The 65,213-nt window shown below is 43.5% G+C and overlaps 4 protein-coding genes across 7 annotated transcripts; 1 reads left to right on the top strand and 3 right to left on the bottom strand.

Annotated features, from left to right (window-relative positions):
- Positions 1 to 4,482: 4,482 nt before the first annotated feature.
- ss18 (SS18 subunit of BAF chromatin remodeling complex) lies at positions 4,483 to 14,812 on the bottom strand. 3 transcript variants are annotated; one of them, XM_047589011.1, is made up of 11 exons: positions 14,631 to 14,812; positions 14,096 to 14,172; positions 13,919 to 14,003; positions 12,488 to 12,644; positions 10,752 to 10,982; positions 10,429 to 10,599; positions 10,029 to 10,106; positions 8,860 to 8,982; positions 7,263 to 7,393; positions 6,790 to 6,852; positions 4,483 to 6,070 (listed from the first exon to the last, which is right to left on the bottom strand). In XM_047589011.1, exons 1-10 carry the CDS (start codon positions 14,697 to 14,699, stop codon positions 6,835 to 6,837), a joined length of 1,140 nt encoding a protein of 379 aa, XP_047444967.1. In that variant the 5' UTR covers positions 14,700 to 14,812; the 3' UTR covers positions 4,483 to 6,070; positions 6,790 to 6,834. The 3 variants fall into 3 exon arrangements, with proteins under 3 accessions (XP_047444967.1, XP_047444966.1, XP_047444968.1); XM_047589010.1 differs by lacking the exon at positions 6,790 to 6,852 and having other exon boundaries at positions 14,631 to 14,811; XM_047589012.1 differs by lacking the exons at positions 6,790 to 6,852; positions 10,029 to 10,106 and having other exon boundaries at positions 14,631 to 14,810.
- Positions 14,813 to 15,401: 589 nt separating this feature from the next.
- On the top strand, positions 15,402 to 18,531 carry psma8 (proteasome 20S subunit alpha 8). Its single transcript, XM_047589009.1, has 7 exons — positions 15,402 to 15,607; positions 16,638 to 16,764; positions 16,881 to 17,005; positions 17,194 to 17,316; positions 17,421 to 17,540; positions 18,031 to 18,093; positions 18,181 to 18,531. Exons 1-7 carry the CDS (start codon positions 15,506 to 15,508, stop codon positions 18,274 to 18,276), a joined length of 756 nt encoding a protein of 251 aa, XP_047444965.1. The 5' UTR covers positions 15,402 to 15,505; the 3' UTR covers positions 18,277 to 18,531.
- Positions 18,532 to 40,511: 21,980 nt separating this feature from the next.
- LOC125011460 (BTB/POZ domain-containing protein KCTD1) lies at positions 40,512 to 52,061 on the bottom strand. Of its 2 annotated transcripts, none has more exons than XM_047590689.1 (5): positions 51,735 to 52,061; positions 46,078 to 46,256; positions 44,996 to 45,140; positions 43,665 to 43,970; positions 40,512 to 41,709 (listed from the first exon to the last, which is right to left on the bottom strand). In XM_047590689.1, exons 1-5 carry the CDS (start codon positions 51,741 to 51,743, stop codon positions 41,548 to 41,550), a joined length of 801 nt encoding a protein of 266 aa, XP_047446645.1. In that variant the 5' UTR covers positions 51,744 to 52,061; the 3' UTR covers positions 40,512 to 41,547. The 2 variants fall into 2 exon arrangements, with proteins under 2 accessions (XP_047446645.1, XP_047446644.1); XM_047590688.1 differs by lacking the exon at positions 51,735 to 52,061 and adding an exon at positions 46,975 to 47,770.
- A 6,062-nt stretch (positions 52,062 to 58,123) lies between these two features.
- On the bottom strand, positions 58,124 to 62,542 carry LOC125011365 (aquaporin-4-like). The gene is made up of 5 exons (XM_047590546.1): positions 62,264 to 62,542; positions 61,424 to 61,841; positions 61,187 to 61,351; positions 60,610 to 60,690; positions 58,124 to 59,181 (listed from the first exon to the last, which is right to left on the bottom strand). Exons 1-5 carry the CDS (start codon positions 62,323 to 62,325, stop codon positions 58,930 to 58,932), a joined length of 978 nt encoding a protein of 325 aa, XP_047446502.1. The 5' UTR covers positions 62,326 to 62,542; the 3' UTR covers positions 58,124 to 58,929.
- Between the last annotated feature and the right edge of the window lie 2,671 nt (positions 62,543 to 65,213).

The following is a 65,213-nucleotide window of genomic DNA, read 5'->3' as shown; positions in this document are numbered from 1 at the left end:
AAAACCCTGGAAAATATGCCGTGACAATTCCACATATCTTCACACGTCATGCAAATTCATTGGTTTGTGTTGACATCACTGAGTTGGTATCACACAGTCTGCCCTATGGTTTAACCTTTGCGAACACAGGATGTGGAAAAACAAGATCCTCAGTCATTTACACATGACTTCACACTGTTTATTGCAATTAGTCTGATTATTCATAACAACATCTTACCGAGCATCACGTTGTAGCCGGCCAATCCCGGAACGTGATTTATATCCGGCCGATTGTCATGGGGGAAGGAAGTGAGATGTTTCGGAGCGGTTCTGTGGTAACGCGCACGCACGCACGCCCCCACCGCTCGCACGCCCCCACCGCTCGCACGGACAACCCCTCAGAGCTTGGCAAATCTCCAGAGCCATGCAGGGGCGGCGGAGTACAGCGGGAGCCTGAGTGAGAGGCACACATTGTGCACTGCGGGACCCCACCAGCCCCGGCCCGAAGGCACAACTCTCAAGGACATGGAGAACTGGGGCAGAGAACTTCTAAGCTTCCCACTGTTAGGGCAGGCTGAGAGAAAATGGAAAGTTTCCAAAGAGCGTCTGTCTGTGAGAGAATAGCTGGTGAAATGTGTTGTTAAGAGAGATACGTTGATTGTCTTGTAATCATGCAAATATTACTCAAACAAGAGCCGGCGTGTGACATTTGAATGTGGTCTGGAGGTGAAATAAAACTGCAGAATTTGCACTCGAATCAAATTACGTGTTAAAAACAGGGTCAGGAGCGAGTCACACAGGTACAGGTTGCACTCAAGGAAGTGTTGTCGGGCGGTAGTTCGGGGGGAAGCGGCTTTTATTAATGCTGCTGTATGTATGTGCACGTAGATGCACATGACCGTGTTTGCGTTTCTATATCTGCGTATCACGGCTCTGATCTCCAAGTCAAATATAATTACTGTGTGGTGTGACACCCCAGCAAGTGATACATTTGAATCAATTGCTCATACAGTATAGCCTCATGGAGGGAAATGTAATTCTAGGTTTAGCATGCAAATAATAATCTAATCTGAAAATGGACATTGCGGCCTGCTGTTGGACTTAATCAGCGTCGTTGGCGCGCATTTCACGCGAAGTGACAAATCACTGAATGTTTATTCTTTGCTTTGAATTATATAGTAGGCAGGAAAACGGTGTGTACGCAGTTTTTGTTTAAAATTTGTAGGAAAAAAAAAAAAAAAAAGTCAAAGTCTCCTACACCGCTGTGGTAGCAACAGCCCTTTCCTTCATTGTCCTTCCAGACACGAGCTCAGGTTTACAGTGGGTCAGCCCACCCCCCTCTCTCTACATCAGTGGGAAGGAACCACACTGATCTGAGATGGAGTACCCCCAACCAAACCTTACCACATCGACCCATGCCGCCATCCTGGGCCTCTAATGGAAGTCCTGGGCATCCAGACGCCTCCCCCGCTCCAACATGGGCGTCAAGTAGCGCTCTTCTCATCACTGGAAGCAGCAGGCCTCACAGCCCTCCTTTTCTCTCCCTGGGACTGGCTTTTTTGGAACATTGCAGGCAGATGTGTCCAGATGAGCACGTTCTAATTTGTGGGCCCAGGTTAATACTCCGCCAGAAGCCCCGGAGGATCAATAGCTTTATTTCCCTAAAATGCCGACATGGCGAGAACCAGCTCACGGGGTGCTTTTAATACCGCCACAGTTCCAGTGATGACTGGGTTGTATTGATTGTGCCCATGTGGAACTACGTGCGCCTTCTGGGGAAGGATCTATTTGTGTCACCCTGGGCTGGGATGGGGGCTCCACTGGAGGAGTAGAGAGCTCAGCCAATGGAGGATGCCAAAAACATCAAAACAGCCATGTTTACAGATTACCCAAAGGGAAAGCAAATTACAGCAATTATGCAGGCTGTGGGAATACTGATATCAGCATACCTGCTATTTTACCCAGAGACTACTTTTTTTTTTTTTTTTTTTGAAGCTGCAACATACAAAACAGCACAGTCAATTTGATTTGATGGCTAAACCCTCAACGAATGATGGGATTTAAACGAAGCATCAAATGCATGCAAAACAATCTCTTTCTAGGGGATCACCCTGTTTGTGGGAGTCGGGTCCAAAAAATCTTTTCGCCTGTTTGGAAACTAGACGTAAAAGCAAACATCTGCGAAGTGAGTACGTATCTGTCGGGAACATGCAATAGCTACCGAACATCGCGGGGTTCTATTTTCTTTACCCAAACAATAGCAATTAATCAGCCTCTGTAAACAGCCTGTAAATGGCGCAAATTGCTTTACGGAAAACTAATTTCCCCTCGCAGCATTTATCTCATATATCAGCGTGGAGACAACATACAGTCTTATCCAAATCGCGGGGCCTTTGTTTGCAGCTGTCGTGACATATTCATGACTGGGGCCATAATAGTCAGATTCCTGTTATATCCCCCAGGGAGAGCAGAGAGAATGGTGTCACATCCAATTACTGCGGCACACTGTAGAGGTAAATCAAAACTCGTGCCATGAACTCTGGAATTTAACACACACAGGCGCACATCGCACGGGCTAAGCGAGACAACACTTACATCAACATTGATAGAATATTGGAAAACACATTCTCCCGGTAACTTGGAGGTCATGTATGGATTACACAGGGAGACGGGATTGGCTGCGGGGCTGCAGGCTGCCGGCTGCCCCCTCCTCAAAACATAAATTGACATATATTACATGTCGGGGTAAGCAAGGCACACATCGCTAACTCGAGATTTTTTTGCAATTATGGATTTGTTGGCCCGCCTCGTGCGGAAATTGAAATTGCAGATGAGGCCGACGACGACGTGCCTCCCCCCCGACTGGACGAGGGAGAAGAGCCAGGTCACCGCGTTCGCCCCGACACCTTCTCCCGCGCACCGACGGGAGCTTCTCTGCAGAGCCGGAGAAATGAACGCCTTTGTCTTTTCCTTCCACAGTAGTCTTTTGGAAGGCCCGGTGGTTTGGTGGTTGGAGGGTATCTCAGCAGTGCATAGCCCCGTTTCACCCTGGAGCGGTGCAAAGCTCCTGCCCAATAAAACAGGCTGCATCCCCAGGGCCCCTCCCTCAAGCCTCCAGTCAGCGCTTGTTTTTGCACCATTTATTTAGTGTGACACATCTCCAATTAAACTGTGGAGGCTGCTGCATTCCCCCCATAACTACCTCTTATACCTCCCCATAGACTTTCTGTCACACTGAGAGTGCGGGTATGAGAGAGTGAAAAGGAGAGTTAGTGAGAGAGGGAGAGAGACAGAGAGAGAGAAAGAGAGAGAGATCACATCTTGCCTGCCAGCTATGATCACAATGTCATTTTCTCCTCAGTGGTTAGGAGCCTCCTCTGAAAGGTGCCCTGAATTATAATTATCAAAATATTGAACAAGATAATCATCCTCTTAAACGATGCTGCCACTTCACTATTTGCTTTAGCATCGCCGAACATTCGTGAAGTAACACCTAGCTAAGAGCTTCCCTGACATCTCATTTAGAATCACACAGCCAAACACTCGGAGTTGAGGAGGAGTCGCGCTTTTAGCCACCGACGGACGGCCGACACAGACGCGCGTCTGTGCCAGAGTTCCTCCACTGCCTTGCTTTCGGTTCGTCGTCCATCAATTAAAATTCATGAGGATTAAAAACAGATCTTTCAGAGGAGGAAACAGTCTCCTTGCCACCTCTTCATCCTCCCACAACGGCCCCAGACACAGTCACAGGAGGAGTGACTTTGTCCGACCCCAATACCGTCTGCGAGAGCGCAGCTGAGGGCAGCAGCTGCCAGGGAGGACTGGTGGGGGAGCGCCCAAAACGCCAGCTCTGCCAAGCGCAGGGGCCAGGGGGAGCCCCAGTGGCAGCTGGGAAGGGTGGGGCTGCCAGCTGTGGAGCAGCAGGGTGGTGGGGTGACTAGGCGACGCCGCCTAAAAACCTGCGCGGGGACACGCAAACGTGCGCACGTAAAAAAATTTAAACGCGGGCACAAAGTTCACGCTCGCCTCTTTTCTTGAAGCTTCTTTTCCGGCCCCGCTCACGTTTCGAGCGCACACCCGAGGCTGCCGGAGCGGTCTACGCGCGGACCTCTTAACACCCAACACCACTCTCCCATCACGTGCTTTGGCCACACATCTGGTGCACCATCTGTATCACTCCCCCCAATGTGACAGGTAGTCCCTCTCCCTCTCTGGAGGAAGCAGAGGGGGGAAAGAGGGACACGGAAGGTAATTTTGGGTGTAAATGTGCTCTGGACCTCTCTGGATGCATCTGGACAAAGCAGACATGCTGGTGAGCAGGGCAGGGTCATTATCAGTTGGAAACTAACTACCAGATAGCAGATGAAGACAAAACAATTAAATCACACTGTCACATTATGACAGCACCAATAGCGCACATCTTGTTTTTATGCTTTTTTTCCCCCCCAGTCATTAAAATGCTCTCGGCAGAAGGTTAAACGCTAAAAAGCACGCACACGAAAATGAAAGATTTTTCCAATTTATTATAATGTACAGTTATACATTGGCATGACACAAATGTGAACACCACTTGAATGGGGTGCAGAATGAAAAATATTAAAACAGCCATATAAACAATTACCGGAGGGCGACGAGGGCCTCCTCCTTTATGCCGCTGTACACGTGGGCTCAATAAAATATGCACCATAATACAGATATCAAGCCAGTGATATAAAACTGCACAACCAGTCTTTACCGTGAAGTTTAAGGAACCCATTTCAGGACATTATTTTCACATCTTATGTTACATTATTAGACAGTAACCATCTTTAGTATTCACACACACACACGCACACACACAAAACACTATTTTGAATGACATCAACTTAGACGTTTATTCAAAGGGGGAAGAAGGGGCTCCAGCTTCGCCAACTAACCAACGAACATCGTCGACTGAGAGAACAAAGAAGTTGTCGGAGATGTTTATGCCGAGTTTAATCTTTAACATTCACCAATTTGCAGTCAATGGACAAGAGGATGTATATATATATATTTAGACTAGGCTCCAGAGAGCGTTCCCTTATAACGTGCAGCAGCATCTGCTACATATTATCTCATGGCCAATTGCCATTATTCTGCAAGTTATTGTAATGAAAAAAAATATTTTTATGATGCAAATTAGCCCCCCCACACACACACACCCATCGCCTTAAAAACACAACACAGAACTCACAATGTGTTTTCAGACATTGAACGTGTTCTAGTTTCAGATATGCCTCATATTTGTTCGTGTGTGTCAAACTCTTTTGTTTTGTTTTTTCCATGAAGTATTCACACAGTGTTCATGTCACCGATGTAACAGATCTGATTTAATAGTTACACAATTCAACAACAAAGAAAATGTGCTGGATGAGAGAGTCATTAAAGAGCATTAAAAAAAAAAGAAAAACCAAAAAAAAAACATTGACACATACACATCATGAAATAAACAACACAGCTTTAGTACTAGTTTCCAATGTCTTATACAAAGTTAGCTTGATCTAAAAAGCATAAAATATATTTTTACATCATCACATACATCAAGACATGTACCATGGCCTAGCTGGAAGTTCACCTGGTGCATTATTTCAACTTTGAGTCCGCAAACAATCCCCTACTGCTGGCATTATTGCTTCTTATGATCAGGGAACTGAAGGATAGAGAAACAATGCACCATAGTAGATGGAAACTTTACATTTAAATCATCGGTCATCCAAAATTTTTTGTTAGCCCGTTTCACAATCCGCAATGCTAAAGGATAAGGCAGTTCCACTTTTAAGGCATTGCCACTTTGAGACGTACTGGACGAGAGGGCGAGTCATGGACTTTGACATCGTCATGCCAATGTACATGATGAACTTGGATACACTTTATAGGCATTGACAAAGCCCAGAACAAGAGGGGAAAATGTGTCTTGGATGTTTTTTTTTTGTGTGTGTGTTTTGTGGCCGAGCTGAAACCATCGCTAAAGTCTGCTTAGCAGATGACCAGAGGTCAAAGCTCAGACAGATCAGAGCAGAGCTGTGGAGATTGCTGAGATCATCTCTCATTGCTGGTAATTTCCATACTGGCCCTGTGGAGAAAAGAAAGCGACAGGCTCGTGTTAGCGACCATCACAGCAACACAAAGTAAAAGCTTAAATCTCAATAAGGTGCAAACAAACATTTGTGGTTTCAACCATATCATACTGCAAACCATGATTTTATGCCTGCACTGGCTGGTGTTGACCAGCAGGTGGCAGCATGGCCTCACAACTTGTGAGCTCTACATTCTAAACTTGATACCTCAGGTTTCAGCAGCAGCATGGCTGAGGACGACTACTAAACAGTGGACACTAGATTTAAGTGAGACAAATTCAGTGTAACAGTAGTGTTTAATGCATTCCTAAACAGGGGTCGAAGTATGTGCTCAGCATCAATGAAAAATGCAATTTGGAAGCAATTTGAATTCCAACACATTTATTTCTTAAAGCTCATCACAACCTGTGTTGTAAATTGTAGAGATTAACGCCACAGTCAAAGCACATGGAGCTTTAGGCTGTCTCGCTGCAAACTAAGCATGCTGTGTTTCTGGACCTCGTTACTTACAATTCGACCCCTGGTTAATAACAAAATAAGAGTAAAAATAAAAAAAATAAAAATTAAATAAAAAAAAAAGAAGAAAAGGAAAAAACAAGATGGAAAATAAAAAAGACAAGGGAGACAGAAAAACAAAATAAAAACATAAATGCAAATTAAGGCTAGGTGGTCAAGCGTCTAGATTGGACGTTGAGGTCTTCACAGCAACCATTACCTTTGCGTCTTACAGAGCTAGTCAGGGGTTCAAATCCCTGGGTCTTTATTTCCTCATGTGCCCCTGAATATTCAAAGATAAAAATATCAAAGTGTAGCTGTGGTCCCCACATAAGACCACAGGAAATACAGGGCAACAAATAGATCTCCCTTTAAACACTAGAGCAGTCTGCATCACGTTTAAGGAAGAATCCTCTTTAAAGCCCTCATATTTCACTGGAATGGCATTCCACATTAGCCAGAATATATATATAACCAAGAATCAGGTTAACAAGTGAAAGACAATAGTAACACACATTTAACCACCCAATATGATGACAACATGCATAACATACTACCTTTAAATGTTTACCTTCTAACTTCACGTCACAAAATACACAACCTAGTCTAGTTATAACGACAATAAGGGTTAAGAAGCTAGGTCCCATGTATAGACAAGACTGCGCCACTGTTAACTGTTGTGGTTATACTCACCTGGTCATAACCGTAAGGGCGCTGCTGCTGGCCCTGCGGGGGTCCCGGCTGAGGAGGGCGATAGGCCCCGTACTGCTGTCCCTGCCCCTGGGGATAGTTAGGATACTGTCCCGGGGCGCTTTGAGAGGGGCCTGCGACAAAGACGAGAGACAACTTTGTTCAAAACGATCTGTTTCTGACACGTTTGATCGTTGAAAAGCTTTTTTGAAAATTACGCCGGACACCGAATTCAGGTTTCCACTCAAACAAAAAAAACCCGGCGAGAAGGAGCCCAAGTTTTGCTCATTATCCGCGTTTCAGACTTGTTTTTCTGAGAACTTTGGGGAATCCCTGCTAGCTTACCATCGCTAGTGGGCTGCAACGAAAAGCTGATGGATGACAAAAGGATGATAACGGATGTGTCAGACCCATTTGTTTAGGCTGCCTCCACAACGCCCTGACTCGTAATGAATGAGTGAGCGAGGATGTGGCAGGGCGGCGGTTCCCTAATGCAAGGAGACATCAAGGAGATTCTGCTGGCCTTCATTAGAGGAGCAGGTGTCATTAAAAAAAAGAGGAAAAAAAAAAGAAAAACAAGAGCACAAACATCACTTCATCAGCCCCCGTACACTGCTGCTATCTTTGCAGATGCTGTGAAGGACCGAGCAAAGCCTGACTGGGGTTGAAGTCAAATGAGGCCCACGCAGCATCGTTAGGCGCTCATAATGCCTTATGCTGTTGAGCATAACCTTGTGGGGGCCTGAGAGAGCAGGCATGTGTACGTGCCAGATGGATCTCACCTCACAGCCTCTGCCTCTGCGATAGCTCATTACTAACATGAGCTTTGGCTCCGACAGAGGGTGAAAGATGGAAAGTTCCAATGAAAAATGGGATGAGGAAAAAGCCTTGAGAGCTTTAAGAACTATACTTAAACCGCAAACATTTTTAGACATTCTACACGTTATTAACTCTGCCTATGTGGTTAAATCTCACAGCATCTGTTTCGGGTACCAATAGATTAATAGCTGGGTAATTAAGAAATATCAGAGTCTCAGTAATTTTCAGTTTGTTATCATTTCTGTTTTTTTTTTTCCCCTCACGAGCTGCAAACAACTCGTGATGTTTCGACAAATATCAAGTGGCAACGCATTAGACGTGTTTATTAACGCACTGCTCCAGTATTTATCCACTATGCGTTAATGTGAGAGTCGAAAAGACTACGCACACACACACACACGCGCACACACGCACACACACACACACACACACACGCATACACTTCCTGCCCAATTTCTGCACACATCAGCCAGAGCTGCACTCCCAGTCCCTCAGATCAGCGTCGTGTCGAACTGAAGCGCCGGGAGAAATGTTAATGTGATGCCAGACGCCCACCGCTGATTAAGCGTCTCTTCCACCTAGCTCCAATCCCCTAACCGTTCGTTAAGGTGGTCCTCTAATTCCTCACTCTGGATGATGTCTCGACGTGCGACTTGACGGAGTTAAGAGTAGCCACCAACTTGCTCGGGAGGACTTAATATTCAGCAGATATTAAAAAAAAAAATTTAAAAAAAGGCGAAGTGAGTTGATGGTGCCTCCTACAGGATGAATGATAACTGACCGTAACCCTGCTGCTGTGGTGGGTAGCCTTGTTGACCTGGGTACTGCTGTTGAGGAGGGTAGCCCTGCTGCTGGGGAGGGCCTTGCTGGTAGGCTTCCTGCTGTTGGCCATACTGGGCATTACCTTCAGGGGATAACAGCAGGGCATATGAGCAACATGTTGACAACTATAGCAGACACTTACATAACGATAACTTTTTTATTAAGATATCTCAAAGTATAATAGTATCTGATACTACTTTACAGCAGTAAAGCAGCGATAGTGGCTGAGTAGAGTCTACACTAGATTAGAGTGTTCAAATGTTAGTGTAACATCACGATCTACATAAATAATGTCAAGTGTCACAAGCACACAGATTAAAAGGCATTAATATCACTTCCATGATAAAAAATAAAAAAAAATAAATGTTCTCAACTTCATACACCTAGATGAAATCCTTCACTTTATTCTGGTAATATCTGGCATTTAGAGTTGTGAAGATAAAGTCAGCGGGATAACAAGAAACATATCATAAACAAGGAGTTCAGAGATACACAACGTAGTGTCTTGGTGGCAGCAGGTTTTTTTTTTGTGCGTTTGAAAGGTCAAAGAAAGTAGTGTAGTCAGTAGAGGGAAAAACATCAAACAAACGAACAAAAAACAAAAAAACAAAAGTAAATGTTAATTGGACAAAGAAAGAGAAGGGTTCGTGCACTGGTAAACCTGGGATTATTAATACCATCTACAGCAACAATAAGAAAATCGAGTGTATCAGCTGTTGTACTGAGAGGAGAACGCAACGGTGCCGCCTTTCTCAAAAACGTTTTTTTTTTTTTTGGGTTGTAAGTTAACTAGTGCTGCCGATAGATTATTTACTGTAGGTGCAGAGGATCTGGATCTGTATATTTACAAGTAGGACTAGGAGGGGTTGAGTGGGTGGGTCGTGTCGGTCCTGACTTCTTCAGGAGGGGAGCAGGGGGCACCTCTGGCATGCGAACGTTTCCTCAAAATTCTCCTCCGTCCCTCGTCTTTGTCAGAGCCCAATTTTGTGTTTGATTTCCCCAGAGAATAATGAAGAAACTGACATTTTGGGGCCTCGTCACAGTCTCTTTACATCATTTGTGTTTTAACACAACTCCTGGGTTCATTGGTTGATGGTTTGTCTCCAAGCGACTGGAGGGTTCTCCTACCTTCTGAGGCTCCCTGTCCTGCGTGACTGTACTGGTCCCCATAGTAGTCTTCCTGCCCTGGGTACTGCTGAGGGGGTCCTACATACACATACACACAACATACACACAAGTAGATTCAAGGTGTTGTTGGATTGGTTGTGTGAGGGGAAGAGTAGAGAGGATGGATTCCTTGCCGCTAGTTCTTGATAGAAAGCTCTCTTTTGCTACCTTGACTAATTTTATAGAGGCTGGAGGCTTTAGGTTACATCTTTAGTCATCCAGATGTATGTGAGCTACAGAGGTGGAAATAGAGGAAACTGAGAGGAACAAGAGTGAGAAATGTGGGAGGGGTGGGTTACGGAGAAGAAAGACCAACACGCACAACTTGCACACGTTAAGAGACACACTCTGAGGGGTGTACCTTGCTGCGGGGGTCTGTAGGGCGGCATCGGCCTCTGTCCCATGACGTGGTTCCCTTGGTTAACCTGGCCCATCATTCCCATCGGGGTCTGTTGTCCTTGGTAGTGCTGTGCACCACCACCAGGAGGCATGTTATACTGCTGCGAGGGAGGCTGCTGGTGCATCATTGGGCCTGTGGTACACCAACAATGAACTCTCAAACTAGTCTAGACAAGATAAGCTGCACTAAGCAGCATGTGGCTTTTCGCGTACAACAGTACGAATCACAACAACCAAAGTGGGAATTAAAAAAAAACATGAATAAATAGAAAAGCCTTGTTTTACCTTGGGTGGGCTGCATGTTCATGTTTGGACGAGGCCCATAATTTCCCATGGGTTGGCCCTGGGTCATATTCATTTGGCTCTGAGCTGGCATGCCCTGGGAGGAAGGGACGGTGTGATTGTAACCGCCCATGGAGCCGTGGCTGCTGGGGGGCATATTCATAGAGCCACTGGGCATGTTCGGAGGCTGGTTGGGGCCTGGACCTGGTCCTTGCATGGGCATATGATTAGGCCCTGGAAAACAGCAGCAGAGAGTGTTTATGTGTGATTGTTTGAGAAAACACAGTAGGTACATATTAGTAAATTTGAATATCCACCTCGCCCGATCGAGCATGGATATATACACCCTAAGCCTCGTTTACATTTGAGGCTCAGGGTGTAAACAGACTGTGGGTTACTGTAACTCAATACATTTAACCAGGACTAACATTGAATCCATTTCCAACTTTTCTTAAGAAAGGAATATACATTCTTATGCTACGATACAAACAGAGGTTAAACAAGTTGGTATTTGAATGCGATCAGTTCGGTGAAACTACATCTGGAGGTTTTTCTACTGTGACGGGATCCATCTTTAAAACAAAACCTCATTCTGAAGAAAATCTGAAGAAAAGGTAGCCAACTTCGCTCCCATTTGTCAAGTTGTGCCCACGATGCATTTTCATACCAGATGTTACGGCAAAAAACAATTAATAAGATTAAAGTATGCGGATAAATCGCGTGTTTAGGCCGGATGTAAACAAAGCATCTGTCTAACAAATTAGCTTGTGTTTATTTCATTTTTATAAATTGAGGATTCACTTCAAAGCCTGGCAACTCATTTGCGGGGCTGGAACTACAGAAGTCCTCTAAACTGGCCTCGATCTTACATATGGCAGCCACACTCTAGTTCTGGCAAAGAGCTTTAAAAACCGAAGGAGAAAAACAAATACGAACCTGCTTCAAAGGAGAGGCATAATACTGCAGGTCAGTATGTATACACTCAGTTGACGGATCATCGGGGACACGAGTGAAAACACATTCAAATGTAACGGTCGTGCACTAAAATCCCCTCCGTGAATGTTGTAATGTTGCCTTCATGTTTAAACAGCACCAGAATGAACATTTTAGAGTGTAAGTAGACAGAAATGTTTCTGTTATTAAGCCCAGTGATTAAACTGGAGGACTGTCAAATTAGAAACACACGTCCATATGACACAGTACGGTTCAATGCGACTACAGTGTTGAATGAACAGCTCTCTCAGTTGTTTTAAACAATACTCAACACCACAACCTTTATGAAGGCAATGTCTGTAACATTACATGTGTTTTCACTAGTGGGGAGCACCCCCCAATGTAGCTAATGAACTGACAACTGTGGCTGCGACACTTTAAGTGCTGTATGTATAACAGTGGCTTCCTGGCTGAATTTGGAACGGTACACACATTAGTTGCTTATTTAATAACGCACCATAAAGCACGATTGAGTAGATTAAACCAAAAAAAAAAAAAAAAAAAAAGCACGATGCACAAATAATCTGCCATATTATCAGTTGCAGATGATAACCACAATCTAATGCGGAGCCTGTCCAAGACCACCACAGCTGGCAAATAGGTGACATCATCCTTCAGCACAGCGACCTCCCTCACAGTTCTGTGGTGTTGCTAGGCAACCAGAGTGAGACATGAACTGAGAGAGAAGGAGAAAAGAGAGAAAGACAAGTTGAGGTGTGTGTGCGTGTGGAGGGGGGATTACTTACCAGGCATCTGTCCATTCATCTGGTTCTGCATATGTGGAGCTGGAGGGCCACCGCTGACCATACCCTCCGAGGGCATGTTGTGACCATGAGGTGGCTGAGGTGGGGGCCCACTCTGGTTCATTCCACCAGGGCCCATGGGCATGTTTTGAGTGGGTGGCTGTAGGCGCACAACACAGACATTAAAAAAAACAACAACACATCAGTTGTCTAGAAACACATCTGTGCCTGAGCCAATTAACAGAAATAAATCAAGGAAAAGATTTATTATTATTATTATTAAGCATAACTTTGTTGTGACCAAATCCATCAAGGATACAGTGCAGTCTAGTGAGAAAGAGCCATGCGATAAAACAGACAGTCCCATAATGAAGCCATTGAATAAACGGTCCTCATTAAAGAAACTGCCAAGAACATCAGCGTTAAAAAAGGAATTTAAGCACTACATTGAAAACTAGCAATGCTGTGTAACACTTAATTTACAAAGAATTAAATTCGATCTACACTATGTTTTTATCTAATATGAATGTGAAATGTGTAAAAATAAATAAATAAATAGTTATGTAGTTGCACAACTTCAACGGTTTAAGAAATACAAACGTCAAGATACGCTTTCCATAACCTTGTTGATATATTTTTGTCTAGACTTCAACGAGCTCAGTCGGGGACCAAAACATTTTAACACATTTAGCCAAACGATTTAACAAAAGCAAAAAGATGTGCCATATGAGCACAGATCAGGGGTGTTGCACCCATTTTAGTTCAGGGGCCACATGCAACCCAATTTGATCTCAAGTGGGCCGGACCAGTAACTAACAGAATAGTAACCTATAAGTAACGGAAACTCCAGACTTTTTCAACTTGTTTTAGGGCGAAGAAGAACAAGTAAAGTAGGAGAATGTTTACATCTGATAAACTATCCTTTAAAAATTTCTTCAGAAACATAAATGTAATGTGGGCACATTGCTGTCTGCTGTTTGGTCCTGGGTCTCAGTGTTGTATCCTGTCCACTTCTCTGAGTGAAACAGTGGGCAAATTAGGAATAACAGTTATTTTTATTTAAAATGTGTAATCTATGTAGTTTTCACACTTTGCAAATTCATGCTGCAGGCCAGATTAGACCCTCTAGTCGGTTGTATGTTGGACACTTGTGCTATATATCAAATCACACAGATCCCATATTGTCCTGATGTTTATGTTCGGAATTCTTAACCAAAAAAAAAAAAAAAAAAAAAGTTTGTTTAAATAGTTCCTTGTGATATACCTAAACCATTTCCAATCCTCAGGGGCTTAAATTGGACATAGAATAACACAAGAGCTGAACACATGATGAATCAAAATCACATGGCCACATGAGACATTGCAGTAGATACACATACATACAAATACATGTACACATTCACATTGTAAACAATCGTAAAAACTCATACTCACAGCAGGGAGGAGGGACTGCATGTTCTGGTTTGAGTCTGCTATCGTGGCCAGGTACACTAAATTTCTGTGCAGCATCTGTTGATACCTGTGTAGATGAGAGTGTCTTAAATACAGGCCTGACATGAACTTAAAATTATTGCACCGTCCAGTTATGAGAAGACATCAACAATAACTTACTGTGAACACTCTGCCGTTTTGCCTTTACTCTGGAAGTCCATTATACACTGGATCAGCTGGTTGTTTTCATCAAGCAACTACAAGAGGCAAATACAGATATTTATACCACACGTGAACCATTTTACACACAATTCAAAAATTAAAAAACACTTGATCACTTGGTGTTAATGGGGCTTTGCTTGCTGGTAGTTATTCTTTACTGAAAACAAGGGGGGCGTTTTGTCAAATGCGGGATTCTGGCTAACAAAAGACGCGTCTCGCTAGCTAGCCGTCCTAAGCTAACAAAACCACAGGCCTCCATTCATCTAAAATACAATTACACGTTGGTCCGGTATCTCGACCTAAAACTCGCCGTGTACACATGGCGTCCTGATTCCAGTGAGGTTCATATTCACCGCGCTCTGACCCTGTAACACTGTTCCCGATCTACTGCCTGTCGGACTTGCTTGGGCACCGCTACATTGATTTTCTCCACGGTTAGCATCGTTAGGTACCGTAGCCTCCATTCTGCGACGCGCTAAAAATGATGAATTACCTTTTGTATTCCAGCGGGTGTTATATCGCCCTTCCCTCGCTGCCTATGAGGTGCAAACGCCACCGACATGGTGATACAGTGTAAAACAAAAATTAACTACAGCATAAAAACCCAAAGTAGCTAACACATTGAACGAATCGGGAGAACTCGGATCAAACAGTTCAGAATACGATGCAATTTCATAATGCTGTGGTCCGTTTTGTGGGGGGAGAAGTGGCAAATAAAAAGACATAGTTGAGGATAATCCCTTATTCTCTAGAAGTGATCAACCGAATATGATCAAATAATTTAATATAAATCTTTACATTCACGTATATTTATATATATGCCGTTAAAATCACCCACTTTTGGTGAATTGAATTGCAGTTTCACCTATTTTTTCATTTAGTGGAACAGTCCAAAGCTAGACCAAAAGGCCATAGGATATGGACGCCTCAACAACAACAAAAAAAGGAAATACAGTCGAAGCTTAAACGCATATCTAGAAAATTAACATTTAATAAACTGTAGACAATACAGCTGCTATACTAATATTTATTTTTCCAAGATGTTTGGGATTAAAGTTCGCTGTTATTGTGTCCTCATTTTACAAAAGCTTAATGTTCGGGTTAATAAAGCTTAACATTGACATATGTTTTTTCATATAGTAATATTCAAATTAAAAATACAAAATTTAAAAGATAAATTTCCACCGATCTATTGCGTTTTAATCATAACTTTCATCTCGGTGAAGCCACATTTGGTATGACCCAGTTCAGAGGTTGTGCGCAGGCGCTGTTTTCAACACACGGAATTTAGCTGCTCGTTGCTAACTAGCTGAATCATCTGTCAGCGGCTTTCTATTTTTCTCTAGATTGTACGTGTCTTGCAGTGCAATGGCGGCAAGATATGATAGAGCTATCACCGTCTTTTCCCCTGATGGCCATCTCTTTCAAGTAGAGTATGCACAAGAAGCTGTAAAGAAAGGTTCCACAGCGGTAAGTCTTTAAATGAAACTAATGCTAACGTTAGCAACATGGTTGTGGCTAGGTTGCCAGCATCAGTTAGCGGACTAGCGGCTAGCAGTCCCCATTATTACGTCTGTGTTTGGCTAATCCTTCTTATTTAACCCAATATTTACACTCAAATTTGTATTGTGATCTTGCGAGCTAGTTCCACTGTTAATGTATACTTCCAGCTTGTCGTGCAAAATTTGCCAGCTGGATGTAGACAAAAGCACGGTAGCGTTAGCAGGCATTTTGTCGCTGTGTCACTCTCACGATACTTTCTGTTTCGATGCGAATCAAATCAAGTAACTTTAGAGAATCAACGTTGTATTTTTCGCCACTATTTTAATCCGTAGACAAACGCTGATCATTGCTTCGCAAATGTCCAAGAATCAAGTCATTGTAAGAATGAGGGCTAAAGCAATAATCCACGTTTACTAGGCAGCACCACAAGTGCACTAAACACTACCACCGTTGACTAACTTTGAATTAGTCGTGTACTTTGCATACCCACAGTAATTGCAAATGACTTGAGCACAGGTAACTTTTATTGTAGCGGAGTAATTTAGTAGCTGGAGTATGAAGCGCATGAAGAGTTGAGATCCATTAAAACCTTCGTTATTTAATGAATGAATATGAATGCCTAACAAATGTGTTATTTGGGTGTTTACTGTACAGCATTAATCAGATTGAATTGCCACTTTTGTAAACTTGCTGTCTCATCCATAAACTCAACAGTGTACGTTTCTAGAGGGCACTGTTGAGGCTGTTTAGGTTCCCACAGATTTTGAGGTATTGGGGAAGTTTTGACTCAGTTGCTTCTTGGTTAACGGGCACGACAAAGTACCTTTGCTGTTATTTGGTTGTAAGAGTCATCCTTATTCAACCTGCCCTTAGTCTGTTCAGTCAGTTGAAATATGGATAGCTGTTGTTCAGTTAAATTATGCCAAATGCAACTGTAAGTGACATGTTCTGTGTTACCAGTATTCTGAAACTAACTTGAATGTTTTTACCTGTGCAGGTGGGAATCAGAGGTAAAGACATCGTTGTCCTCGGTGTGGAGAAGAAATCTGTAGCAAAGCTGCAGGAGGAAAGGACTGTCCGCAAGATCTGCGCGCTGGATGAGCATGTCTGCATGGCATTTGCAGGTACCTCAGATTACAGAATGTTTTACATATATGTTTAGAATGGAAAGGCCAATCTAGTCGATATCTATGTTGTGTTTCTGTTGTGTAACCATTTAATGTCTTTCGCTGTCTTTAAGGTCTCACAGCAGATGCACGTATTGTGATAAACAGAGCTCGGGTTGAGTGCCAGAGTCATAGGCTAACAGTTGAGGACCCAGTCACGGTGGAATACATCACACGCTACATAGCTACACTGAAACAGGTATGTGACCTCATTACCAGGTGTTTATTGTTGACTAATAGTTCACTAAAAGACATACATAAGTTGTGACATTCTGTAGGCACTGCCACTTCCTGCTTTTGTGGCCTATCGTCCGATTGCAGGCCATTTAATTTTCAAAAGAGATGTAAGAATGCCCATTCAAAGGTGTGTGTTGGTCATATTTGTAGCGCTACACTCAAAGCAATGGGCGCAGACCATTTGGCATTTCTGCGTTAATTGTTGGCTTCGACTACGACGGAACTCCCAGGCTGTATCAGACGGACCCATCAGGAACCTACCACGCCTGGAAGGTCAGTGACCTCTCTCCTTGTACATTATGTATATTTGTTACACAATATTACACATATATTGTTCACTATATAAATGAGTAATAAATGATTTTTAAAAATATCAGGCAAACGCAATCGGACGCAGCGCAAAAACTGTAAGAGAGTTCTTGGAGAAGAATTACACGGATGAAGCCATTGCTGGGGACAACGAGGCAATCAAGTTGGCCATCAAAGCTTTGCTTGAGGTGAGGTCACATTAGTCTTTACAATGACACATTTGACTTTGGACACTTTTTCATGAGCTACATATATTAAAATTGAATGGTAATGAATTCTTTTGTGGGAAATTTGCTTGTATTTATATTCATTATTCGGCATTCGTGACCCTACAGAAGCATGAGATGGAATGAAATTATGCATCCAGGTTATTTCCCATAAGTAACTGTAATATATAGGTATTCAATAAAAACAGTATAGGTAAAGAATAAAGGATAAATCTGACTTCATCGTCTTCATGTGGACTGGATTTTTATTTTAAGTTTAAAAAAACACCCCATCTTTGCTATGGATGGATTCTTATATCCAGCAATGTATGTATGTAATGGCATGGAAATTAATCCCCCTTCAACCTGCATTCTGTGTAAAGGGTTTGAATCATATAATCACATTAAATGAATTTTTTCCTGATTTGGTCAAAGAATTTAATGGCTTTATTTTCTTTTTTACTTGTCACAGGTCGTCCAGTCAGGAGGAAAAAATATTGAACTCGCCGTTATCAGACGGAATCAGCCGCTGAAGGTAAAATGTTGCTTTTGTCTCGTCTTCCAATAATTTATGTATGAGCCTTATAGTTGTGTCTTTATTTATTTATATATTTATTTTCAGATATTGGAATCCAAGGAAATCGAGACCCTGGTGGCTGAGATCGAGAAGGAAAAAGAGGAAGAGGCAGAGAAGAAGAAGCAGAAAAAATCCACTTGAAGCAGTTAACTACATTTTGTCTTCATTGCACTTGCCTAACCATAACATATTTGGGTTCAGAGGTTTTGCTTGCTCATTTATTCCACTGTAAGGAGCTGAATCAGAACTTGACATTGGCTTTTTTTTCCATCACCCACCACACAGCTCTGATGGCAGTCCTTTTCAAATGTTCAGTTAAACTGTATGTGACATTCAGAACCATAATGAAAGTAGATACTCAATAAAAGTGGTTTCGTTCGTATGTTTTCTATAAAACTAGTTTCAACCTATTTTTCTTACACCAAATGGCTAGATAGAATTTATGTAGGAGACTATAACGCTGCTATAAACCCTTTGACGGCTTTCTTCAAGATAAGTTTAGAGGGACTCGAAGTCGACAAAGGAAACCCCCCTCCCTTATTGATTATTCTACTGCAAAGCAAGTGCTACGATTAAGATAGCACAGTTTAAAACATGGCTGGCGGCAGTCAAGTGTGTGTCCGCGAAGCGCAGTGTTTTTCATTTATCAGCGTTCTGTCACACAGATCTGGAAATTGGGACGTAAAAAGGAAGCTGGGATTGCTTTATAAAGTTCTCACCTTTCCCTCAGTCATTTAAAACAAATTAGTGACGAGCGAATGAAGCGTCTAATGGCGGTCCAACGAGACCCCTCTTTCTTTTTTTTTTTTGCCTCTGCTTTTTTATTTCACCCTAAATTCGCTTATCAAGCAACCGCTGCTCTGAATTCTCAACGACACAATTATGGCCGGCGGTGTGGTAGGGCTGCTTAATGGGATCCTGGCCTCAGACCCCAGTGGGAACTTTCAGTGACTTTAATCTGGAGCCCTTTGAAAAGTTGTGCCGTGCTGTGCTGAAGAGCCCCGGGGGTTCCCTCTGACTCTCACCAAAGACATAATGGTGAATGGTAAAGTCCTTCATTTAGAGTCATCTCCCCAAGCCAGGATTTCCTGAGCGGGTGCCCTGGATGCCTTGACTATAGCAATTGCACTTTGTCTTGTTTGTGAGTCTTCACAGGTTGGTGTTTGGGCTCATGTCGGGATCAATAAAGCCTCTGATATTAGTCACCATACATGATTAAATCCTAGGACCACAATAATAAAGGGCTTTGCATAAGTCTTTCTCAGCCACTTCCATCCAGACTAATTGGCTTACGTGTTACCAGTTGGAATTTGATATTGCGTTGAACACACCGGGTGACAAAACAAGCTAAACTTTTGTTTTTCAAGTTTATTCCAGGTAATCCTCTAGCTACAGAGGTTATCTGATCCGTTTTGTCAATAAAGCAAGAGCAGCTTATTCCGTGTTGTTAAGACTCGTAGTCTTCTGAACTGCTTGTGGGAAGACTTTCTTTTCTTCCTTTTTTTTTTTTTTTTTTTTTTTTGCTGGCATTGTTGTTGCCCATAATCAGCGCTATGGTGCCTCAGGACAAAGTCCATCTCTCTCATCGCTGGCTGCTGCTCATCATTAATGCAGAAAATAATGGCTTCACCAGAGGTCATTGATGGAGGAACGAGGCCCGAGGACATGTACTCTCCGAGCAAGAATGCACACTGCTGCGGGCTGTCGGCAGTGCATTGTTTGTATGCACACACAAACCTTACAGGCCAGCTGCACATACACATAACAAACTATATTAATGTGAACAGATATATGTATACGGAGAGAGAGAGGCAGAGAAACATCTCTATCTGTCATGTGCATTCGGTTTAGGCAGTGTGTTGGAGGTAACATAAAAACTGGAAAAAGAAAACATTGGATTTTGTTTAAGTATTTGGTTGCAGCTAACATCAGTAGTCTGACCCTTTTCCGGTGATATGCAGCAGCGCCATTCTCTCTCGCATGATTTCCCAGTCACAGGGAGACTTCCCTTAGAGGATCTATATTTTTGTCATTCTAATGTGCCGCCCCGTGGCTGTATTTCAAAGTATGCCCCTCCTGGGATGTTTAAAATTTGCCAGTGCAAAATGTCCTTAGGTCCAAATAAGGCAACTGCTTCAAGGGTAGAAGCGCACAGACATTTGCATCCCCGGAGAACTAAGGTTAGTCCTCTGTTACAGCGACTCGCTGCGCTATCCCCTCCTCCGCCAGCAGAGCGCAGTGTTGCATAGAAGCATTTCCCATCATATCGCTTACACGCTCCTCTCACTTTTTTGTCCTACAGATTGACAGTGTGACTCCCCTAGCTAACAGCGAGCCGAATCAACTGGCCGCTGACAAGATTTTTTTTTAAAAATTTTTTGTTGTTTTCTTTTTGTCTCTGTACTTGAGCGCGCAGCCACAAAGGCTCTCTGAACGTGCCGATCCATCGAGGGAGGGTTGTTTTTGCTTAAAATTGTCAGATGAAAAAGCCACATTGCTTGTGTCCTCAAGCCATGGCCAAGCTGTCAAAGTGTGTTGGGTCATAAAAGGCTACGCTCTCAACACTGTCCCTTTTCTGCTTGTCACATGTCGACAGTTACACACATACACTATTTGTGTATAGTGGATTAGCCTGCCTCCACTTATGCCCTTTAGGGCTTTGCATCAGTATGAAGTAAAGTTTAGGCACATTGATGCGCTGGCTTACATATCCATAAGTAATCCAAATATGTTTTCTTTTAATGTTCTCTTTTAACTTCTAGCTCCAGGGTTATATTTTGAATATCATTCTATTATCTCATATCACACATCTTATCTCCCCTGTCCTTAAATCTCTTTCCTCTTCTCCCCCCCTCCTCCCTCTCTCCTTTGCATACATGCCCAACACACATCGATTTCCAACTGTTCTTGAACACACCCTCTGCTCTTATCACCATCACGCGGAGCGACGCGCACAGCTGAGTAACGGATACCGCCATCCTTCTCGTTACCTTTGTGTCCCCCTGAAAAGTGGCGTAACATTAAACAGTTTGTGTGGAGGGACTAAAGGCGCGGTTTCAAGTTACCCCTCAAGAGTCACCTGTCAGTGGTTTTGTGTGTCGCCGAAGAATACAAGTGCGTCCCTCTCTAATTGAAAGTAGACACCACCGGGGCGAGACAGGGGGAGAAAGGGGAAGCAGAGAAAACAGGGGAGGCGAGCAGAGCAAAATGAGAGGGGAACGTCGAAAAGAAAAAAAAAAAAAGGAGCAGACAGAGCTAAAATAAACAATTCCCAGGATGCTGCGGGCCAAAAGCAAATGGCCCTCGGGCTCCGTGGCCTCTCAGGGCCGTGGCAGAAGCCAGTCACACACATCACATAGCATTACTCGGGATGGGGTTACAGGAAAATGTCAGCCGACGCATAAGGAGGAACCATCGGCCCATAGGATAATTCGATTGCCTGAGGGAGGTGCAATCTTGCATTCCCACGATTCCACTCTTTCCACCCACACCCTCTTTTCATTGTATTTTTGAATCCATTTTTCTCTCTCTCGGTTATTTAATGTTTTCAATTCTTGTCGTTTCCCCTGGTTGCCACACGCGTTTACAAATGTCCTGCGTTATTGTAAATGGAGGCTGCCACCGGGTTCCTGCGGTGGGTCGCAGCTTCCTCCTCTATCCTCACGAAAAATTTTATGGCCCATTGGTTCGCAGCGTGGCCTCTGATATATCTTAAATTAACCGCCCGATTTTGGCCGGTCAAAATATTCCCCCCCACCCCCTTTTGTCTTCGCGCGCGTTGTTGTATCACCAGCAAATTGAACAAATCACGTCCCTTCCGGTCTTGCTCCTTTGGCAGATGCGGTCCAGACAGGGTAATGTGGAAATACGGACTGACTCACTGCATATTGTGTATATGAAGCAGATGTTCGTCATTTGAAGCTCGCGTGTTTGACACGGCCTCTAATTTACAAAATTGTTGTTCCACCTTGTTACTGTATGCCTCTTTGGGCGCAGAAGTGTTGTGCGCGCGCCAGTGAAACGAACACACAGCTGCATATGCGCGCGCGCTTTAGATAAAGACAGAGGGAAGGATGGAGAGAGCGAAAGAAAGAGACAGCGAGAGAGTCCGGCGCAGATATCTGAGTGCGTCTGACAGAGAGGACAAGCCTGGAGGCAGGTCCCAGCCCTTCAGCACCGAAAATGACACATGACTGCTTTGACTTTTGTCATCCCCTGTCTCCCTATGCCCCCGAACCCAAGCCTCCAACAAACACAGAGGCTAGCGTAGATACACACACTGAGAGACACACAGTCACACACTGTATACTGCTTAGATTACATTATCTTTATCCCCGGGACATGAGCCCTCCTTGTTGGATGACATTTGGGCTTGTGCAGCACTAAGGTTACCTTTCTTTGCCCCTGAGTTAAAGATGCCTGTCTGCAGCATGCATTTGAAATGAAGGACGGGGAAAAAATCAGATGAGAAAGATTTCCAAAAGCACTTTGATCAGAGGCATCAACAGTCACGCACAAACTTGTTAAGCAGTATGTAAATTTGGGCTGATACTGAATAAAGTTGCCAGAATGGCATGAATCCATTGTGCTGCGATGATCAAAATAAAAGAGGGCTTCATGCGCTGGAGGGCAAGAAAGTCACAGACATGAAGGTTTTTTTTCCTTCCTCTTTTTTTTTTCTACAAAGGGGCTGATGGGATGCAGAGAGGAGAGAAGAAGGGGAGGGAAATGAAAGATAGGGGAAAGCCTGGAAGGATCTCAATCTAAATTAGCCGAGTAGAAGGAAGACTGTGCTGAGTGAGACATATAATTAAAACCAACGCGATGAAAACATCAGCACTCGCTCAGTCGCTCGCCAGATGGATTTCTAAAATTGCTACCAGGGTGATCTGAAGATGATTCAAAGGTAAATCTCACCTATTGTTAAAGCACCCCAACCTCCCATCTGTGGGCTTTCTCTCGCTGCGTGTCTTCATCCGCCTCCTCTCTCCCTATTTCTTTATCCTTCCCTCGTTCCATGTTTTTTTTTTTTTTTTCACTCCAACTGACACCCTGAGATGAATAGATGCTGTCACAGAGACTCTTGTAGCCTGTCAGTTTTTTTTAAACAAACAGTTAGCAAAAGGATCACTTTCACAGGAAACCTCCCAGTCTGAGGTGAGGTTATCAGCTTCAGGTTGTTATTGTTGTCCTGACTGTATGGGAAGACGCGGCCCTGCTGATTGAAGCAGAGGATGTGACCTCACGCAGGGACCGGGCTCGCACCGCATCATGCGCCGCATTCAAACTAAGGGCGGCAATTAAACTCACAATATTGTTTAAGCAGCAGTCACAGCGCAGTCCGGCATTGTGGCCTCAAAGTTGATGATTTGTTCTGGCAGCCGGCATCTGCGAACCAAATATCTCTGGCAATCAGAGAGGAAGCCTTCTAACCGAGAGCCCCTTTCCCTCCCTCCAGTACATCCAACAACAAATGTCCCTGCACTAAAAAGGTCCCTCAAAAAAAAAAAAAAAAACAAGCCTGACTTTTGTGCGGGAGAAAAAAAAAACAAAAAAAAAAACCCTCAGGTGTGTTCCCTCTCACTCCTCCTCTCTGCACCTGCACCGAGTCTCTCAATGCCTCGGTGTGTCTCTCCACACAATGGAGACAGTGCATAGCCCCTGGCGCCTCTCTCCAGCTGAGAGCCACCTCTCTCCAGAGGACAGGAGAGGAAAACTGCCAGCACTAACAACTGATCCTGGCAGATAAAGGAGAAGATAGGCGAACAGAGAGTGCCTTGGACAATGCTCGCCTCGCCCTGGTCGTCAGTGCTGCTTCCTTTAGTTCTGAGATAACAACTCTTCTGGGAAAAAAACAAAAAAACAAAGCTGGTAATGACGAGGGCCGTACAAAAATCTGAGTAATGTCGATTTCCTATAGCTGTGCTTGTTTTTGAGTCTCACCCAAACAAAGTCTGCGCTCACGTTGGTTTTACACGGATGAGGCGAAAACTCCCTCGTATTGAGTCAATTTCTGACCCAAAATGTATCCGTCACCATCAATCGCATCAGGTCTCCCACGAACACGGGGCTGTTCGGGCCTTTCGTTAATGCGCTGTAATGTAGTAGCGCCAGGCCAGATGACCCAGCACCAGATCAGTGTACCACTCACACTCCCGGGGGCGGCTGACTGGAACAGCGGTTAGGCGAGACAGCCATCGCAGGTCGCCCGGGCCACAGCTGGGGAAGCCCTGGGCCGCGACGCGTTGACCTGACGCGATTAACTGTACATCCAGATGCATGGCCGGACGGCAAACAGCGCTATACACCTGAAGATCTGCACACTCCCTTTCTCTCTGCTAAGCCTCCCCCCCTCCCTCCTAGTCCTGTATGTGTGGTCTATCAGAGCCAAACTCCTGGTATTTGTCCTGAGAAAGACCTTGATAGGAATAGGGTCTGAGTGAGAGTGCTTATTTTATTCTCCTCCATGCTGCTGCAGGCTATGGCTGTATTAATGCAATGGCAGGGATCTTTGAAGTTGTGACTTTATGAGACAAAAGCTAATTTCCTTTCCTTTGTTCATTATCGAGAGAGACTTCCAGCCGGGCGGAAAGCATGCTGTGCTAATTATTCCATTCATGAGTCGTCTCTAAAGTATGTAATGGATTTCACTGGGCTTTTTCACAGGTAAGCAGGGTGATGTGGCGTATGCACTCCCATCAACATGCTGTTTTAGGGTGAGTATACCTTTTTCCATTTATTTAACCCTCACTGGATGGAGATGAGCAAATCCTCAAATGCAGAGCCCAGTGTATGACAGAGCAGACCTGTAACTTTGTGTTGGTTGTAAGTGAACTTTAAATCAGAGGCTGAGGCGCAGCCGCGCGTTCTGCGATGTCTCAACGAATATATTCTCCGCAGACGTACGAGACCGAAGCCACTTTGCAACTCATTAAGACCCGAGCCCAATTTCACAAATGAGTTTCAGAGTTTGTGGGGCCAAGTTAAGCATGTGACATAATGGGATTTCCGTCTCTCCCTGAAACACAAGTTGGCAGAGCATGAAGGGAGAATGCGGCATTTCACATTCCATCTTCGCCGTGTACCCAGGATGCCGCCCACAACACCTGAGAACTCCCAATCAGCCAGATGCGTGCGTCCCGTCTTGGATGCACAATGTGTATCCTGCCACTCAGCGTCGGATCAGACGGCACGAGGAGAAAAAAAAAAAAAAAAAAAAAAAAAAAACAAGGGTGTAGCGGCGATACAAGTGAAGCCATATACCTCCTCCATCGCCGACTGCCTGACACCCCTCCTCCTCTTCCTCCTCGTCCTCCTCCTCCTCCTCCTCTTCTCTTCCCCCGCTTTGTTTGTGCTCATTTCATTCCGTGTGCAGCCTCCTGGCAGGCAGGTCAAGGTTTACCCTCGCACCACACACCATTTCCCTCGCACGGCGCCTCGGGGAGGAACACTAGAGGCCCGAGGCAAGGGCAAGCCCAAACAGCTCGCACAACATTGCCGCCACCACCACCTCTAACCATACGGATAGGAGGACAGAAATACTACGCTTAAAATCCCACAGTTGGATCTTCCTTTTCCTTCTTTCTTTCTTTCTTTCTTTCTTTCTTTCTTTCTTTCTTTCTTTCTTTCCCCAGTTACGCTTTTTATTCCTCACTCCTTCCCTGCCCTTTATCTCATTGTACAGTATTGATTTCTGTCAGCAGTAAGGTATATGTCTATTAACCGACAGATTTAATAGAGCGACAATAGAAAGCTACTCATTTGTTCCCCCCGTAGTGTAAGTGTTCATTTTGAGAGTCTGATACTAACCCTGGCTAGAAGCTAGTGCTGGATTTTTAGCTGTAAATGGAAAACGCCTGTGGGCTTTTCATTTTCTGGGCCCAGACGTTCCCTTCATGGTGTCGGAGCCCTTGTGTTCACAGAGTTCATGTTTTGCTGCGGGGCTTTTTTTTTTTTTTTTTTATTTTGTTTTATCTCATAGCTTAGACTAGCAGGGCTTTAACTCCCAGAGGACTCCTGCGTAGCAACAGCAGAGATCAACAAAGTAAGTTTGTTTATGTTGGCTGTGTCCGCATGTTGTCGACTTATACATTTCTCAGTCTCCATTTCCTGCCTCTCCTTGCCCCAGGGGAAAGGAGCCCTCTAATTGGATCTTGTTCTAATTGAGCCTAATACTGGAGCTAACCGGAGTCGGGCCCTGTGGCTAATGAAGAGCTGAATCAAAACTAAAGCACTAAAACTTTGACTGTGCATGTGTGTGTGTGGATGTATGCTTGCATGTTTTTGGTTTACAGTCTATCATGTATGCACCATTGCTCATTTTGGGCTGGGTCTCTACTTTTTCCTGTTTTTCTTGAATATTTTCTGCATATTTTCTGTATTTTTAGAAAGGGAAAGTTTGTTTGTGAGTATGTACCAGAAACAGTACCATAATGTTTTTTTTTTTTTTTTTTTTTCATAGTCACACACATAATGACATGTAATTCACTCAGATTCTCCAGTGTAGGTGGTGGTCATTGATGTTGCTGTTCTCTTTGTTTTTCTAGTCTAATAAAATAACTGTCACGTTAATTTTATTTTTTTGCCCGTAGGGAAGCAGGTTTCATGGAGACATTTTCGCTGCCTACAAATGGAACCTGTGAGCTCACAGTGAGGACGTGGGAAGTTGTGTGCATAAAATGATTCAGTGTCATAACATCAGCTGTGAGTTTTGAGAACATCACTGCTAGGAAGGTCTAGAAGCCACCGATGAAAAACAAGTTAGCCGGCTAGCAAATTAGCGACTTAAAGCATAAAATACAAAGGCGTAATGAAAGGATGAGGTCAGTCAGTGCATTTACATGCACAGCTTAATCGAGCTATGCTTGAAATTCGACTTTCTGATTTCAGTCTTTGTCCCAGTTTACGTGCAACGGAGAAAATAACTGATGGGAACATTTCTCCTCCTCCACACTAAGTGGCGATATCTGTCTTTTCAGTGGGTTGATACAGCCCCCTTTCCGGTTGACCTATTACTGCATATAATAAACAAAAGTTGTTCATGTGGCAGACCGGCATTTCTAACAATAACAAGGTGGATAATAGTCCAGTTTTTTTAATCTCCTACATAATGTGCGTGCTACTTATGGTGCAGATAAGATGACGCTATCCCTAGGTGGTGCCTTTACCGGCTCTGTTTACTTTCTTCTGTGACTTGCTTTCTTGGATGTTTTTGTTCCAGAGTCATACACCAGCCATCGGTTGTGGCATATGTGCACAGGTGTTATCCAGTTAAAGTCAGATCGCACTATCTGGGTGTCTTAATCAGACAAGGAGAACTCCAATTTTAGTCGTAAAAATAGTGTTCACAGGTTGTCCCGTTAAAGTCGGATTAAGGCAACAATTTGTTTTTTGCATTCATGTAAACGTACTGACTGAGAATATTGACCTTTTTATCAGATGAATTATAAAAGAAAACTCTAAATGACTAAAGTTAGTTCTGTAACTTACCAGTCATCTTCACCATTTTGAAAACATGAACAAACATGTCACACCCTCAGCAAAAGCATCTACTTGTAAAGTTGTTAAAGCCACAAGAGGATGCTATTTAAATAATGGATTTAATGATGACTGAATGCAAATTAACTTCTGATTGTGCATGGTAGCTAGCTGGCTCGCTGTAATGACCTACATGATGTGTTCCATTAACCTCCAGAGTCAGAGCTCTGAATGAAGTCCCATCTAATTTAACATTGTTCCAGCATCACATGTTGGAAAACCAAAGTACAATACACCAGCTCTTTCTCACTGCGTAAGTTAACCATTGTGACTAATACCAGTTCTGAAGGCATTATTTTGTGCATAGAAATATGGTAGAGATATGTTCACAGACTAAAACCACATGGGCTACAAAGAATTTAATGGCACACAGATAAACAGAGTGGTTAAAAAAAAAATACTATAGCTTTTACTACTGTTAATGCCTGGAGGACATCTTGAATTTTGAGTTTGGGTATTGGGTATGTTAACATTGGATTGACTTTCCAAATTGGATAGCCAACTTTTGAAAGTGTTCCAGTTTCAATTTCTTACTAGGAGTTTTGAAATCCCAACGCCCAAGTTCAAATGGAATTAAATTAAATTTAATTAAATAGAACAGTGTCATTGAATTTATATGACAAGACAAAATTTCCCACCACAAAATAAAAGGCCCAATGGCGTCATCTACATCTGGGGCAGAGGTTTGGACCGGCATCGCATGCCTGAAAGAAATTGTCACTGCAGCTGTGAGTGTAGTTTTCTGATCATAGAGTCTTCGCATCAGTGGCACTGTGCCAGTGTGCGCTGTTGTTCTTTGACACGGAGCAACATCAAACATTGTGTAGCTCTGATGAAAACCCATTTTCAAAGGATTGATTTTTTTTTTTTTTTTTTTTAACTTATTCCCTTTTCCTCTGTCACGGCAAGCGTCAGTCCACTGAAAATAAAATGAAACCAAGAATGAAGCCAAGCATGTGCTGCTGTTTCAACAATTGCGTAGGCAACGCTGAAATGGAACTGAGTGATACCAGGTTTGCAGCTAGAGGGCTGGGGAAGAAATGACTTCTCTAGTGCCTCCAACTTAGAGAGTGTATTTTAATGCATATATTTATTTACCTATCTAAAAATCATTCTCCCTCTTTATGTAACACTTGTACACACACTGTGTTTAAATATCATCTTACCCCTTTGCCCACATTACAGTGTGTTATTTTAATCCCATTGTTCCTTCTAGGACCACTCTGGCAGTTTTAATTTTGCTTGCAACTGAAATGTTACCTGTGGACAAAACAGCCCTTGGCAGCCTTGGAACCACCACAGATTAAACAGTAAACTCTGTTTCACAGGTTCCATAACATACGTCATGTTGTTGTGTTATTGGCACTCACATGTCTACACATGCAACAGACAGAGTCAAGCCGAGGTCAAACAAAATATACAGTTAGATATACGTTAAGGAATAAGAAGAAACAATCTGGGCTTTACTGAATTTCTTATACAACTAGTAGTTTTTAGCCAGTGCTAAATCTCCAGGATTTGGCACTTGCAGGCAGCCTAACCACGTGTCTCAACTTAAATCTTATTTCTTAATTAGGAAGCTACATAGCTGTCTTAGGTATTATGATTACAAGTCCATTTTACGCCTTGCATGGATTGTAAAGGTTATTTTAAGGCATATTAGCTGGCAAGAGGTATTAGCTCCAGGTGTTGCTGCGGTGACGCTAACTCTTAGCTGGTACCAGAAATAAATATGGCAAGTGTACAGTGTCAACTTTCAGCGACTTGTTCCTGCTTTTGAAAATCTGTCTTGCAAATGGTGTTGGGCTCTGTGGCCTTAGCTTTCAATCGGCTCCACATGCCTACAGACAAAGGGACGTTCAGAAGCTGAAATTATTCATTATTCGTCTCCAGATTGGGATGTCTTTCTAAGCAGCCATTGTAGTCGGAGGCCTGTGAGGCACGACCTAACGCTGCAGTGTTGGTGACTACCACCAGATGGGGGTTGGGTGGAGACACAGCACTCCAGGTAGGCTGTGTTGCACCCGCCTCAGGCACTCTGCCATTCCTTGAAAAGGAGGAGAGCACAGTAAATGGTTCCAGAACAAATATAGCCTTGCAAACCTCTTGCCTCAAGGATGTAGCCCAAAGGCTAATAAGAAGATTGGAAACAGATGAAAGAAAGAAACTTAGGTGGGGCTCCTGGTTGCTCTTATAAAACCCAGGGAATGAAAGGATTTCTTTATAATATAATACATACTGTATTTAAGACTTAATGGGCAAAAGCTTTCTTTTTTGTCTATGAAGACTTGGACATGTACGGACCTGAGAGGATACATGACGTTCTCGTGCTCGTGCTCAATCAAGAGTGCAACTGCATTTCCTGAGTAGCCCTCCAGCTCTTTTCTTGTTTGTTGACCGTATTAAACAAATGGTCAAAAAGCCCATTACACTTGGGAGAATGAAAAGAAACTCTGTGTGTGTGTGTGTGTGTGTGTGTGTGTGTGTGTGTGTGTGTGTGTGTGTGTGTGTGTGTGTGTTTGTTCTGGTGTGCGTTGCCCCTCCCTGGCCCTGCAGGTTTCTCTGGGGTTTTTGTCACCCGATGTCTTGGAGGTGAGAGGGCGGGTGATAATTGAACACTCTCTGGCACTTTTAACAAATGTATTGAAAGGAGGAATCGAAAAACCTGTTAATGAGATTTCCCTCCCCAGGCGGTGCTCAGGGTTATTATTCTTATAATTTTCTTAATCTAATGAGTTGCTCAAAGTTTATTTTCAAATGTATTTCTCCCACTTACCCAGTAGGGCTCCTGTTTTAGTAGCCTCAGCTCGGGAGCGCCACAAAAACTTTATTAATAAATCAATTTACAGTGCTTTGGAGGAAGCTCTTTTTCAGACTTGCACAATCAAGGTCTTTCAAAGCAAACGTACTGTAAGACTCTGGCAGAGCGACGTATGAATGATGGAAACACTGGCCCCATACGAAGGTAAACATCTTTGTACTTGGGTTTGTTTACCTCACAAGATGGCTCCTGGCTTAGGGAATGGACCATGAAAATGGCTGCTCTCTTGTGCCTGCAGCACTCAATATAGATTGGAGTTTTTCATGTGGCAGTTAGGCTGCTGGGATATGCACCTCGGGGGATGTGCTCTCATTAAGCGCAGTAGCTCGGGGCACTTTTGCACCGCTTCCTGTGGCCACTGACCTCTTTTTCACCCGTGGGCTCGCAGCTACACCACCGCTCTGTTTCTCGGTCTCCCCGTCCCCCCTACAACAATGCCCTTGGGTTGCCACGAGACTTGAGTGACTCCTGACCTGCTTGCCCCCCTCGTCCCCTCCCATCGACGAGTCAGTTAGAATGATCGCAGACAGCACGAAGGGGTCACGTGTGCCCCCACCCCACCCTCGCCCCAAAAATGGCGGCTATGTCCCTGGGCTTTTGAAGCAAGAATTTCCCAAGTTGACAATGTCAAAACATCATGTCAGAAATGGCCAAGTTTTTTGTGTCATCTTAAAGCGGCACAGCTGCACTATCATTCAAGTGGAAAAAGTTTTTGAGCTCTACAGTAAAACTAAGCAAGTGATCCATCACGCCCGGCGATCGCAGTCACTGAGAGCAAATTAGTGATTGAAAGCACCTGTCCGGCCGGACCTTTACCTCGAGTTCAAGCATACTCAGCCGCGCTTGAATGGGTACGAGCGCGATAATAACGCTGCTTTCGTCGCCATCCTCCCAGAGCACTTTCTGCAGTCAGCTCCTTCACGTTGTGGCTCACATTTTAGCCACGAGACACGCAAGGGCGTGTCGAGCACCTGCGGGTGCTCCAGCAGTAGTTAATCACCGATCAGAAAAACATTTCTTTGAACTCGGGGCATTGTAGTACTGTGCCCGAAGTGCGCAGAGAAATATCAATAGAAGTCCCCTTGATCTTTATTTTTTTAATTGAATGCTAAGAGCTCGATGCTCCCCGCCGCTGCCGCCTCGAGACTTTCAACCGTGCTCTCGTTTATTTTGTGTTTTCAGGTAAAATCTTGAACAAATCTGCGCGCGTTATGAGCAGTGGTGGTACGTTCGCGCACACGGTGCGGGTGCGCGGAGGACAAGATTTTAGGAGGTAAACTGTGGGGTGGCCCAGCATACCTGATTGGTGGATTGAGATATCAGACAGGTTCTCATCAGCACCACCCATACCTATACCTGCAGGCAAAACAATTTTGTCCTCCACTAGTAAGCAATTAGATTATATTCAAACACATACACACACACACACACAGTGAGCCTCCACTAACTGTATTCCCCCTATGTTGCATTCTCCCTTCCTCAGTATGACACTTGCTTCCTCCATATGTGTGAGTTTGTGTTAACACGAGGACATGAGCAGACACACACACACACATACAGACACACACCCTGTAGGTATAAGGTTCCAGTTGGTATATCTCTGTCTCTAAGCCCCAGTTTGATGCCCTAGTCTCATGGTATCCAACCCCCACTCTTTCTGCATCCCCTCAGGCTTCTTCATGTGTGTGTGCGTAAGATGGCTACTGAACCAAGAGGGCATTGTTTCTCTCCAACGGGGTTTCATAATTGAACGTTCACATTTATGCACACATTCAAACGGATACTAAAAGTAGAAGTGAAACGCGCTGAATTATGCACGGCGTAACAGAAAAACTCCAGATTAAACTCGAGACGATCGCTGTGAGGTGCCCGCCGAGCGCGTGCGCGCGCGGCTCCCGCAAGCTGCTGACATCTCCGGCGCACGCACATGCAGCAGATAATTGCACATGCACTGATTTGGAGCTTTCCACGGGAGGTGCAAACTCCAGTCAGCCCGCATCAGGTTGTGTGTTTCTTAGGCACATGTGTGAGCAAAGCAGGGAAGTGAAAAGACAGCGGGCAGCAGGGACAAACCCGTCAGCCACTCAGATCACATCAGGTCTGTCGGGACACATTGGAGCACAGCAAGCCTGATGGGATATGCCCTCCAGGGGTGCGAAGCAGGCCAGATGACATACAGACACGGGAGCAGGAAAAGAAGGAAGGAAGAATAGAGGGAAGGCACATCCTGCCTCTAATGCACAATATGTTCTAGTAACATGCATGCAATTATGAATGGTAACCCTGACTTTATTATGTACTAATTATACAGTAGCACCACACCATCGTAGCTGTACACTTTCAGACATTATGAGGCATGCAAGAGCACACGCACACACTCACACACACATGCTCCCACCGCCAGCAGACACTCGCAAACACACGTACTTACATGCGTGCCCACTGATATCGCCATAAACACGTAGCCCGGATCTCCCACCAGATAACCTACATCTTAAACAACACCGTGCATATGCTAATGCGAAACGTGAAGGCGCGATGTTTATGAGCGCCACACGATGCATATGCTTTCCCGCGTGCAGACACGCTCGGGTACATATGTCTGCAGGGGCGAAAATGGGAAATAGACACTTCTCTTCATGCCTGTTCTTTAATTGGGGCATTTATTGTTTTGTGGTGGTGTTTACTTCATTAAATTAAGGCACATTTCAGAAATGCAGCATGTTTCAAGGTTTATATAAGCAAAATGACGCTTTCAGCCATTAAGTTGCAAATTAACATATCTTTATGACTGTGGGATATGCCAGTTGAAGATGCTTTTACATTTTCACACTAATCAACTTGACTTTAACATGTTGGATTTCAGTTTGATTTGCTTTCATCACAAATATTGTTTCTCCCTTCGGCTGTGTGTGCCTCAGCGTGCATTTGTGCGGAGCGGTGCTGGTGTGTGCGTGCACTTGCGCGGTTCTGTTCGTTGTCAATGGCACCTTCTTGTCAACTGTTCTGTTTCTTAAGAAATCAGGAGATGTGTGTGTATGTGTATGTGTGTGTGTGTGTGTATGTGTGTGGAGGGGGGTGTTACAAGGACAAAATGAACTAATGTTGAATATTCCGTATTGGTTTTACTGTAATTCTTTTCTAATTCTTAGTTTATTCAATTTCATCTCCTTGAGGCTGGTAGGTATGGAAATGAGGTCTCTTCTTCTTTTTTTTCTTTCTTTCTTTTTTTTCCTTTTTTTTTTTTTGCCTGTGTAAATTGCAGCTATCACCTCGAGCCTTTTGAACTAGATTACCCAGATGGCCTTGCGTGGTGTGCCTGAAGTTTTATTTTCCTTCTTTGCCTGCTTTTCCTTCTTGGCTGCAGGGGATAGGAGAGGGAGCTGGGAAGCCTCCTGAAGGCTCTGGGTGAGGCCAGGAGGCAGCAGCTGTGGCAAAGAGAGATCTCGGGGAAGGAGAAGAAGAAGAAGAAGAAGAAGAGTCGGTCGGGGAGGGAGCGCTTGAGGGTGGATGAGGCTGGTGCAGGGGGCCTTGTTGTGTGCATGTGTGTGTGTGTGTGTGTGTGTGTGGAGGGAGGGGGCTACAAAAAATCTAAAGTTGAGCACACCAGCCATTATAAACACTATCCTCTACCTGGCTTGGGTGTCAAGGGGACTGGAATTACCCTTGGAGAAGTCAAAGAGGGGGCTTGTGGAGTGCTCTGGATATGGGAGCAGGAAAAACTTGGGGCACGCGAACACGTGTTTGGAGAAGGGTGTTATTTGCAGATACAGTGAAGTGTGTCCCAGTGTAAACATGGCATTACCACATCACCAGCCACTTTTAGCAATACTCACAATTTAAACAGCTCGAATCGCATCCTTAAATGCCAAGGTTTGGTGAAAAGCATGATAAATAGCAGCCTCCTTCCCAGGTGATCATTGTTGTGAGAGTGGTGGGATTTGTCATTGGGTTTCCACTCACCGTGCCCTGGACATAATCTGCTGCTGGTTTTCTGCCCCGAGGAAGAATATGATTTTAATACATTAAGGTGGCGCCGAGATAGAGAATTATGCAGAGTTAAAATGTTCACCTGTTTATTATTCTAACATGCAACAGCCTCCATCCTCACTAATCTCCAAAAGAACACACCCAACTCCCAGATTGCTGATCTTGGCTCGGAGGCAGCAGCGCAAAAAAAAAAAAAAAAAAGATTCTCACCTGAGATAAGATGAGCAGCAGGAGGAGGAGGAGGAGCCGCATATATCACTTAAAATATACGTACAGATCATAATATTGGAGGAAGAGCTGACGGCAGACAGTGATGATCCACTTCTGCCTCTAAGTGACACATATCCATCTGACACTTCTTTTGTCACCGCGCACGCTTGCAAGTGCGGGGTTTGTTTTAAATATACCGTAGCAGCGATTTAATAAAGCAACAGTGTCCCAACATGTAACCCTCATGGTCAGTTTGTTCGTCTGTTGTGCGTTGCTGGATCAAACTTCACCCCGTGTTTGTTTCAGCAACAGCTTTCGAGATGCCGCTGCTGCCAAAGAGTCAATAATAGGCTATCACTGTTTATTTCCACTCCCCCGATTTGTTTGTTTTGTTAAGGTTTTGCTCTCCATCACAATGAATCACTTTTTTTTTTTCATCTTGTTCTTATTTATTCTCGTGGCTGGAGGTAGAATGTGGTGGTTGATGAGGGGCTGGAATGAACTGAGCCTTAGCCTTAGCCCCGGGGCCCGGCGCATATCTTAGCATAAGTGATGGCCGACCGGAGGGCTAGAGCCTGGCTGAGAGCGCCCCCAGGACAGCAACTCTGACAGATCATGTATTTATAGGTCTGTTGAAAGACCTCTATTGTGTCCCACATAGCCTCGGAGCATGTCTGTCCTCTGTATTATAATAAAGCCGCTGGCCTTACCACTATGATGGATGGGTGGCCCTCGAATGGCAAGCTCCAGAATCATTAGAGCACTTCTAACATGCAGGTCCACCCATGTGAAAGGCTAGTGCAGGGGAGGTGTGCTACCACAGAGCAATACAGTATAGTTGAGACCTTTTAATCAAGGCTACCTATCCCTTATTAATTCTCAGCTGTGGGAGAGGGGGAGAAAAAAGTAAAGGAGGGTGGGAGGGGGAAAGTTGGCTGATGTTTTTGCCAAAGAATACATTTGCAATTAACTTAGTGCCTTAAAATGCCCTAAAGGCTTTTTTCATTGCCGGCTGAAATGCAGCACCTTTAGCATTTATCGTGTAGCTTAATTTCCGATTTTATGGCTGACGAAAATGACACCGAACCCAGCATTCCATCACACCTCCACCGAGCCCGCTCATCGTCAGTCTGAAAACCACAAACGCGGCTCATATATTAGGAAGTGTTTGTCGCAAGTACTAAAATAATAGAAAAGAAAAACAGAACTTGCTTAAATGTGCTTTGCACCACACCAGGAAAAAAAAAAAAAAAAAAAAAAAACAGCTTGACTTTTTCTCTGCCTTAAGCCTCACAAGCAGAGTGGTGTTTGAGCTGTTTCCCAATCTCATGTTCTTCTGTTACCTCTGGAGTAGAATATAAATGATTCCCTCTCAGTGTACAGTGTATGCCAAGGGGCCTGCAGCGACCGTAGTCCGGTCTAAAATTCCTCACTGCAAGCACACCATAATTCAAGGCCTGACTGATAAATAAACAATGGAGAGCAGAGCAAGTTGTGGAGCACTACCTCAAATTGTCCACTTGGAGCACTCTCACATATTACAGCCCAAACAACTCACTATGGAGCCACTGGAGTTCTGATATTGGTTGGTGCATTTTTACTTTATTTATTTTTTTGATCACAAAAAGGTTAAGTGTAGGGGTTCAGTATAACATGGTGTTAGCAGTTAGGCTAATTTTCCATTTACTTTTTGTTAAGGACCACTCCACTAATGTTGCATGTCTGGGTGACTAACTGTCTGCCAAGGATCTAGACTTGCTTTGTCGAACTGGACACAATTACCCGTAGTTTAATTGTAGTTTGGGATGGACGATAAATTCTTGGTAGCTCGGGGGATGGCAATGTCAGTCGGTCCCATGAGTTGGTCAATCTGGCACTTTGGTTCACACTGAACCACCTCTTTTAAAGTTATCTTGGTTCCACACATCTGGGACACATCCCAGTGAGGATAATGCCCTGATTGTTCCTCTTTAGCTAGCAGCAAGCTGATGTTTTTGGTCCCTAATGCATAATTTATACTACTGCGCAGGGTTACGCAAGGACCTTGCGCTTGGAACTTCCACCGGTGTGAGACGATTTTTGCATGTGCACTCGTCAAGGGGTCTGCGTTAACACAGGCATTGATGCTCCCGCCGATATTAGGATTCCTCCTATTATTAGGAGTCCAGACCAAAATGAACATCCCATCAGCACGAGCGGTAGCTTGCGCGAATTAGCAGAAATATGCAAACATCCAAAACGTGATTGAGAATTATGCCACATAGTGTCGTGACGCATGCACGCATTACTCATCCAACCACCCAGACAAATTATTTTCTCCAAATTAGAAACTCACACCCAGTTACACATGATCATTATTTCTCAGCAGGATATAGTCCATGCAAGCCTCATGGTGTGACAACAACGCAAAGCTTCTCCTTTTGTTTAAAAATAGCCTGAACAGGTGACACGTTAAATCCGTTCAGTGTGTAAAATTCGTCTGCTTATACATTTCAGCTGAAAAAAAGAGAATGTATAGCTAAAACTTTCCCCATAAATCATGAAGTTTCACTCACTACTTGGCTCAGAGTGCACCCTTATGGAGCATCTGCCATAGCTCCCTGTACAGAACAGCTTTTTGGATGGTTTCAGTTGTCTCTTATTTTGTCTAAGTAAATTACCATAAAGATGAGCTTTCTTCAACGCAAGTGACACCTGGTGCCTTTTCCTTAGCTCAGCGGGCAGCGCCAGGTGAAATGCCAGATTCCATTCGCAGTGAATAATTCTGTCACAGCTTTTAAATGTGTGTGTCCCAAAACATTATGGAATATAACTGTTGAAATTATTTTTGGGAAGTCACAGAAACCATGTTAGAACCTGCGTGTTTGCTTTGGTCACCCAGCATCCATTGCTGCTGCAGCATATCCCTGCTGCCGGATGGTTTTTCCGCGACTGAGCTGACAAGACCACCGTGATTATTAAGGCTTACTGCGTCAAAAATTAGTTCTTGTGGATGTTTTTGTGGATTATTACACGTTGCCTTGGGTTCGTGCAGAAAGAAAACTTGGGGACATAAAGGATTATGTGTTAATATGGTACAACAGAAACACACAGGAACCCATCGGTGCAGATACCGAGCTGTACTTTTTTTTGTGTGTTTAGACTGGCGCCGTTCTTAGACTTGATATCCCGTAACTCAAGCAAAGCCACTGTGACAAATTATTCTACTAGCTAGTGTCCATTTGAGATATCATTGACCATCCAAGAACATTTAAAGCCCCAAAGACTACGCAGGCATTCATCACACAGATGAACTAATTTCTCTGCTAGAAATAATGGGGAGAAATATGTGACCATTATATTATAATAAAGGTATTTATGAGCCTTCAATCTCACAGCCTCTCTATGAGATATCTTTGAAAATTTGAAATCAGCTCCTGAGGCTGAGGGTGGGTGAGGAGGGGAGGGTGAGAGAGAGAGAGAGAGAGAGAGAGAGAGAGAGAGACTGAGAGAGAGAGAGAAATGGCAAGGGAGAGATGTGGGAGTTGTTTTGCTTTTTTGCCATAGGTTACATTTATAATTATCTTGCTGGCATAAAATGGCCCAGAGGCTTTTTCAATAAAGGTAGGAGGCACCTACAGTACAAAATATTACCTACAGATCAACACAGTCCAAGATAGAGGACTGCAGACAGAGTAAGACTGAATCTAGTGTATCATATAATAAATCTATTTAGTTATGATATTCATTAGGAGCTGTAGCTTGCACTGGCTGCACAGCTAAACACCATGAGGGCTCATGATCTGAAGATGAGGTGAACGAGTCCATCCACTGACCTTCAGTCGTGGTGAGTAAGCAAAGCCCGGGGAGCAATGGAAAGATGGCCACGGCCACTTTCTCCAGGCCCTACTCTGCCTTTTGATGACTGGAAATAATCACTAGAGAAAAAGGCAAGTGAAAGAGACATGATCACAGACTCGCCACAGAAGAGAGGAGGATCTCCACTCGCTTTATTCTCCTCTAAAAACCCCTGTCCTCTAAAGCACTGGAAGTCAGTTTCTTAATGCCATTCATCTTTTTCTCCAACAGACTGTGTTCTGCAGGGGTGATATTTCTAATTCCTTTTCAAGTTAGTCTGAATCCAGGAAGTGAGAAGCGATGGGACTGGACAAGATCTCATTATACCCAGGCTGCCCCACAGGTAATAAACTTAAGAAATCACAAGGTGCACAGAAGTAGTTACAACTGACTTTAAAGCTAAATAGGTGGCAGGTCTGCCCATAACAACATTTTGTTTTAGGTAAATAACATATATACAAATAATTGAGTCCAATTTTGCAATCTGGAAGATTTTTAGTTTTTCATCAAATACGGAAACTGAATGGTGACTGACCCCGATAGCCCAAAATTTGCACAATTCATACATTTGCAGAATTAGGAACTGGGTGTCCATGGTGGCACACCCTGTAAATATCCTGCATCAAGTTACTGCTCATGTAATCTGTAAACAGATCTGGACATGAATACAGGACAATAAATCATTGTCAGATGAGAGCCGGTGATTTCCAGGATCGCAGTAATACAAACCAACGTTTCTGTCTGCTGCAGATTCACATGAAAAACTTAATTCATTAAAGTGCCTCACTTCCTTATTAAAACAACAGCAGTTTATTTTGTTGACCTTTGACCTATGAGTTAACCACATTTGCTGTTATGACCAAGAAGACTGACACCTTTAAGTTATGATGTACAGTAGCTAGCACTGTTTGTTACCCACATTTATTAGATGTCATTCATTTCCCCGTACAAAGTTATTGATGTGTATTAATTAAGCTAGATGTTTGTCTGTGAGCTAAATATGTAGCTATACCTAGCTAGTGGTTAGCGTAGCTTAGCACAAAGGCCGGAAACAAGGCAACAGCTAGCTTGAACCTGCACTCAAAGTCACATCCTCCTGCCAGTAGATTGGTCCACTATGAAGCTCACTGATTAACATGTCAATGTTTTTTTGTGGTTGTTTTTTTTTTTAAGAAAAGAGTAAAAACAACAGGATCTGTTTTTTAGTATTTTTCCTTTAAATCTCAGCAAGGAAGCAAATAAAATCACCTTGAAAATGTTCGCATATCTGAAATAATCGTTTCATATCATATCAGGTTAAAGATAATGGCTTGTGGTAAGGGTTCATATTTGGCTTTGTTAAAAGCAAATGTTGTGTTCAAAAAACAGTTTTAACTGAAAGTTCAAATGATCTAAGCTGAAAGTTGACATGCTTGCGACCCGGATCATAAATGCTTAACTAGGCACAGCCATCAAACAAAGTTTGATTCTTTTTGATTGAAAAACAAAGCAGCGTGGTGTACCACTCACAGCTGCACCTCTAGCCCATGAGAATAGCAGTCAGTCAAAAGGGAATCTGGGGCAAAGAGGCCTGAAAGGGAGACATATAGCATAAACCGTAGATAGCCAAAGAAAGTGGAGATTCTGCCAAAAGGGACGGAGACAAGACGACAGGGCTCCGTGTGGGATTTCACTTTGGATTTTGGCCCTGCAGGAATATGTGGAAGCACAACTGACAAGACTTGCGTGGAGAAGTCGACTCTATTCAATATAACTAAGTAAAGAATGCCTTGTGTAGTCACTGATGCACCAGCATTAATCCTCCAAGGTACAATATCCCCTTGGTCTTTACCTCTCTGGCTTTGTTTGCCATTAAGTACAATTAGTCTGCAAGAAAATTCTGATTTAAGGACGCACTAACTAAGCACCGCAAATGCAACACTGTGCAGAAATATGAAAGCAGATCCCTGCAGCAAAGTAAAAACAGCAAACAGGCACCACGACAAGTTTAGCTGAGATTTATTTCACTTTTTTTTTGCTACATTCCTCTTTACTCAAATCTTAGGAGCGTAGGTGGGTCAGTCATCTTAGAAATACTTTATATCCAACTTCATATCAATATGTGCTACAAATAAAAGTGATCTTGGAGTGGGTGGTACAGTAAGCTTTTAATCTGTTCAGTCATGTCTGAGGCAACAAATTTGCTTTAAAAAGATTCAATGTAAAAAAAACACAAACACATATACGATGATAATTTACAGGTCATGACTCGGAGGAATATTATGATCCAATTAAATAATTCCCAAGGTAGCGCACAGGGGTTTGTGGTTCATACTCCCCGATGAGGCAAATGGTGTGACTTAATAATTTACAATTTTTTTTCTTTCTTTTTTTTTTTTTACTGTGTATAGAATGTTAAATTTTTGATGAACTCTATTGAATGGCATGTGCCAAATAAAAAAATGAAAAAAAAAGAAGCAAAAATGAAAACACTTCATTGGTATCACAATATTAAACATCATGTTCATTGTGAAAAAAGATGGTGATGACAACTGAGACATTCAGTGACCTTTTCAGAATGAGGGATAAAAACAGACTTGGCCAATATGCCAGTTGGACAACAAAACCAAGTCATTGGTGACAAGCTATGCAACACACTACACCAGCAATAAAAACCTTATTTTTTTTAATTTATATGGGTAAATTAGAAATCATATTGAACCTAATGTAGGCTCCAAGTGTTAAAACAAACTTTGTTTGGGGATCCAGCGTATATAAATCCTTTTTTTAAATTGCTTTTATGGGGGCTAGACAATCACAAATGTCCTCGCAATCTCAAACTTATCAAATGTCTTGTATCTTCTTACGGCAAAAAATCTCCTGTTGCACTTCATTTTTATTCTATAGATGGTTCTCAAGTTTAAGAAAACAAAAACATCAACAAGGAAATGAAGAAAAACAGAGTCCACAGAGCTCTGCAGCGTCAAGCGTTTGGCTGCCACAGAAAAGTCTAGCGCCTCCTACTGCTCGGGAGGCCTCTAGTCCAGCTGCTCTTGCTTTATCCTGTTTGAATTGGGTCCTCGCTGACTTGTCCTCCTCAATTCCCTCCTCAGGACGTACTCGCTGAATTGGGATGAGTCCACGCCTCCGCCGCAGGAGCCGGCAATCTCGAAGCCTCGTTGTTGGAGACGCTCTAGAACCTGGGAAAGGTAGAAAAGGATAGATGGAGCAAGATGTCAGAAACATTAAGGAGAAACCCATAAACTATAAGTACAAACAGTGATGCTAAAGCTTTAATGTGACCTCTAACCTTTTGTTTACTAGCTGCGAAGCTGGAAAGCATAGCACGACCAGCTCTGAAAACAGCTTTGGGAGTGAGCTGCAGCAACATACGGCTTGTGACGGGAATTTGGACGAGACTTTCACGAGACTTTCCCAAAACCAAGAGCCTCTCATATTGCCTCATGCCTCATTTCCATTGTTTTCTGGCGTGTCGTTACGTGCGTTTGTCTCTGCGTGTGTGTGTAGCTGTTTCTGATCTCGCAGCCTTGCAGACATCTACAGACGTGTCCAGGGGGGCCGTAGGATCACATTCCATCGAAGAGGCCCCAGGGAGCAGTGAGGCTTTCTCTCTGCCACTTGGCTCAGTGTGGGCTGCTCAGCAAAAAACCCCCTCTCTCCAATTCTGCCCCAGGCCCAAGCCTCCGCCAAAACTACAAAGGTCCCCCTACTGCTGGCAGCTCTCTCTGCCCCCCTTCCTTCTCTAACACCCACCCACCCCACCCCACCCCGCCGCCCTGCCTCCATTAGCCGCAGATACAGCATTCACCGCCGGCGTGCTTTAATAACCAAACAGGATTATGGGCCCTGCCTGGGGACAACCTGCCAGGGAGCATGCTCACTCTCTTGCTCGCTCTCCGCGACTCACACACTTCAGAGACGGGGCTTGTTTGTGTGTTTTTGGGAAGGAGGTGGAGATTTGACTTCCTCAGACAGAGACGCAGTCCAAATGATGGTGAAATCTTTTCAAATATGCCCCTCCTTCATCACTTATTGACGCATGTCGGCGGATTTTTACCATCAATGAATCAGTGGAACATCAATATGTAATCAGTGAAACGCAGTATGGCCAAATACGTGCTGATTACCACAGAGGAGTCTGACACAGTTAAAGATGTTTTCCTTTTTGCTGAGTTTATGCTTCTATCTCTCGGTGTAAAGTGTGGGTTTGCCTTGAAACTATTACACCGAGGAAAGAACAGTGGCCTTTAGCTCTCAGAATAAACACCTTCAAAGATCCCTCTTTATGATTATGATTAACAAAGATTAATTTATACAACTGAACTATACAACCTCTCTTCACTGCTCATATTCATTTGACTCGCATCTGAATATAGCTCCTATTAATTAACATATTGGCTATAAACAGAAACAATAGAAGGTGAAAGGAAGCCACTGGAAGGCTTAATTCAATTCTAAATAAAAAAATCCATCATTCAACCCAATAAGACACTTAGGGGCATAATTCTGTGCCTTAATAACTGTGCCATCAATTGCCCAGTTCCTCCCCCTGTCAGTCAGTTTTCTTCTCCACTTGCACATTCACATCCGTCATGATTGAAGGTGTCAGCCATTCCAGTGTGTTAAAAACCAACTCTTAAACCCTTTACCATCCATCCACCAGGTCAGCACCGATTTTCAATTAAAGACCATTAAAAAAAAAAAAAAAAGATAATAATAATGTTGCAACAGATGGACAAACCTATCAAAGCTGACGTCCATCAGCTCCGCAGCCAAAGCCAAGATTATTATTATTCCGGTCAGACCGCAGAAAAAGTAAAGATGGAGGTAGACTCGTGTAATGATGGCTTGCTGAACTAATGCTTTGATGATGAACTCATCAAAGAGCTCTTTTTTTTTTTCTGCGAGGCTGTTCTTGCGATTTGATTAGATTAAAAAAGATAAGAGTTTGCAATCAGACACCAGTGATTTTTTTTCAAAGGCTGCACTGTAACAGCAGACGAATATATATATATGTAAAAAAAAAAAAAAGCTGAATGATCACATCATCACCTCAGTCAGTTCCGTCGATGCAAATTCAGTAAGTAAGATGGTCAGCATTAAAGACACTAAAGCAGCCGTGAGTTTCCATTACCTGGACAGAGTTGAGGTGACAGTACCCATTGAGTGGGAAGCGGATGACGTGGGTGGAGTCGTGGTTCCAGCCGGCGTTGACGGAGTTGCACATGACGTCGCCGATCTCCGGAAACACGTCTTCGATCAGGGCCTTGTCGCCACTGAGCGTGATCCTCTCGCCCAGGTCGGGCGCCACGCGCACCACCAGGCACTCGCAGGGGCGAGACACCCGGCCGAGCTCTTGGTCCTGGCGCCAGCGCTCCAGCTCGGCGAGCATGGGCTGCAGCTGGAAGTATCGTGCCTCCTCGAACAGCAGGCTGTAGTCCTGTAGGAAAAACACATTCACATCTTAGGAGCCAGTCAAAACAAACACCTTTATGGTTAATTATTCTCTTTTTAGAGCTACTGTCTCAAAAACATTTCTATCACACAATGCTACTTTCCCTTGTAGATTAATACAGATAGCACGTACTGCTGTACAAGTGAACAGCAATGTAAAGCAGTACAAAACTGTGATTTCTTTTTCTAATTCCAAGCTAAAGCAAACTGCAAAACAATCTGAAATGTGCTGTTCTACTTGAACGAGCAATAAACTCCAGTCGAGACACCGTTCAGCAAAAATTACAAACAATCCAAAGAAGAGGAGATGCAGTGCGACGTGTAGCACAGGGTTGCGTGGGGTGGGGAGCTGATCCTTTACCCGCAGGACCGCAGGGCCTAGATCTCCCCACATTCCCGTTTTCTCATGCTCCTCTCTAAGTCCACTCAACGTGAGCGTGGCCTTAGACTGAACTTGAGCCCGCCTTTTGTCTTTGCTTATTTTAACTGACATACTTTCCACTGATTGAGTCTCGCTGTGGACAGTCCATCAGATAATGTGGTTATTTGTTTTCTCCCGGGGCAAGTTAAGTAATTACTGACTAAATGACACATACGAGTAAAAAGAAGGAATGTGTCACATACAGTGAGAGTCACTCTGGATGGACGCTTGGCACGAGAGAACGGAGAGCTGCGGAAAGAGCATGTCGCGTGACCGCGGCTGTCAGCACATTTATTTGTATCGGTGCGAGCTCACTGCTTTCCCCTGTGTATCTCAAATAAATCTGCAAACTGCTGAAGGGAACCAAATCGCCAGCCTTGATGAGGAAGCGCGTTATGATGCCGCTCCGTTTGATGGAGCCCTGATATTTTCTCTCTAGCATGGGAACCATTTTCAGCTACCACAGAACGACCAGTGACCAAAGGCACTACATGGCCTTAGCATGCATTGTGTGTGTGTTTGTGTGTGTGTGTTAGGACTGCTGACTGGCTGATGGGACGTTACAGTGTCTAGGGTGGACATCCACTCACTTTGAAGTCGTCTGGGATGAGGAGCTTGGACGTCCTGAGGAAGTTGAGGATGTAGCGGAACATGTGTCCATCCCTGTCAATGAAGTAGTGCTGCTTCAGGCTGTCCAGGACTATAGGCTCTGTGCCATCAAAGAGGCGACCAATTCTAACCAGAGAGAGAGAGAAAGGAGGGGTGGAGGGTTAGGGAGAAAAAGGAGGGGAGAAAGAGGGGAGGAGAACAACATATCAAGTTTAACAAACTTATTATTATTATTATTATTATTATTATTATTATTATTTTAACTTATGCAAGCAACAATTGAACCATATTATTTAAAGCATACACTCGAGTGTCTGATCATGTCTCCCGGTTCATGTTTAGAGATTAAGTTGAGGTATAAGAGGCAGAAGAAGAGATGTGGGTCAAATTTCTAAAGAAATGTTTATCACACATGCATAAGAAAGAAAGAAAGAAAGAAAGAAAGAAAGAAAGAACAGAGGTGGTCTGGAGAGGTCAGGGCCAGCTGGTGCTTGGTTGCCTGAGGCTGGGTGCCAGTCACCCTCAGGCCTGGCCTCGGAGCGACAGTGAGGCCTCCCAGCCTCCAGATGGCTCCATGCCCTTTGGCACTTTACTGCTGCTGTGACATCTGTCAGAATAACCAAGTTGCTTTTGTCTCGGCTTTGCATTCGGCACTTGAATTGTTTACACCTTAAAATAACCGTGAAGTTTGCCTCACAATGTTTTTTTTTTTCATGGTGCCACCTCACCAAACCACAACCAACGCCACTTGTTTTATTATTATTATTATTATTATTATTTCAGTATCTCCTCCAAGTGCATCCATGAGATATTTTTTTTGAGTTGAATAGATGTGACATTCGGCTGTCACATGATGACATTAAACATTACACAAGATGACATTAAACTGTGAGGAAATTCTGACGCTGGCAAACACGTCAGGCATGAGCGGACTGAGCTCTCTATGAAGGATCAAATCTTCCGCAGGAATCTGGGTACAAACGTTCAACACTGGCCTCTGGCAAGAACTTTATCTTCATCCCGCACTTAAAACACACACACATGCATGGTTGGGCAGACTCACCGGGATTCTGGAAATTTCGTTAAGGTCGCCAGACTGCTGGTGTACATGTGTCCGCCCACGTCAATGTGCACGGGGGCGTTGGACTTGGTGAGCTGTGCAGGTGTTGGGATGCCCTGGTTGCTCAAGGGGGACACTGGCGACCGTGTGATCATGGGCCTGGACATGCTGGAGCGATTATCCTGAGGGAGCACAAAGGGAAGAAAATTGTGATCACACAGGTTCGCTGACAGACAGCAGCGTTCAATTCTGGTGTTTTCCGCTCCAAAACAAACAAAAAACTCTGAGGAGTATTTTATTAGCCACAACAATCTGCACACATTTCTGAACACACTCCAGAATGGGGAGCAGGAAAGGAAGGTTTTTGTCTCTGCAAGCTAGAGCAGTCTGACCTTGACCTGAATGTTGCCACAAGCATCCATTCCTGAGGGCCATAATCTCCAAAACCAAATTAATTTGGAGCATCAATCTCAGTCTTGGAAATGAGCAATAATGACTCTTGATTTGAATACTGTAATAGGATTTGGGGTTTCATGTTAACCTACAAACACCATTAGCAGAAGGAAAATTACTTTATCCCCAAAAGTTTCAGACCCTGAGTGGAGATTCAAGAAAATGCTGTAGCATTCAGTCACCGAGGATCATTTAGATGTTACAAACATTTTCGGAAAAAAGGGTGAAAACGGTCTGGTAAATTACAGCAGCAGCAGCAGCAGGCAGAGGTTTGTCCGTGCCAGATAATAACATTTAAAAATCTGTGCACAGTCTATATTTAAAGACAGCCGGAAGATTGAAAGTGTGAGCTCCTCTGGCGAAAAGTGACAAATCGATACCACTCACAAGTTGTTCCCTATCTCTTTTCCACCCCCTCCAACAGCGGATCGGACTTTACGCGTTTACCTGCGCCGGCATCACTGTGGTTGGAGAGGAAGTCACCGAATGATCATTTTGCTTGAGAGATGCTGCGGGAACGGGCTCTCCTCTGACAGCGTACATCAGCGAGGAGTCCCTGCACTCCGCCGCTCGGATCGGGAGCCGTTTGAGGGAAGCGTGCACGGACTCATCCACGGAACTGATTGGACGCGGTCGCTTTCTCGCTTTCTGGTGCGTCAAGTCCATGATATCCGTTTCGTCCATTACCGCGCAGACTTTAAGGTGAGGAGATAGGACGCGGTGGCTTTTTTCCCCAGCAGCGCACAGGTGCCAAACGTGAAGAGGCGTGAAAGGCGGGATGGCGAACACCGGGGGAAGAGAGCGGCGCCGTGGCTGTCACACGGAGCAGCGTCGTTGCAGTGGCTGGGAGAAGTCAAAGCCCCCGACAACATTAGCATTGTAGCGCCCGCGGCTCTTTTGGGCTGTCGCTGTGTCAGTGGCAGGTATGCGCGTCGCATTTCCACAATAAAACAAATCATGCCTCGCCGAATGGTGATCGTTTGGTCATGTGAGTCGGGTTAACACGCACATCTGGACCTTCCACAGCTGGCCTTTGCCCATTTGGATCAGTGTTTTCTGCGCACCTCCCCCCCACCGATGCTGCTGCCTTTTGTTCAGGAGCAGTTTTGTTCAGCAGGTTGAGCCCTCCTCAAACAAAACAGCCACACAAAGTTCAATCGGTGACAAACTACTAACCTACTCAACCAGCTGGACAAACATGTCCATAGAATATACACTACCAACACTATCAATATACACAACAGAACCAAATTACTGAAGCACTTTCAGTTGCCCAGCTGCATTATTTAAATGTTTAGGGCAAGTACTATAATGTATCACTCAAATATAATAACTTAAGTGTTCCTTATGTCCAAAAAAAACAAACAAAAAAACAAGATCTCAAGTGCCAGATCAGACTTTTCCAAAACAACATGTCCAACAAAGAAGACAGAGGCACTTAAAACTTCCTCTTGATCTGTTTCTCGTGGCACACGTTACTGCACATGGCTGCGAACGCCACTTCCAATGTCCACGCTCAACATAGTGCTGCAACGCTACGCTAACAATATTACAAGTACGAAACCGCACTACAACATGTCCAATTGCAGCTAAAAGTACTGCCACAGCACTCTCCTGGCTGTTTTTCATAGAAAATGCAGGGAATCCACAATTTTTAATAACATTCAGATTAAAATTAATTAGTTCAACCACTGGCCTTAAAACATCCACACTCCTGCTTCTCATTGGCAGTGTGAGTTTCACACCTAGATACCCAATTAGCAATTAAGCTTGCCTTTGAGTGTAGGCCTCCAATGCCGTGTGTGATCCTGGTCTGATTTGCATGCCACTTGTGCACGCGCTGATAAGCGCAGGCAGCAGCCATACATAGTTTTAAAATTCAACTCCAGAATCCCTCGCAGAAGGCAAAGGGGCCTGCAGGGCAAAAGAGAGAGAAATCACATGGCTGCTCTTCAAAAGGGGACCTGTGTAAGGCAGCCGGCAAAGTGCGTGGGATCACACTCAGAATGCAGGTAATTTGTTCCCTGACTAATTTGTGGAGATGGTGGTGTGTGTGTGTGTGTGTGAGAGAGAGAGGGAGAGAGTGTGAGAGCGAGTGTGTGTGCCTTTGGAGAGTAAGTTCTGAAAACAGCTTGGTGGAATTGGATTTCCTCAAAGCCTTGTCATCGCAAAGGTGGATTGAGTGTAAAATCTGTAAGGCATTATGGAAAATTGCAGGGGAGAAAGAAGAGTGAGTGAAAGAGAACGGGTGGGAGGTGCAGGGGGGCTCGGGGGGGAGTGGGGTGAGGGAATAAGCTCTTATATCACAACATCATTTCGAGTGGGCAGAAATAAAGACATGCCGTGGACCCGCTCTCGGAAAACATTCTTGTCTTGTAACATGTTCAGCCCGAGAACTGTTCAAAGGTCACAACTTCGTCAGAACTCACAAGAAACTGTGGTGACGATACACTGGGTGGAACGTGACGTACCGCGCAGGTCTGCAGCACGTTTCCCTACCTGTTGCAGCGCTGGAGTTGCCACGGTGCAACAAAAGAGTCCCATGTGAGACTGCTTGTCAAAGAATTCAAAGCATATGTGTTTAGACAACGTGTTCTTTTACCCCGCTTGTGTAATTTTGTTGCACCACGGTATGCACAAACAAATCAGAAACAGTCACAGGGCATCAGAGTCTGGAGCACATGAGCCGCTCCTGTTACTCCTGTTGCTTTCCACCAGTGCCCTTTCAGTGGCAGACCTTAAATCAGCCGACGTCTTCTCTTAAACCGCAATGAAAGGAAGATAATACTCCCAACAACTTAGAAAGGAAGTCTTTGCCTGCTATTGGCGTAATTAAACGGCCTTTTGGGATCAGCACAGGCAATAGACTAACTCTCATTCGTCTATCCCACAAAAAAAGAAAGGCTCCTCACCGTTCTCGACCTATCGCACAAGCCACAATTAGCATTTCAGATCAGAGCATTAACATTCAGTTGGAGGCAGGCAGACTGGTATTTACATAATCTGGATGGGTTGTCTCTGCTTTCTCGCCTGTGGCCATTTGTTTCAAATGTCCACGCTCAGACAGCTACAGAGTCTGGGTTAACTTCACTCACAAGCCACATGTAAAGGCAAAAAAAACAAAATAAAAAAGAATGAAAGAAAGAAAGAAAAGAAAAGAAAAAGGAAACAGCAGGTAGTAGAGTGTCATGAAAGTATGGCCTGGGTTTGTAGGCCGGCTCACTGGTCAGGTAGGTTTTGCCTGACTTTTTAGAAGTGGGCTCGAGGCATTCCAAGGTAACTGCACCCTGCTGCAAAGCAATGACACCACAGGTACGGTAGGTCAGTAAGTGTTTAAAAACTTTTAACTTAATCTGCAATGCTTCTGTTGTCTCTTTCTGCTGTGTCTTAACAGCTGCTATGAAAAATGGTGTTTCAAAACATGTGTTTTATGAAGAATTTTATAATATCTGATAAGTACAGACACACACTGTCTGTGATCTGTAATATAATATTATAATATTAACCGCACAGTTGCAGTTTTTTCAATAAAAGCATTGACTAAGTTTGTGGTGATAAATGCTGACATTCGTCCATTGTAAAAATAATTTTTGCATTTGGGGAAAGAGGTTGCTATGCTAACCTGTTCCTGCTTAAACCTGTGTGTCACATATAAAGTAAATAACCACTGCCTCTAGTTCACGGTGATCCAGGTGTTCGAGGAACCATCAAATCAAGAACTGTTAACTGAAGGCAGAGTTTAAGGACTCCACATCCAAATTTGACAGCTGTGTGCTGACATTTATCAAAGAGAACCACATCATTCTTTCCTGAGTTTTATTACAAGTGCAGGCCTACTAATCTACTTCCAAATGATTCTTTGTGGAGCTGCTGCAGCTGTACATCAGCATGACATCACAGACAAGGAAGTGTGATCCACTGCTGCGGTGCTGCGGGCTGTTGGAGACAGTGGTGAATGTTTACTGGCACAGACAAAATGCCCCAAGGCACAGGAGTGGCAGACGTGAAATACAATAGCATTTCTCACAAGTAAAGCAAAACCCTCCACCTGATATAGTTTCACACATGTAAAGTTGATAACCATTTATGTTTTCTTTTCTTTTGCTCTCCTCCTGACTCAGAGGTCTGTTGAGTGTAATTTCACCAGGAAACAGATGTACAGATGTTGCACACACAGTAGCTTAGCGCTGGATGGTTTTGTTACAGCGCCATCAGGTGATCAGTTCTGACAACCCAACATCTCGTTCTGTTTGTTCATTCACTCCCTGGGACTGGTGAAACTGGCTGTAGGCTTCCATTACTAGTAGTGACCAAAACTTAGATTAATCTATTCATGATGTCATTTTAAGTCTCGTCCTTCCCTAAAAAGTGACAAAAGTAACCAAACACGCAGGGATTTCTATTTGAGATGCGCTACACGGCATTATATAAAGGATACACTTTATGAACAGAAGCTTTGTTTATCCAGTATGGTCCCATAGAGAAAATAATGCCTGAGTGTTACTTAGCACTACTTAGTAACTACATATGTGCCGATCTCGTCCGGACCGTGGAGTTGATTACGCACGGCGCGATCAGAGAGAGAAAACAAGACATTTCTTTTTTATTTTTTTTATCCTCTTTTACGTAAATGTGATTCTCCGTACACGGCCTCGACTTACATTTAAACACGTTTCATAGATTCTGCATTGCCGTGTGTAAAAGGTACATCCTGTCATACAGAATAAGAAATACGCCTGCGGCAAAATTACTCCACAATGGCGTCTTTCATTAGAAGATCTGGGGCAGCCAGGAAATGGAACTGTTTCACGACGAAACTGACTTCGAAAAAACCTTTAACGCAACGGCAAACGCGGTTTTGAGTAAGTTTACGAGCAAGTTGTACAGCAACGGCGACGCGGAGACGGCGGCGTTTTCGGCGCTGAAACGCGCCAGGAGCGAATTCACACGGTGGATAAGTGTCTGCTCGACAGGGTCGCAGTCTAATCCGCCGCTCGTTTCGACTCAATCTACAAACGCGTCCTACATTGCAGTCACGCGTACACATTTGTACAGTAACCATGGAACAATAGCCAGGAAGTGGTTAAATATTTTTTAAGAAGTGTACCGCTCGAATCGCTTGGCACATGCGTAAAAGCTGCTGCGCCTCCATGTCCCAGTCCATCCAACCACGGAAATAACAGCAAACCAAATAAATCTTCGCTTACCTGAAACATAGAGCGGCACAAAGTATCTTTTTGTGCACCTTTTCCTTCCGATTTGGCCCACGACCTGCCTCTCTTCCTACACCAGTGAGAAATGCAATAGCTTGGCTAAGGTAGACAGAACAAAATACAGAGAATACTTGCTCCAGGGCTCCGAAACCCCTCAAGGCAAAGATCAGGATACAATTAGCTCATGTCTCTGCCCCAGTCTAAACCAATCTGCAGAATAAAACTGCGAGCAAAGGGAGAGATCACAGCAGCAGTGCCTCAGTCTTTGTTGAGTTTATGTTTTTATAAAATCAAATAAATAATTTTTTTTTGTCTGCATTTACAACACCCTCACCCCTCCTGCCTCCAACTTGCCTATTGCCTCCCTCTCGCAGAGAAGCTGATTTTAATCGTTATGATTAGTTTTGATGTAACGTTCCCCCGGGCGATTTCTACAAATGGATGGAGTGTTTCTTTGCCAGAGAGGAAAAGCAGCAGATGATGATAATTATATAGATTGTTGGTGGACTCCTTTGATTTTCTCCCCCCCTTCTACTTCTCAAACATCTAACCTGCCTGCTTTTTAACGCATACCATACACACTGCATGCGCCGAGACAACTTGTTGATTAGCCTTGAATCAACTTATTAAATTAATGGAATGTGGTAAATGAAATTCCCACTCTCTAGTTTCTCCTTTGTGATCTTTTTCAGTCTCTTTCCTCCCTTTGGACAGCCTCCAAATGACGTAGTTGTATAAATAAGCACTTGCAGCTTGCCTTGCCTCAATCAAGTCTGAATCAGTGCCCGAGGCTGATGTGCGAGCTCATTTCAAATGTTCAACCATGCATGATTTCAGGAAGATTGAGGCACTTCTGAGGCTTTTTAGAATTACTTGGGGGATGTGCGCAGTAAAGGAATTCTGTCTTTAAAGTTATTCACAAGTTACCATGCAAAGAAGATACTTGATCCACATCTGAACATGGAACTGACAGTTCCTCCTCCACACTCCTAACAGTTATCTTCATGTAATACACAGTGGATTAAGGCTAAAAAAATACCTCTTGCGCCCCCTACTGTTAAGAGCATCGACCTTCTCCCTCTTTTTTTGAACAGCAGCTATCAAATACAATTTGGTTAATGTAACAGTACCCAACATAAGGAACAGAAAAACACGAGAAAATATGTAGGAAAGGTTGCATGTGAAACAAATATTCACAAACTGCTTTGTGGCTGTTTATTTCAGCGTTCATCCAGGGGGGAAACCAAATCCGAGTTTGTTTAGAAGTTCAAGCAACAGTGGAATGAGAGCGCCACGTCAAGGGACTGGCGATGAACGCAGGCATGCGAAGGCAGTCTCCAGTTCTCCTCATCAAAAGCGTGCCCTCCTCTTTTGTAGATCACAAACACGGTTGCTTTTGAGGATCGGGCCAGTTGGACCATCCGATTCAGCCGTTGCACTTTCCAATTTTTGGCCAGCGTATCATACCCACAGGAAAACAAACACATGATTAAAGTGTTAAGATGAAGTTATTTGCCCCTAGGGTTCACTGGCTGGTGCACTGAACACCAACCCTCAGCTACCAAGGATGCATGCACGTTTCCACGCCATTAGTCTGAAAAAAAAAAAAAAAAAAACTGCAGTTAATGGACAACACCCGAGGCCTAAAAATCCCACACGTTATCCATTTCCTTTGCAAATGGAAGCCATTTCTAATGCAATCCTCTCACCTAAGTATCCAAAATATGCATCAGATGTTGTTGAAAGTAACTAGTGGAGTTTGTACATGTGTTCTTGGATGGCAAAAAAAGAAGAAGCCACTTTCCTAATGTTGGTGTGGAAAGGTAGTGTTTTAACGGACTTAACTTAAGGCTCCAGCAGCAGGCAAGCACTGGCTGGCTGGGTTGTATTTTGGGGGACAAATTATCCAGATTGGTTGCAGATGTAAGTTTGGGCCAAACACAAACGACCTAACCTGAATGACATCATACGGTTATAAACGCACACAGTGTGGAAAAAAAAGAGCAGTCTGAGTGCTGAGTTGTCTCAGAAAAAAAAAAAAAAAACAGATCATTTCGGTAACTTTAGGGTGAGACTACACTTTTAGAGAGGAAACAACACACTCCTTTTCTTATACATGAAAAATTAAAATGAGTAATCAAACACACCCTTTCTCAAGGGTTTTCCGGCTGCAGCCTTAATTACTCTGACATTACCAGTGGCTTGCGGTGGCCAGTGTTGGCAAACTTTAAATAAATATTGCTGGTGTGTTATGTTGACATCACTGGGCAAGCTTTGTTCAATTTATAACTTTTCTTTCCTTGTGGCATTGCTGACACGTATTTCACATTAAACTGCATTCGCAGTAGTCATGTCACTCTTGTGGACCAAGTGGCTGCTATTTTGTTTAAATGTTTTTAATTAATTAACAAGAACACATCTTAGACTATTTTGACTATCTGAATATCTATATTCAGCAGTGCACCTCGTCGTCTGAGAGAAATGTTGGTTTAGCCTCAGACTGTGTTAATGGCTGCTGCTGTACTCGCCACACCCCTCCGATGGCCTCTGGTTATGCAAGGGAGTGGGATGGATAAGGGAAAGTGCTGAAGCCGCTCCAGATCCTGACTCAGTCTGCCTTGCAGGGTTGCCCCATTTCAGGCCAGGACCGTTCATCAAATATTATCTTTGGCAAAATGAAATTTAGCTCTGGAGAATGTCGCCGCTGCTACGGCGCATGTGCGAGGCACGCGATCAGTTATAGACTTGGAGGACCAAACATTAACGATCCAGTTAGGACAGAAAGTAGCAAGGACATGACAAGTGTCCCCGTCAGTACACTTCTCCGGGAACTTGCGATTTGCCGACACTTTTGAGTTTGCAAGCGTGTGTCTCTGCCTCGTTCTTACAGTGGGTTATTACAGTTAACAAAACACATGCCAGAGTCTGTTCTGGTCATAAAAGCCTCTGAGCTTGCCATTTGATCAAATGTAGAGATTTTAGATTGTCACTTTTTTTTTCTCCAGTAATTGAGGAACAATGACGCTCACCGTTGTCTGTGATCACTCGTTTCTCCACTTGTTGGCCCCGAATGCACCGATCCCACCTGCAGTGGACAGAGGAGTCAGTGACACCGCGATGAGGGGAAGAGAGACAAGAGGAGGGGGCTGCTTGGGTAATGCTGGGAGGCTCTAATAAAATGTAATCCTATTATATGGTTCCCACTAGAGGGCAACAATAATAAAGGTTTCCCTAATAACATGAGCAGACCAAACCCAAATGGAAAACAGCTCCTCCGGTCAAGTCCCACACTTGTACATATATCCTCTCATTAACCCAATCGCTGTTGGGCCACATTACACCGACAGGCCTCCGAGATTTAGCCATGATGGCGAGGCAAGAGTTAAGTCAAACAAATGTGTTTCATCAAACTGCAGTTTGGGCTGCTCTGCATAAAGGAATTGAAGGGGGAGGACGAGGAGGAGTGAGGGAATGTGTGCGGGTGGGAAGTTGGAAGCTGAGCCCCGAGGAAACCAATCAGAACTTCTCCACCCTCCCTTCCTGTGTCAAAGCCACCGGGGTCTCAGGTGTGTGTTACATGAGCTAATACCTCCCAAACTTGATTGTTTGTGTTAGAGTAATCAGAGTTTTCTAAATTATCATTTTGGAAATGATAGTCCTATCATTGGTAAACAAAATCACAATATGGTAGAGGAACACCACAAACTAGAAATCGCATGATGGGACTTGATAGCTCAGTAAAACCCCCCCGAAATGATTATGGAGTTTAATTCTTCCTCGTGGGCCAAATAAAATCAAAATTTTATTTTAGTGCTAAAGTTACAGAGAAGATGCTGGAATATCATCAGAAACAGAGTCTAGACTTTCTCTTGCTAATGCCAGCAAGAAAGGACAATTTCTCAGCAGGAAAAGGACATAAACACAAACTCTCATATTCATGTGATTTGATAATGTAATGAATGAGTTATTTTGCTTCTTTGCTATCTCACATAAACGCAGTAAAATATTCATCATAAGTGACAAGGTGAGTGAGAATATCAATCATATTCTCAAGACAGCTTGAGTTATTAAGTGAGCCAATGTAACAGTATTACAAAACCAAGAATAACAAAGTTATTTATCTCCCTCTCTCCGCGTGTGCGTGCATGTGTACGTGGACTGTGTGTGTGGGTGCGTGCGCGCGTGTGTGTGTGCGTATTTATGTGTCTGACAGCATCAGACGGAGAGAGTGTCGCATGCCTTCCTGTTCCTGTACCACCCTCCAACCCCAGAGCCGCAGACTCAAGGCAGTTTCCAGAATCAAACAATTTCACGCAGCTACTGGAGGAGGAAATGAACTGAGCCCAGAGCAATAATAAAATTATACAAATGTTATTACAGACTCGCCTGCTACTGTCCTACTTTAATTCAAATTTGGGCACTCCAGGCAGTGCTGGTGGCAGAGACCTTCCTGAATAAATCAACATTAGCTTACGTCTAAATTATTAAGGAAGTGGGAGACTTTCTTGTTTATAGTATGAATTATTAAACAAGTGTTTAACGCTGTTTTTCCTTCATGAATCCCCAAATATTAATTGCTAATGATCTTTAAGGTGTGGGTTTTATCTTTTGCCCCTATTGATGCATTCTGGGAATTGAGAATGTTTTCAAGTCGCAAGAAATCTGCGTGTTCTCAATTAGATAAGCACGAGATGCATTTTGAGATATACTTCGCTGGCATCTGTATGAAGTGCAAATGAATCCCTGGCCTCAACAATATTCTCATCATATAGATATTGCTGGTATTTGCGACGAATGTAAATTAATGAATTATGGAGAGCAGCCGCTGTGCATGCATTATGTGACTTCTGTTCAGGTTGCCGATAAGCCGTTTAACAAACAGGACGCCGAAATATTGTCAGCCTATTATTTGCTGTCACTTTATGTTTGCTTTTTCCGATGTGACAAACCTTTTGGAGGTTTGACGCAGCCTGGACGTTTGTTTAATGCAATCTCACAATGTGATTGGCACTCTGCGACATTTTCTCATTTATGTGGAGTTGAAAAATTAGGAAAATAAATGCCGGCCTTCCTCTGCATGCGAACACAAGCTACGAACGGGATGTGGTTTTTCAAACAGGGCGCCTGATTCCCAATCCTACTGAAGCCGCCATCCTCGCCCGCCTTCCTCTGTTGGATCACCAGACGAGCAGGTGCTGATAAATCGAAACACATCCCCCATTGTTCCAAGATGAAATAGTCAATGCACGAAACATCCGATATACGTGCTCATTTATTTGAGCTATAAAGATGATTAAGAGGAGCTGAGGGGGTGCCGGCCTCCAGCCACTGAAGCCTTAAGGGATACAGGCATCGTACTGGGAGGTAAAAGATGCTGCTGAGAAACTCACCTGTGTCCATTTTCAACTTCAGTTGGTATCCAAGAGCAGCATCTTTCATAGCAGCAACAGTTTATTGTAGACAAGCATTGGGAATGTAGTTCAGTTAAGGTGAGTCGAGACAAAACTTGCATTCTGACAGAAACGACTCTCACAAAGAGTGCTAAGAATACAAAGATGGTATTTGACAGCTTGGTCTCCTGTTACGGGGGTATGAAACACTGTTTCCCCCTGTGTAGTTCTGAATTAATGCCTTGGAACCATGTCAAATGAAATGCAGCTTAGACTTATGAATAAAACTGACTTCTTTCTTCCCAAGCCTGCAGTGTGACCTGAACATTCAAGGCTCATGGCTGCCCTCCCCTGGAGAAAAAGAAAACAACTATTACAAGCAGGGGTCGATTCACATTGTAGCCAGTGAGTGGTGCTGTTGCCACATATAAAAGCCGCACTGAGGAGGCGATTTATGGAGAGGGGGAGTAGGTCCACGTGGGAGTAAAAACTATTTTGATTCGGATTGCAAATGCAATGTAGGCAACTTCAGCGGATGATGCAGCAGTGTCAGTGGGGACTGATTGTTTCCTCCCCGTTACAAAAAAATGAAAAAATGAGAAAAGGGTTGAACAGCTCTTTTAACACGGGGAATAAAAGTGTGGACATAACAGATCACCTCTGTTTCCTATCACAAAGTGGTATCATTTCCCGTGCTCTCTGTTGATGAAATGAGATTGCATGGAGCTATTCTCAGCGACTTAACTCACAGGGAGCACACACGGCGGACATTTATCTGGCCACTGGGAGACATAATCCAAAAGCAGATGAGCTGATCCATCACCGATCTGAACCTCTCCTCTCCCCAGTGCCTTGCGCCCACTACCAGACATAAACGGCTCAAGTGAAAAACCATATGATTATGTGCCTACCAGACCTGTAATAAATATGCGGCGGGTCTTGGGCAGCTCTTCTGAGCTGCAGAGAGAGAAAAAGAAGCGAGGATAATTGAGGTTAATTAGAAAAAACTTTATTGTAAGAACTTTAATAACGTCGATGAAGATTACAGAAACATTTTGTCAATAAATTAATAATTATCATTAAATCACAAAGAAAAAAAATGTCTAGGCCTATCAAATAAAACAACGTAAGTATAATGAGATATATATATTTATATATATATATATGAAATAGGATCACGCAGTATCAGAAACAATTAACATCCAAAAGTGAAAATGAATCACTTGTTTCCCTGACTGATGCACTGAAAATAGAGAGCACTGTAACACAGCTCTGATAATAAGGCTCGTCAGAGCTGTCTCACAGCGCCGAGGATCTGTAATGTGCTTACTGATCACAAGGAAATTCTCTCCTTTTTATTACATATACACTACATGTACCAAATGTGACACTAATCCAAAAATAACAAGGCTGCATTTTCTTCTTCACTTCTCCAGTTTGGCGTGATGACCCTGCATAATAGGTTGACCCTACACATACTTCCATAACGCAACGCATCGCGGGCTGTCACTCTGCAGTGTGCAGTGTGCAATGCGCGGCGCATGCCAACACTGCTGCAAAAATCATTCAAGGGAGGGCCTCGGGAAGAGTATTGAACAGGCTGCAGATGTCGGTTAGATTGAGCCATGGCATCATATTAGTTTTATGACAATGAAAGGAATACAGCCCCGCTATGTCATGGACACAAATTCTATTCTGCTTGCAGGACAACGTCTTTGCAAGGCGACAAGCTCAAGATGGATGCACCTCCAAACTCTGAGGGTCTACAAATTGGTCTCCATTTCCAGTGCACGTGATAGTCATACAGAGGACAGCACTTCTCCCATTGACTCTTGGAAAGACTCTTTTTTCTCAGCTTTCTCCAAATCGATGGTGTGGATGGAGCCTGGCTTAATGGCAATGTCCTCACTCTCCACCTCCCTGTATTTCCCCGATGGGTCCTTCTTAAAAACTTGTTTGAGCCTGTTCTTTATCTCAGGGTCAGGACAGTACAGGTACTCGTACAGGCCGCCGGCTAAGATGCCTCCCAGAACGGGTCCCACCCAGTACACCTATCATAAACAGGAAGACAAACACATTAATGAGTCAGCTGGTTAATCAGCGCCTCATTAGAGGCAGGGAAGCTCCGCGTCTCTCAGTATCGAGCATTTGCTACCAAGGGAAGGCGCTTGAATATGATGTCAGACACAGGGACAGAGTCACACTGTAAAACCTCCTACGGGACTCACTTTGATGATTGATTCCGACAAGTTCTGAATCCTTGAACTGAACAGATGTACCGCTAAAAGTTCCCTCAACTAATTAAATTAAAGTCTGTTTGCAGCAGCTGTTGATTTGGCTTAAAGGTGTAATGTGTAGGATTAAGTGGCCTCTAGTGGTGAGATTGCAGATTACAACCACCTTACTATCCTTCCCTCGTCCTCTAAGATAAGGAAGGCAATTATTAGACAATTATGTTCTTTTGATTATACACAAATGAAAAAGATTGTGGAAATTATTCAATTTCTGCCAATAGTGTCTGCCACCTGAACTACACGCGAGACCTTTGGACGTATTGGGAAATTTCACAAATTATTAGGAAATAAATTTGAAGTTTAGTTACTGTATTTAAGACAGAACACATACACCTTAAAATTGAACCTTAGCAGGGGCCTACAACGTTTTTCAGGCCAAGGACCCCCAAACTGAGAGATTAAGTAGGGACCTCCTAATAATATATGTGTTTATTATATGTTCTATATTAAACTCAGCCTAGTGCTATTTATAAATAATATTATTATAATTTTGCATTCATTATTAAGCTATCCAAATAACACAGAGGTCCAAATATTATTATTTTCTCACTAAAAACATATGCAACAGTAGGGTAGCCGTGCCGAAAAATTCTGGTGGAAACATTTGAAAAATATATTTAAAAATGTTTCTCATCAACTAAACATGTTGCAACCCTCCTGCAGTACCTCCACGGACCCCCTAGGGGTCATGGACCCCCTGTTGTAGGCCTATGGTTTCTACCGGTTCCCACCCAGCACATCCCCCAGTGTTGTTCACACATTTAACATGACACCATGCTGTCAGCAAATAGCGCTCTGGAAATAATTGCCTGGATACAAAAATTCAGAGCTAATGTAATTTTACACCTTGTTCAGTGACATCTCTACATTTTGTAGCTCAAGGTGAACATTCGTAAATTTGTCATTCCTCTGTGCTTCATTTGTTGGATGAATTCATTAATTCAAGGTCATATACTGTTTTTTTTTTTTATTTATAGTTCTCACATGATTCTACTCTGAAAATGCGACACTTGGGGCATTAAACCACAAATTACGTCAGCGCATTGTAACACAAATTCATGACATAATATTTGAACCAGTGAGCTCCTCTATTACTGGAGTTCAGATACTCAGAAATGGCACAGGCGCTCTCCGGTGTAACTGGGTTACACCTTGCTCATACAAAGTAAGTGAAGCATCTCTTACCCAGTGGTTCTCGAAGTTAAGTGTGACCATTGCAGGCCCGAAGGAACGAGCGGGGTTCATGCTGGCTCCTGTGTAAGGAATCTAAAAGACAAATTATAGCACCGCATTCAGACCCAAGTATGCAACGTGCCTATATAAACATCAAAGATGCATGTTTGATATAAAGCTGTCTTACGACAGAATGCTGTGTTGTAATATACGAAAAGGTGCATTTGTTAAATAGACCAGGGTAGAAATCAGTTGAGCAGTGCATGCGATAACATTGTTCTCCCTGTGCATTCATTTGCTCTGCAGGGTTTAGGGAGCCCCCGGAGATTGGTTGCCATGCGATGGCAGTCTCCAGTAAGGATGTGCACGTGGGTGTGAATCTCCAAGAAAAGCACAGTGTCGCATATCAAGGAATGGATGCCGAATGCACCTGCTCTTTCTCAGCCGTAGACACTCAACACACCCAACTGAAATCAGCCTTGTTCCACAAATCTTTAATGTGGGGCGTAAATTTAATCTTCAGATCAGCGTCTAAATACATGTTTCCCTGCTGGAGGTGTTGAGCTGTTATGTAACTGAAGCTACTCACCGCAAATAAGTGACCTATGACCACAGCGAGGCCGATGGCCAGGCTCGCAGAGCCGCCTAGGTCGGTGCGTTTAGGATCGCAGGTGGCAAAGACGGCGAAGACCAGTTCGAACGTGATGAGGAGCTCGACGAGGAGGCCGTGGCCTAACGAGATGTCGGAGTTCACCTTGGGAACGGAAGGTATTTCTTAGAAAACCAAAGGAAACCTGCCTTGTATTTTGAATGAATAAGCTCTCACCGTGGTCACACCGAAGGACCCTCTGACAGCAGCAGGTGTGACGAGGTAGAGAATCCCAGCTCCTGTAATAGCTCCCAGGCACTGAGCCACCACATAGAAGACAGCCTTCGCCAGGCTCAGCTTTCTGGTCACAACCATAGCCGCGGTGACAGCGGGGTTGATGTGTCCGCCGCTGATGTGTCCAAAACACTGCACCATGGTGGCGATACTGAGGCCAAAGCACAGAGAGATAAGGACTAGGTCAGCCGGGGGAGGCTTCTCCTTCCCTGCAGCCCAGTTGATGGTGGAGCCCAGGCCGAGGAGGACAAAGATGAGAGTGGCCAGGTATTCTCCAGACACAGCCCTCCAGAAGTCCTTGGTCCAGATCCCTTTAAATGCCACCATTATGCTCCGACAGTTACACCAGGACAGGAACCTCCTGGCAAAACGAATAATGAGAAAAATGATTAGCCTACTTACGTATTCTTGGTGTGTGCATGTGGCTGGAAATGTACTGAACCCTATCAGAAGAGCTGCCTCTGGGCAAAACATTTATAACTCCACTAGGGATTTAAGCCGGTGACTTTCCATGACAAAATGCCACACAGAGCATTCTTTAAACACTGTGCATGACGGCAAATTATCACACTAACAGTCAAAGAACACAACTTTTAATTGTTGCCGCTCAATTAGCCTGACCAGGCAGAATGCAAATCTTTTGATTGTTAATGATAATGAGAATAAGGTTTGCACGAGTTAAATGTCTGAATGGCTGCACGTTTAGGAAGTTAAATAGGTTTGCCATCAAAAATGCAATAATAAGCTCAGTCCATTCACTCTGGATCAGAGGCTCAAACTTACCGAAATTGATAACGTGCTCTTGCTCTCTCTGTCCCCGTTGTGTGTGATATGCTTTCTTTCATAGGTCCTGGTGATTTATTCAACCGGCAGAGGCACCTCACCCTTCATCACAGTGCACAAATTGCAATGGCCGTGACCCGCAAGCACTCACAGAAGAGCAGCAGGTTGTTTTAGCGCAGGAGTTGGGCACAGAGAGCGGGTCTGTCAGATGAACATGATCCACACATTGTGCCCTGGGATTGCATCCAGCAGCTTTATTAGGTTACTACCCAAGCATCCCCTCACAGGAATTAAGCAGCCTGCTCGGAGTTGTCGGGGGGAGGAGCCAGGAGATCTGCTGGCCATGCAAACAGTAGCTCTGGAGCACAGTGTGCAGGCACACCGTGACTCAGGTGGCGTCAGCATCTCGGTAATATCACAGCCTTTAGAAACATGCTGAAGAATGTATAATCTTTACCAACATTTGAAAGTGCAAATTAAAATATTAGGCAGACACAAAACTTATTGGCCATTCCTTCTTTAGATAATTCAGATAATAAAATGCTTATAAAAGTAATTTTTTTTTAATATAGCAGTATTAATAAATAATAGCAGAAATAATAAGAGATTTAACATATATTGAGTAGCAGTGCATGAAATCAGGTATTCAGGTAAAATATTAAGTATATGGTTTTTACTATTTCCATTAAATGCTACATTTACTCACATTTACTATTTATTACTTTTACTACATTTTTTTTCTTTTTTCTTTTTTTTTTTACTACATTTTTTATAAGCCTCAACCAGTTGTCTGCAGCAATAAAATACTACTTGCATGGCTTGTTCCTCCATCACCAGCCATACTGCAAACATATACACCGGTCAGCCTTAACATTATGACCAGAGAAACCACAAACCGATGGACAAGAAGTAAATTTCTTTTCTACTTGTGGACGGGGCTTAAACAAAAACAAATTCAAGTCTTTTGTCTTTAAAACAAGCTTTCATACTCTATCGTATTCTTCTGAGAAACACACATATGCACCGATCCTTTTCAAAGTCACCTCACAAAAGAAACACGACAGGACTCGAGGATTAACCTGTGCAAATGCCTGGTTTACCAGTCTGGTTTATCGTACGCGGCCGTAAACAATTAAGTTTAACAAATAGCATCATACATTTTCTACTTTATCTGGATCAAGCGCTCAAATGTTTGCCGAACACACATGCACACACGTGGGCTGTAATGGAAACCTATTTGGCACAGGTAGAAACATAAACACTCTATCTGTGACAATCAAACCCATTCATATGTGACATTTTCCTCTAAGATATCCCCTTTGGCTTAGAGTGACCTCTGAAAGAAAATAGCTAAGGGTAGATGGTCACTGAACAGTTACATTAAAACAACATCATGGGAATTATTTTGGAGAGATCTTGAATGTAGCAGATGTTCATTTACATATTTTTCCCCAAATCACATGTGAACACATGAGTGGTGTGTAGTTATTCTTTATTCAATACACACTGTATAGCTGATTCAGATGTAACTCAGTTATAATTCATTCATTTATTAAAATCATCATTGATTTTCACAACTACAATCTTGGATTTGAATGATTAGACTGAAGAACGGGTCTGCCTCTTTACTGATAACAAAATGCGCAGTTACTTGTGATGGGACAACATCCACACTGTTCGTTTCATCAATCGCCAAATGTATTTTCTTTTTTTCCCCGTTGTTATCACAAATGAATAACTCTGGCTGAAAACTGCAGGATAATTTGCCAACAAAGAGTGAGAAGCAAAGGAGTCCCAAGCACACATTGTTTCTGATGAACCGATGTGACTCTGCAAAAAAAAAAAAAAAAAGAAAGAAAGATTCAGGGTTTTCATATCAGATCAGAGTTATTGTTTTATATCACTTCATGGGTTAATGATGATCTAAACCACAGACTGAAAAAAAACCTGAGACAAACCAGGATGTACTGGACACACAGCGAACATGCTGAATATTTAGTATTTTTGCTCCATTGTTAAAGCTGAGGCAATAAATGATAAGATTATCGTCAGCAGACCCTTTCATGCTTTGTGTGTTGTTTTTTTTTGTTTTTGTTTTTTGTCTTTCTCCGGTGGAAATCCAGTCAGTCGGTAGAAAAAAACAACATAAGCAATAACTCCACAAATAATTGAGCGGTTATAGTCAAAGTAAAAATGCACCCTTTAACACATAATGAAGTCATACTGAAAGCTGAAACTATTCTTGATTCTTTATTTTTTTTTTTCAGAAAACTCTTTCTGTGCGAGACACTTTTTGTGAAGCTCCATATTCCAAATCGTGGCCCGTTCCAAATCATGGCCATATCAAGCGTTCCATCCAAACATCTTGGTTGAGAAGCAGTAATTTAAATTTGTTATTATTTTTGATGCACTAGATACAGGTAGAATAGTCAGTGACCCCCGACCGCACACATACAATAATTTACAAACACTGCACATGTAACAAAGTTCTTTTTATGAGACCCAACTTAACGATGCGTTCAATGACCGCGGAAGTGACCTTGCTCCAGAGGGACATTCCATGCAGTTTTCATGTGTTTATATATTTCGTGTGTTAATATTTGTCTCAATGATCCTTCACGCTGCTTTAGGCAAACACAACGGTTCCACTCGAGAAGGTCAAGAGGAAAGTGAAGGTGATTTTTGAGATAACAAGACCCAACATAGCATGACAACAAATAGCAAAAGATGTTTTATCAGCATTATATAACTGTGTTCTAGGGCACACATGTCTATTTATTTCAGTTTTCTTAAACATAACATACTCTGTCCCATCTTTATTTCTTTATTCCTTCTTTTTTCCTTTCTTTCTTTCTTTCTTTCTTTCTTTCTTTCTTTCTTTCTTTCTTTCTTTCTTTCTTTCCTTTTTCATTTTCCTTCCTTCCTTCCTTCCTTCCTTCCTTCCTTCCTT

Source organism: Mugil cephalus, chromosome 7 (genome assembly GCF_022458985.1).
Source record: "Mugil cephalus isolate CIBA_MC_2020 chromosome 7, CIBA_Mcephalus_1.1, whole genome shotgun sequence".
NCBI lineage: Eukaryota > Metazoa > Chordata > Actinopteri > Mugiliformes > Mugilidae > Mugil > Mugil cephalus.
The sequence above is the reverse complement of the archived record's forward strand: the minus strand, read 5'-3'. Positions and strand labels throughout refer to the sequence as shown.

Bases quoted from the DNA above. Each gene is read 5' to 3' on its own strand.
- ss18 (XM_047589010.1), bottom strand. From the start codon at position 14,699: ATGTCGGTGGCGTTTGCACCTCATAGGCAGCGAGGGAAGGGCGATATA. The intron at 12,645-13,918 runs GTGAGTATGAGT...GTGCGCCTACAG, and splicing joins TGCAGTCCCTCCTCCCTGCT to CCACCCACTCAAAACATGCC. The intron at 10,600-10,751 runs GTAAAACAAGGC...GGTGTACCACAG, and splicing joins GAACATGCAGCCCACCCAAG to GCCCAATGATGCACCAGCAG.
- psma8 (XM_047589009.1), top strand. From the start codon at position 15,506: ATGGCGGCAAGATATGATAGAGCTATCACCGTCTTTTCCCCTGATGGC. The intron at 17,006-17,193 runs GTATGTGACCTC...TCATATTTGTAG, and splicing joins ACATAGCTACACTGAAACAG to CGCTACACTCAAAGCAATGG. The intron at 17,541-18,030 runs GTGAGGTCACAT...TACTTGTCACAG, and splicing joins CCATCAAAGCTTTGCTTGAG to GTCGTCCAGTCAGGAGGAAA.
- LOC125011460 (XM_047590688.1), bottom strand. From the start codon at position 47,211: ATGGACGAAACGGATATCATGGACTTGACGCACCAGAAAGCGAGAAAG. The intron at 45,141-46,077 runs GTGAGTCTGCCC...CTCTCTGGTTAG, and splicing joins ACGAAATTTCCAGAATCCCG to AATTGGTCGCCTCTTTGATG. The intron at 43,971-44,995 runs GTGAGTGGATGT...TTTTTCCTACAG, and splicing joins TCATCCCAGACGACTTCAAA to GACTACAGCCTGCTGTTCGA.
- LOC125011365 (XM_047590546.1), bottom strand. From the start codon at position 62,325: ATGAAAGAAAGCATATCACACACAACGGGGACAGAGAGAGCAAGAGCA. The intron at 61,352-61,423 runs GTGAGAGCTTAT...TCCGTTCCCAAG, and splicing joins GGTCCTTCGGTGTGACCACG to GTGAACTCCGACATCTCGTT. The intron at 60,691-61,186 runs GTGAGTAGCTTC...TTTGTCTTTTAG, and splicing joins TCATAGGTCACTTATTTGCG to ATTCCTTACACAGGAGCCAG.